General features: G+C 40.2%; 1 protein-coding gene across 11 annotated transcripts; it reads left to right on the forward strand.

The window, feature by feature from the left end:
* The first annotated feature begins 13,812 nt into the window (after positions 1-13,812).
* Positions 13,813-59,352, forward strand: DOK5 (docking protein 5). 11 transcript variants are annotated; one of them, XM_013105461.5, is made up of 9 exons: positions 13,813-13,916; positions 37,677-37,784; positions 48,578-48,692; positions 48,772-48,912; positions 49,655-49,844; positions 51,155-51,290; positions 56,669-56,731; positions 56,946-57,081; positions 58,699-59,352. In XM_013105461.5, the coding sequence occupies exons 1-9, from the start codon at positions 13,884-13,886 to the stop codon at positions 58,764-58,766; spliced, it is 990 nt and encodes a 329-aa protein (XP_012960915.3). In that variant the 5' UTR covers positions 13,813-13,883; the 3' UTR covers positions 58,767-59,352. The 11 variants fall into 11 exon arrangements, with proteins under 11 accessions (XP_012960915.3, XP_027328925.3, XP_027328926.3 ...); XM_027473124.3 differs by lacking the exon at positions 13,813-13,916 and adding an exon at positions 16,032-16,651 and having other exon boundaries at positions 49,694-49,844; XM_027473125.3 differs by lacking the exon at positions 13,813-13,916 and adding an exon at positions 16,150-16,651 and having other exon boundaries at positions 48,793-48,912; positions 49,694-49,844.
* Positions 59,353-72,089: the final 12,737 nt, after the last annotated feature.

Genomic DNA, 72,089 nt, shown 5'->3' on the forward strand with positions numbered 1-72,089 from the left:
ATTTGTTGTTGCAAGAGCTTTCAGAGCTCTGCTATTTGCAGAGCAGGCTAATGAAATATGGACATGTTTACAAAAGATTGCTCATAAGAGATCATTTTGAGCACTCTAGTCAAATCTTTCTATTTGGTACATTAATTGCTCTTTTACAATAACAGTGGGGGTTTTAAAAGAACAATTTTATTATTGAAGGTTCATTTTCAGAGTGGAGGGATTTTTCTTTCTATTTTTTCTGTAAGTATCCACAAAGGTAAGTTGAATTACTGCAAATGATTTAGCCCGGAGGAAAGTATGCATTTTTAACAAATGATAATTGCAAAACACACTTCAGTGACAGAGTGCTTTTGCACCATTCATTCCTTGAACATATTTCCTTATTTAATATTTTGATAACAATCTTTTGCAGCCCCAATTGCATAATGTTAAAAATCCTTTCAAATATGACAATAGCAAGCACCTGCCACACGTGATGCCTGAGTTTTGTTAGTTTCATTGCTGGAAAGGAGAGCTTTTGCCCAAGGAGGATCTAATGCTTTCTAGCAGCAGAGGTGTTTGAGGAGAGGCAGTATCACCCAGGGCTCAGCAATCATCCTGGTGCAGATTCCTTTTGGTTTTGGGCAAACCGGGGTCTCTGCCCTAGGTGACCATCTGGTAAATAATTGTGAAAGCTGGGGTGCTCAGTCTGTGCTGTGTTTGCACTTATTCAAAACCCCAAATCCAGCCCAGAATATACTGAATTGGTCTTAACCTGCTTTTTATTTTTATTTTTTAATTTATTTTTCTGTCTCTCCTTAAGAAATAGGGGGTGTGGGGGAAAAAGCAATCTGCTTTTGTTCCATCTAGACTGGCACTAGCTAAATTCCCAGGTGATTTGTGCCAGGTATTTCCAGCAACTCTGTGTGCTTATGTGGGACTCACCAACCTGCCTTTGCGTGCAGATGTTGCGGTGACTGCATACCAACTTACAGAAATGTTTTCTTTCTCAGACTGTTACTAAGACAACAGTTCCACTCTGTTCTTTAATGCAAATTTGTTTTTTTTTTTTTTTTTTGAATGATCATAACCAGTTCTTCTGCCACTCCTTGCATTTCTCGAGTCATTTTTAGTTCCCACATTGCCTCAGGATACTTGCAGGGTGCTGACTTGTTAATTATACAGTCTCTCTATTCTCTGATACGCCTAAGAATATGCTGGCAGATGCTGCTGTACTTGTTCTCCTTTACAACTGGTAGAGGAATGTAGTGTGTAGAATGTAGTGGTGTAGAATGACTGCATGATGACTGTCTTTTGGCCCAAAAGGCAAGGGCTGGGTTTCTGGTGCATACTCATGTACATATTCATCAAATGTTTGTAGCATCACATTGTGGTTTCAAACCATTGTGATTCAATTCATTGCCACACTGCTCCTCATAACATGCACTGGACTGAAAACCAAAGAGTGGGATGAGAAGAACTACATTTGACCTGAGAGGAATTTGTGTGCTTAAAAAAAAATAATCTATACAATAATGGTACTTAAGGAATCTGGGAATGTAGCTCAGATGCAGCATGGCTGAAATTAAGTATTAATGTTGAAATTAACTTCCTAGAGAATTGGCTATTGCTATTAATTTTGCATTGAGGGTGCTCCACTGTAACGAATATGGTTGGCAGTAGAAAACCTTAAGACAGGGAGAGAGGTTAGATCAAGAAAACACCCTAATCACATAAATCATTACTCCAGGGCAAAATGTAATGAGTATTTTTCAAACATGAGCTGTCTGCACTGTGACATCCATTTAACATCGTACCATCATGCCACACCAATAATTCGTTAAGTTTAATGAAATCCTTCTCCCCCCTTGTGTCACCCATGCTTTTGATTAGTCTGAAGGTATTCACAACAATACTCAGTATTGATTTCCCTATAAAGACAGCTTCTTGGTCCCCAGGGATAAATGTGGGAGCAAGTGACACTTGTGACCGTACAGATTTCAGATTAATGGGCTGCTCTGCTATGACTAAAAGAAATGATAGTCACCTTGTGGTATTAATCACTTCGTGACAGTCTGTCCTAATTGCACCATTTTAAAACCTGTATAGAAAATTCAGCTTCCAGGGTTAAATCATGCTATTGTACATCATCCATCCTAGTAGTGATGTCCATGTTTTCAGGAGAAAATGTTGCATAAAAATGGTGCAGAAGAGCAGATGCTACACTGAGGTATTTTCCAGGTCTTGTATTACCTCTGACTTCTGAGCACACACAAACAAGTTCCCATACCGAACACAATGACAGAAATGTCTCTGCAGTCACAGGCGAAAATTTGGAGCAAAACTAAAGAAACATTTTGGTTTAGTAATGGCTTCATCTGAAAGAATGATTGCAAGAGAGGGATCTGGCTGAGAGGCCGTATTTATCCACTTGATGCATATGTGTGTTTACTTACATTTACATTGGAAAAATAGTCTGATACGTTCAGCTTTTACTTTCCCATTTGGGAAATATAAGTATCCATTTAGCTGAATAAAATATAGCCATCTTTGGAACTGCTTACATCTTTTCCTCCTGATCTCTCGTTTATAACTCACTCTTGAACACCAAGGATGTTGATCGCTGGAATCTTGTTAATTCCCCTGTGGGACGCCAAGCTTTACTGACTTCCAGCCTTATCAGCCAGGAGACAAATGGAGCTGTTTGTCTTGTTTTCTCTTTTATTCCATGAATTACAGGTTTGATCCAAATCCCATTAAACTCTGTGTGTGTTGGATTGTTTTCCTATTGCAAAGCTGTTGTACTTCTGTAAGCTATTAGGAAGAGGGAAGAGCCTCCACCAGCTGTTGACTGGGTTTGGTATCATGCTCCTAACGCTCTTTAACTGCTGGTGAGTGTCATCTGCAGAACTGTAGTAATACCAACATCATGCTAAAAAGGTGACTTTACAAAACAAAAACAAACAAATAAACAAACAAAAACAAAACAAACAAAACAAAACAACAAAAAAAAACAAACAAAACAAACAAAAAAAATACACACAGCAATCTAACTACATTGCAGAGGTATTACAGGGTTTCATAGAATATTTGGTGCAAAAGATATGATAATTACTGCAAACATATACGTAAACCTGTATACAGCTATGTGTTTTGCAATATAAATGATGCTTTTAACTGTTTTATACTCTTTATCTGGCAGACAATTATTCATGTAAGGCATTTTTTGTAATCAGACATGTTCTGAACCATAAACTAGGTATGTCTCAATTATGAAGTATTTCCACCAGGACCTCACAGTGTGCTGGAGGAAGGAAATGTATGCTCTTTTTCCCCTGTGAAAACTCTAAATCACCAAGAAGCTTGTTTGCACTGTCTTTGTGGCAATAGATCCTTTATGTTGACTCTCTTTCTGGCTCTTGCTTTCAAACAAGGTACTGTGCTAAAACAAGAAAAGGCTGTAACCTTTTTTAAAACCACAAGTCATCACCTTTTTGCTAGTTTTGCTAGTATTTGTACCGATTTTAACATGGTGAGGTCATGGTAAGAACCAAGATTCCTCAGTCTCATAATAACAAAAATAATGATACTAGGGTGACTGTTTAAAGGAAAGACAGCATGCTTTATCAAGAAATAAAATAAAGCTACAGACAGTTCAGCCTCTGCAACATGTTAAATTGTGTTTGGAAGACTGGGGATGGTGACGGGTGTCCTCACAGCTCTTCTTAACCCCCTCCATGTGTAGAAGGGGTTGGCAGGGTGCCTGTGGGACTGTGAGCACACTGCTACCAGCCATAATCTCTGAGCAGCCCAGTTGTTGCCTACAGATGATAGGGCTTTTCCTGGAATCAGGTTAAGAAGAGCAGTGTGCACCCCAAACCAGCAAGTCCCTGCACAAACCAGAGCAGGTGGAGAAGTCTGGATGCACACCAGGGGGAGAGAAATCATGTGTCCCTGTACAGACCACATGCACCACCACAATTGGGGTGGCAGTGGTAGACATGGGGTGAAATGCAAAGCTGGGGGTGAATGCTTCAGCTGGTTGCTTCGATGGGACACGAATAAAGCCATGTGTCCTTACATGATAGTTACCCATTTGCTGCTGCCACAGACTGAGTCAGTCTCATTAGCACACCACTGCATTCAGTTTTTCTCTTAATTTCTTCATTGGGTTAAGCTTCAGTAAGCATCTAAGTATATTTTTCCATTCAGCGAAGTAGAGAAAGCAGATGTACAATATGCAATGTTGTTTATGCGTTGTCAATGGAATAGAGATGGGAATATTTTACAAAGATTTTTTTCTTCCTATTTATGATTAAAAGAGCAAACAGCAATTGCTGTCATTACAATGAATGAGAGTTAGTGAATGAACGTGACCCAGAAATATGATTTTAGACTTTTTCCCCCTTAATTTCACCAAAGGCTATGAAGATTGATCAGACCTGTAATATCAGGGGACATTAAGTTGAATAGTTCCATTGGAACTGTAGTGTCTACATCTTGCCAAAATACTGCTTTTGTCTAATTAAGGAATACATACATTTTTATATATTATATATATTTCTAAAATTCTTGTCATAGAAAGAATTGGGAGTTTTAAGCAATAGTGTAATTGCTCTTATCTGCTTGTCAGATACATTCTCACTTGTTCTGTGTTAGTTTGTCACATATTTTGTAATTACTATTAACCATATGAAATTTTCTCAAAATGAAATGTACTGCCAACATGGTCATTTGCAGTTTTTCAGTTTGAGTTAAACAGATCTTTGTAATAAACCTAAAAATGTCTTTTGATCTTATACACTGTTTCAGGAGCCTTCTTAGCTTCAGCTTCATCACACTCAATTTTGACTTCCAGTTCTGAGTAACATGTTTGGTGAAATATCCTTAGGAATATTACAAAATTAACACAGGTTGATTTCACCACTTATTAATTTTGCATGTATTAAATGACATTCTTGAAACATTATTTTTTCTTCTTTCCTATTTTTATCAGTGAAAGTATTTCCCACCTCAAGGCATTTCTTACAGTGCTTGCAAGGTATTATTTAGTTTCCATATGTGCATGCATGCACAAGTTATCATGACCTTTTTGCATGGAAAATAGTTTTGTTGGTGTAAAAGCTTTTTTGTTTAATATGGTGCTCATCTTTGAGAAATGAGGTAGCAGGTTTTCTTAGCTCAATGGAATTCTGTTACCTTTACATGAGACGGTTGCAATGGTTTTTCCAACCTAAGCAGGTAAAAATTGCTGTCATTGTAGCTTGAGGTATTGGACGGTATTGCCCCCTGCTCTGACCTTCTTTCCATGGTGTCTTATATTTGACAGTATTTTATTGTCCCTCATGGTGCTTCTGCTGTAGTCCAGCATTGCTAAGTACACAGTAGATCAGGTTTTCATTCTGCTTAGCTGGTAGCATTAACTGAAAGTCCATAGAAAGATTCAGTGAGTGAAATGCACATAAGTATCATAAAAATTCTGCCTGTTAAACTATTTTTCTTCTAGAAATCAAGATATGAGCAAAAAATAAAAATAAAAAAATCCCAAAATTACAGAAAATCAGTTGTAATACATCCAGAATTATTAAGGTTGTCTGGGGCTGAGATATCCATTATGAGATGTGCAGACCTGTTTGAAAACCTAAATCAAAACTCCAGTCACACATCTTCTGACTCTAATCTGTAACTCAAAGATGGTACAAAACAAGCCATACTCAGGGTCATGTTATCACTCTGAACCTAAAAGGCCTAGAAAGTAATTTACAACATGAAAAAATATTTAGTAGTGATAGTAAAGAGAGGGCTCTGGGGCATTAAAAACATTCAAATTCTCACAACACTTGAAATCCAGTCTTAAGAGGTGGCAACAATGCTTGCACATTTAAAACAAACTTAGAGATTCCATTTTATGTATTTCATCTCGCAGTGTTTTCAAGGAGCTTTTAACAATGCAATATAATCAAGTTACTTAATTTAAGATGGATATATACAGAAAAAAACTCATGGGGAAAAATGCTGAAGAATTCTAGTCAACAGAATTAACAACTGCTTATGCTTTTAAAACCAGAAATCTCACAACTGGACCTTTTATAACAAGTAATTGTACATGTGTTTTGCTCATGAAAATAACCAATTGGCAAGAATATTTATGAAAACAATATGAGCAATTAGATTTGCAATTATACATTTCATTTTATTGGCAAACATTCCTTCTGCAGTTTGTAACAAAGAGGAAAATGTGATGAGCAGCCTTAGGATGACACTAAATATTACACATAAATACTCTTTAGCAAATCTATCCCAAGAAAATCTAATGGAAACCACTGATTTTCTTAAAAAGGAAATAACATTTGGTTAAAGTTTAATGTTAAGGAAATGAACTGTCACATAGTATAAGGCTTGAACAGACTGAGAAGGGATGACAGCAACGCCTGTTTCAGACCCAAATGCTGCTGAAATGCCATGGTAACACTCATGCATTATTTATTTCCATGACTAAATATAAGCACTTTTGCTATCCTGAACTGAACCACAGCTGGGAATTCAAGTTTTCTTTCAATACAGCCCATCAGCATTACCAATCTATCAATGTTACTAGGCAGGCTTTTCAATTAACCAAGTACTTCAACCCTCTCACACCACGCATCGCCACAGTCGTGCCAGGCCCTGTGAGAGGACGCAAACTGTCCTAAGGGTCTTCACTACAAGAAACCTGGCAGAAGGTTGGTAACCAAATGGGTTGCCCTTGCAGCCTGCATGTCATTATTTGTGCACCTTCTGTATTAAAGTTTTAGAACTTGTGAATTCTTGCAGTAAAAGTTTAGTTGTGGACAATTTCTTGTCATCCAAACTTTGCAGCATGTGTTGGGATTCATAACCGTGATGAAATCATCCAAGGCAAAAGCTGAAGACCAATGTGCCCACTGGTGCAGTATCATTCAACTGAAAGGAACGAAATTTTGACAGTTTAGATTCACTGAGACACTAAACTAAAGTGTTTAATAAAATTACGATGAGCAGACACCAATTTCTCCATGAAAAACTCAGAACTAGTGCTATTGATAGAGAATGAAACAGGCCTCAGAAGTGCTCATCTGTCATTTGAGAAGTTAGGCCCTGAAGCAGCCCGAGCACACAGCAAGCATTATTACATGAGTAAGACCATTAATTTATAACGTCACTAAGGAGCTGCTTTAAATTAGGTTTGCAGTTGAGGATTGTGGTGAGTCAGGGCTGTAGCATTTTAGGGCTCAGGGTCAAAAATTACAGAAAGGAGATTCGAGAGAGAAACTAATCCTTCCCCACAAAGATCCCATATGAAGGCTGGACTTTCTTGAGGGGGCAGGAAAGGATGAGAAGTGTGGAAAAATAGGTTTCCCGGTCAGGCAGGTGCTTTCACTACTGCCAAAAGACCTGGAGACATACAGGTTTCTGGAGTAGGTTTGTCCCTTGCCCTTCTGATTGTACCCTATGGCCCTGCCTAAAGCTTCCTACATCCACAGCAGAATGGAAATATTCTGAATGCCTGTATGTTGTAAAAGCCTCCTTCAAAACGTAATAAATGTACTATCAGAGGAACCTGACAGGCATACAAATCCCACAGAAAATTCATTACGAGTTGGACTTCTTTAAGCTCTTCTGAAAAGCTCAATCCACACAACTATTTCTGAAGCATGAAAGCGATACCCAGAATTTCTGTAATAGTGCCAAGAGCAGAGTATACTGCCAGTTTTTCACTCCTGCTTCAAGCTCTGGCAATCAAAGGCGGCAGGTAATGTTGTTACAGTAAGATTAGACACCATTTAGAAATGACTTCTCCCCCATCCATTGGCCTTAGTTTGTTTTGAAACAAAAAGATTGATGTTGAATGTATAAATTCATAAGGACTCACTCTGAATGACCACAATTTGAATTTCAATGCAGTAAGACAGATGGCAAGTGTAGTTTGATCATAAGTTGTACAAAGAATCCTTCTATCAATTTTCCTGTTTTCTAAAATGTATGGAAAAAGGTCAATATGAAGCTGAGTAGATAATTTTCAGGATGGCTGGTTATTAGCTAAAACATAAAGTAGGGGAAAAGAGCAATACACACCCAAACTACCCATGTTGTACGACAATTCAGTAGTAACACTCTCAAAGGAAAAATCAGTATAACCTATTTAAACAAAAATGTAATGTCGTTCGGATTCATTCATATGTCAAAGAGTGACCAGACTCAAAACATAACAGATGTCCACAGAGGACTTACTCATTTTCAACTTTCAGATACTTATTTGGCAAAGAACTGTGTGGATGCTCTTCCTTAACCTCTGTGTACCAAACTTTTCTCTCCTGAAGGGTAGGAGCTGGAAGGGACATGAATCTGCATGTTATTGTGCTTCAGATAGTTATCTGAGTGACCTTAACTAAACCAAATGGTTTGTTATTGGTTACAGAGCAAACAGGTTATACAGGATGGTAGTAACTCTTCAGTACTACATTTTTTAATAACATAACATTTTAGCTTAGTGCTTTTTATCACCTAAATTCACATATTATTAATATCCACCAAACATTTTTAATGTTACAGACTGCTTATTTAAAGAATGTTAGAATCAAGAAATAGATGGGTCTGGCCACAAATAATGCCAAAGTTAAATTTGAATTAATCTAACACTTGAATGTCAGTAAGGAAATAAATACACTGCTGACAAGACATGTTAATGTTGTGCAGCGCATGTTTCTCAAGTTATCTGTGTTGTTTTTGTTTATGAATGAATGCTCTTTGAATGTTTATGCCTGGGCTTTTCTCCCCCTCTCTCTCCCTGCTAATCAATGTGTATATCCCCCATTTAGGACAACAGATGAGTCCCCAGAGCTAGCTGAGCCTTGGCAAGCAAAGTCACCTGTGTTAATGAATACTCATTTGAAATAATTTACATGAGAGATGCAATTTACAATATTTTCTGTGTAAACTGTATGAAAATCAAGTATAATTGGGCATTAAGTCATTCTTCTCCATTCCTCAGGGAAGTAGCTGCATCAGAAAGGTCTGTGTATTCTACCCAATACAGCCAGATGTTCAATTTATCACAGCTTTGTTAGAAAACTTAATAAACTTTGGGTAATAGTAAACAAATATTTTTACTGACACATCCTGCAGTCAAAAAAAAAAAAAATATATATGCACGTTTTTGCATTACTTTTGAGTGACCTGACCCATAATTGAAATTAACCCTTTGGCAACCTTTTGCTATTTTAGACAATCTAAGCCTGTTTTTGCATTTCCTCCTCAAAGTCTTGAACAACAGCAATATTTAAAGCCCTCAGGGGCGGAGGGCATGTGGAATGAAATCCCACACTATTTTTGACCAAGACCATGGGAAATCTGAGGAGCCAAGTAGTCTTTGAGAAGCTTTTCCTATTTGTGGTCTAGACTTGTGTTTGTGGTTTGGGAAAATAGACTAGGAAGCACTGTAGTTGACATTGCCACTGTACTAAGAAATGAACCCAGACAAGTCCCCTTAAATCTTCAGCATTGTCAGTGCAAATGCAATTAATAAATTGTGTCTCACAAAGAAAGGTCACAAGTGACTCAGTTTAAAGCACTTGCAATTGATGGGTAGTTCACAGAAGTTTACAAAATCTATTTTCCATACAGAGCCTCTCACTATGTGGTGTTATGGAGTTATGCAAATGTCTCTGATCATTTCTTGGGGAGAGGGCTAGATTTATTACAAGTACTAGGTTTGTGTCTGTGTAATAAACAATGAATTACTGTCCTGGAGTCTGCGTTATTTGAGCTAGTCTTTCATTTTGTAACAACTTGAATTTCCATCTTTAAAGTTAGTTAAGAAATCTGTAAATATGGGCTACCTTTTTAAAGAAGTGAGATGCTGGTTTTCTATGTGAACCGAGTGTTCCCAATTGTGTGTGCAGGAGGGTGATTGATGCAGTCTTTTGTCTCGGCTCTAGTTAAGGACAGTCAGAAAGTACATCTTTTTAGTTAGCTATCTTCTCCAATAATTCAGTATAAAGGTACTGTGATTCAGTCATCATTCTTTCTTAGTCTTTTGTTTTTCTTATAAAGGGAAATAGCTTGCTTCTTAGTGCATCACAAAGCACAACCCTTCATTCACTAGCTCCATGTAAAGGGATTGACATATTGGAAGAATGATGTGGAGAACAAAATCCATCCTTCATACCTTCCTCATTCAATAGCTCCAACGTGTAGGGCTCTCGGAGAGCTTCAGCTTCTCTGACCTACAAGTCATACTGCAGTGGAGAATGATATTTAGTTTTTCATTCATTCATTTTATCCAGATGCCCCGTTTTGGTAAATGCTTACACAAATTTAACTGCTTAACTGCACAATGAAACATTAAAATACAGCCCGCAAATCTACTGATTATAGAAGGCAGCATACAATATCAAACTCTGCATTGCAAACTGACACTACTTGACATCTTTTCCAAATGCCATCTGCAAATACTATAATTAGAATACAGAGTTTTTTCTAACTCATTTAACAGCAACAAAAAGATCAAAAAACTTTCAGGCATAAATTTTCAGTAGACATGCAGCAATAAATCCTTAAATATGCACTGAGTCAGGATAAGAATTTGCCTTGTAGACATATTGTTAACATAGACATCAAATTAGCTTGACATGAGCTCAGTAATTAGTACTTCGGGCAAAACAATGGAAAATAAATTTCACTGCGATCAATCGCTATTGGAATATCCATGAATACATAGATTGAAGTCTAATTTGGAAACAGCTCACATTTAAAATTGTGATATAATGTAAAGAAGTTTCTATTTGAATTTTCAAGTGAAAGTCTTAATATTTGGGTTTAAACTGAAACTTGTGGGATGCTTTTCTTGCTCCATAATAATAAAAAATACTGATGAGGTCTAGTACAGTCTCAGTGCTAGTAGTAACTCCAAACCCTCTGCCTAGACAACATTAGCAGAGACAAGGTTTAGGTTCCTGTAGGATGTACTACAGATTTTCAGATAACTTTAAATATAGGGCCTGGCTTAAATATTTCCCTGGCTATCATTAACACTGTCCCAGACAAGTTCCTCAGTGAGCACACAATAGGCAAAACATCTGTTTATGTCATGGTTCATAGAAATTTGTCTGCTAAATCCCACTCACAGCTTGATGTTGGCAATTTGAGTCTTGAGATACCTTTTCACTGTCTTGGAAAGTGCTGCCTTGCCCCAGAAGGTATTTATTTTTTAACCTCAGTGATGGTAGGGCGTGTTTTGGAGGATCTCTTGGAGAAATTGTTCAACTTCAGGCTGTCCCTGGTAGCTCCAGAACTGAGCTCTGGACTTTCTACCGTACCGAGAGCCTTCTGCATGAGCTGCTAATGCTTTCCATGAGAGGGGAAACTAAGGACTTGCATCTTTTTTCTCTGATTTAGTGTCATGACTGTATTTCAAGAAAGGTTGTACTGGGTCTGTCTTGGCAGCAGCAGCCGGTATGGCAAGAGGGGCACAATTATAGAGAAGTAAGCAGTCAATAGCTGAGATCTGCTGTCATTTAGAGCTTTGAGGATGAGATTTCACTCCTTGACAGAAGAATCAGCCAAGAGGGCAAGAAATGGGCCTAGGAGGTCTGCCCAGCACTCTTGACCACACTTCCATCCCCTTGTCTGTGCATCTAGAGGACTAGGCCATGCACAGGCACCACGATACCACTGCTATGTCAGGTAATCCTACTTAGCAGATATGTTTTAAAAAACATGCTGTCAGGTGTAGCTGGGCCATCCCCAGTGAAACCCACCTCCACAAGAAGTGCAGCAAAGTCCAAAAATCACAAATGTGAATGAGTCTTGCCTGGGCCCATGGCATAACCTGCATAACCTGTTGCTAAGGTCTCAGTCTTTGGCACTGCTGCATTGCCTACTCACAGCTCAACAAATACTACAGTTGTGTATTTTGGGACCTCCTCTGGGAATAATGTTCTTGTGCTGGCTTGGACTGGAAATACCAAAGAGGCAGCCAGGGAAGGCTGCAATTGCACAGATTATAACACTCCAGCTCCTCCGTAGCCAAAGATCAGAGCGAGCTGTCAGTCTCAGAGCTGTGCTTTGATACACTGCAGACTCTGATAAATTACACGTAGGAACAGGAAGGATGGATGGTGACCTTGTGACCTGCCACTCAGTCCTGCTTAATCCCTCCAGCCATGTTCTGCAGATGCAGGAAGGTCCCTTGATGTATGTCTTCAGGAGAGCGACAATGAAAAAGTTGCTTAAATGCTTGTAGCTGTCACAGAAATACAAAGCAAGCAAAATGAATGTTGGGTGTTTCGGTAGCTAATGTTACCCTGGATTCACTTTGCTTGCAGATTCAGTCAGTATATATTTATTTCTGTCTTAACATGCACTCTGTTGACAGTAATTTTGTTAGGGACAAAATATTTCAATCAGAAACAGAGTTTCCAGTAAACAGATGCATTTCATTTGCTGCTTTTTTTTTTTTTTTTTTCTCACACTATCTTTTCTGCCTCTCACCACCTTGGCCTACATGAAGCAAAATTATTTGAATGAATTGTGCAGAGGCAAGGTAATTTCAGTGCCTACTGCTGCAATATTGCTATACAAAATTACACGTTAGCCAGGTTAATAGATTATTTATTTTCATTAAATATTGATTACCAGTTACTTATGCTGACAGCACTTTCCTGTTTACTGTTAAAGTGTCTACATGCTTCTGTTATTTTATGGTGGTGGCAGTGGAGGTATAAGTTAACCATTTGGTCTCATGAATTTTCATGTTTTGACACTGACTGATCTGCATGGTAATTCTGCCAATGACCTGTGAATGCATTTCTCTAATGCAACTTTATACCTAATGTATTCAAAAATCCCTGTAGCGAATGAGGATGTTTTAACCAAGGGTCCTGCCCTCAGTTACCAAGAAAGATGCCTCAGTCTAGCCCAAATCTCACAAAGGTTTCCTAAATTCTGTGACATTGCTCTTCTGCCTGAAGCTGTGCTGTGCAGCCTTACTGGCATGTTGGAAATAAAGACACAGAAGAAGATGTGAGAATAGAGAAATGTATCCGAGAAGTCCCTCCATTTCTATGGAATTCATTCATTCAAAATCAATTAGTATGATACACAAATGGTGAAGGATGGGAATTCCAGAGCAGTTTTGTACTGTGAATTCAGTGTATGGTTTTGCATTAGCACCAGCAGCAGAACGAACAATGATTGTAGGACAAAACTAATCAAATGTCCACATTGCAAAATACAGTAAATTCAGAGTAATTTTTTTTAAATAATTATTATTTTTTTCAAAATGAAATATGACTGAGCAAGATTTGCTTCATGATGCAAGGCAGCTCTACAGATATGTCTTTAAATAAATAAAAAAAAATAATCAAAGGTTTGCAATAGTATAGTTAAAAAATAAACACTTTTTAATAGTAATGATACTTTTAAATGTTTGCTCATTATCTGTTGTATTACTTGCAGTTAGAACTAGTCAAAATTCATAATTTCCACTGCAAAAATAAAAATTAAATGTCAAAATTTATCTGACTCCAAAATAAAATTAGACATGGGAACGTCAAATCCTTTTCATGGAGGTACTAGATTTGAAATATTGCATTCTGGTAACCTCAAAGTACTTGATAAGGTCAGAACACTTCATTGTGACGTTATCATTTCTAAACTACTCTGAAAAAGTCAAAACAATAGTGGAAAAATGTTGGCGTCTTGACCTTATGGAAACAAAATGTTATAGGAGCTTTTCTTAAAAAAAATATTGATGCATGTTGTACGTTTCCAGAAAATCATTTCAGGGTGATCAAATCAGAAACTTTTTTTTTTTTTTGTCAGGCAATGCTTGACTAGCACCAGCTCCATCTGTTCAAGGAAATAACTTTCACAGAAAATACTGCTTCCATAAAATGTCCTCTGCAGTTTCCTTACTGTTTAACCTGGTAAGTGTCAGAGATGTTTGTCAAATATCGCCTTTAGACTGTGATGAAATAATGTCATGGACACAGGGGATGGCATACTGCAAATATAATAAGGTGAATGTAATTCTTTTTGAAATGTTAGTATGGCATTTAGAAAAAAATGACACCTTCATTTTCAGTTGAAATGTGTAACAGTGATTTCTGTTTTCAGAGCCTTAAAAGCAAATGAGCTTATACAATGATACATTACTATGAGATTAGGATATAACAATAAACCACTGAAATTATTAGCAGCAGTCTAGTACTTCAAAGTGACCCCTGATTCTAGCTTCATAAGAAATAACAGTAATAACATTGTCATTAAAAGGAAAAGAATCTGCATTTCAATGAAAGCTTATTAAAAAGGTTTTATACAGTTTTGAGTACAGATAAACATGTGCAGCATTTCCTTACTGGGAGTGCAAATGGTCAATAGACCCCTAGGGGGAGGAAGGAAAGAAGGACTCCTGTCAAAACAGTGAGAGAACACATTTGCATTGGTATTGAAAACCTGGTAAACAATTTCTTTTTTTTTTCCTAGTGATAGTACTGGGCTGAAAACATAAACAATAAGAGTTTTCTGGCACATTCTTGAAACATATTACACACATGGAAATTAAAATTCAATTTTTTTCTTTGAACCATAGCATGTGCAAGGGATTTATTTATATTATTCAAAGTAAAAACGTAAGTGGACCCTAATATCTGAATTCATCAAAGAATAAGCACAGGCTTAAGTCAACCTTTACTTAGTAAAGCTCTTAGGAATGTGTTTACCTGCAAGAATATGCTAGTGACTAATGAAATCAGCAGTATATGTTTATAGATACAGGAAGAGATTAAAAAAGAAGCCTAAACTTGCTGAAAAAAACATCTAAAGTGGCTCTGTAATTTGTTTCCTGCCACAAATGCCTTTGAAATCAAAATAAATGCTCTCTGTTTTTAGAATATACTTGATTCTTCCAGCATTAGTGTTTTTATGGTACTTGAGATTGTGAAATATGTTTGTGCACTGAATTCATGTGTCTATGCAAGATGAAGCAGGCTGAGTGTCTCAACTCTTCTAGCTTTCAATCAGTAATGAGATCTAACAAATGGTGCTATGGAACTGGTATTAACAGTGTTTTTGGTTGTATACAACATACTTAAGAAGATTATATAACTTAGCAGTTTGGCAATGAAGTACCTATGCAACTTCTGAGTTCTTTTAGGGACATTTTATCCTACTGCAAGGACTTGTCTCAATAATCTTCTAATTTGTGGTATTTGGTGCAAAGATGTTGAAGGTTTTTTTTTTTTTTTTTTGTTTCTATCTGAAGCTGTGTTATTTTATGTGTTCTGTAAAATAGCTTAGTGAAAAAGAGAGGGAAGTGTAAAATAATAACATAGACTCTGAGGCAAGGACTGCAGACTTGTTTCATTCATCCTAAACGAATTAGCCCTCCAGCTAGAAAGTCTTGCTCTCTACCTCTGTAACCACCTGTTCAATTAAAGGTTTGTAAAACCTCACAAGGCATAACCACCTCTTCAGGCGAGAGCAAAAAACACCACACTGTTACCACAGCAGAGCAACCAGTGTTGTTTGTGGCTGCTTCTAAAATGAAGGAGCTATACATCTAAACCGGAAAGGGGCCAGTTTTAATCACAGGTGAGTGTCGTAGTCATTGAACAACTAAACAAAAACAAACATTGCTGCTATCTTGCCTTGGGCTTGGCACAGATGTGAGGCTTTCTCTCTTTTATGTTCCTTGGTGATTCTCTGCTCTGCCTTCCTTCTTGCTACCCAGTTTGTAATTTTCAGGGCAGGATGATTCTCAAAGTCAAAGTCCTCTGGCTGACCTCCTCCTCAGACTGCTTATATTTGGAATGCTATTAAAAGATGTTATGATGTATGTCCCTCTTTCCAGGACGTAGTATTTATAGCGTACCACTAACAGGTAACCCATGTAGAACAAGCAATCTCTGGAGCCCCCGCCTCCTGGGCTCACTGGCGTACTCAGCAGTGTTTGCATGTTCTTGGAAGAGGAGAACTCGGGGCATGCAGAAGGCAACCCCAGGGCCCAGTGCCAGAAGAAGGTCTTTCATTACTGCAACCGCACCTTGCCTGGAAAATGCCGCATGTGCTCGTGTGACATTTCCACGACTCGAAGCGTGCCAGAGGACAACCACTCGGGTTACGGGTCTTTAGAAGGAGATGCTGGAGCCGAGCCACTTGGCAGACTTTCAGGCATCTGCAAGACTTTCTGGGAAACCCATTTTTTCCGGGGAAAACCGCGGGTCCCAGCTTCGTTTCCCCAAATGAGCAGATCTGATTATTCCCGGCTGCCCCACCTGCAGGAGCGCACCTAGGGGCCGGGCGCTCCGCGGGGCTCCATCACCCACAGCGGGCAACCTCGAGCCCCTCTCCGGACCCCCCCGCCTCGCCGGGGGCACTCCCCAGCTCTTTGCTCCCCAGGGCTGGATTCGGGGCCGGGGGGGGGCTGCCAGGGGTGGGCGCGGGGCGGGCGCTCCCGGAGCCCTTCCCCCGGCCCGGCCCGCCGCGGGGCAGGGGCTGGGGCGCTCCGCGGGGCGGTGCGGAGCGGGGCGCGGTTGCGGAGGCTGCTGCTCGCCATGCGGGCTGCCTGAGCCGCCGCCAACTTGCCCGGGGAAGGATGGCCTCCAATTTCAACGACATCGTGAAGCAGGGCTACGTGCGCATCCGGAGCAGGAGGCTGGGGGTGAGTGCTGGTCCTCTCCCGGGCTTACCCCAGGGGCACCTGCCTTGGGGTCTTTTTTTTCTCCGTTTTTCCCCCGCTTCTTTGTCCTCCTCTTTTTGCAGACTGTGCTCTCTGGGTGTTTCTGCAAGGGAGACAATAAAAAAATACCTTAGGGAAGGGTGGAGAAGAATCAAAGCGTCTTAAACGCATACATCTATGTACCATACACATGCGTGCGTGCACATGTATATCTATTTCTTTTGTTTTTTCCTCTCCCTCCCATTCGGAGATGGGGATGCTGCCTCCTTCCCGGCTCTGCCTATGTCCCCGGGGCTGGGGCAGCGCCCAGGGCTCGGAGCCCCGGTGAGGAAGGGGGCGGCCGGGGGCAAGGCGATAGGTGGAGGTGCCAGGGCCCCCGGGGAGCGGGGTTTTGGGGGCGCAGGGGGCTCAGGCTGGGCAGCGGTTCTGCACAGCAGAGAGCTGGAGGGCTGCGGCTGCGGGAGGCTCGGGGTGCCGGGGTGGGTTGCTGCAAATCAGGGGTTTGAGCTCTTGTGTGGGACAGTGGAAGATTTTGTTGATAGCTTCTAGGGCTTTGAAGTTTCACAAAATGAAAAATTCTTCCCCTTAAAACACCCTCCCCTCTGCCCCCTGACTCCTTATTTCATTCTAAACTTATTTTAAGTCTCACCATGTACTTCCATGACACATTCCTAGTTTCAGCTGTAGCTGCTAGGTGTGCAGCAGTAGCAGCAGGCCAGTTCCCTGTGGTTCTTTGGCATGTGCTCTCTCAAAGCTTGGTTGGTTCCAACAGTCCCTGGGCTGCTGCTCCCCTGAGCAAGCTACCTGTGCTGCTCCAACCATGGGGCTTGCGAGCTGCAGGCTTCCCGGCTCCCTCACTGAGCCAGCAGGGCTTATGGGGGGGTTAAACAGGAGGGAGGCTTTGCATATAAAATGCTTTAATTGATGTATCTGCCTTGCACGACGGGAGAGCAACTCATTTCTTGTGCTTACTGAGAAGTGATTAATTTGACAATTCCAAATTGTGCATAGCATGAGTTTTACATCAAGATTTATTATGGCGTGTGTGGTCATCTGAAAGTTTTTATTGGCTTGTTACGATTAAAGTTTCATTCTCTTTATACCCATGTTCAATGGATTCTCTATGGTTCTGTTAACTTGCATCTCCCTGACTTGTTTGGAAAGTAGAAAGCATTTTAACATATTCCAGCAGGCATCGCTAAATGGAAGATGCTGCTTTTCTTGTACCTTATGTATGGGCATTGTTTATTCTTTAAGAACCACATGGTTCAGTGACAGATGGAGATAACGTCATTATGAGAGAACTTGTAGTAAAGTTGGCAGGATTAGTGTATTCTGACTATCTTTTCAGCACTGGGTATATATTGTTATTCAGTTTGTGCCTGCATAAATAAAGGGTAAGATTAAACTTTGGTACATCTTTCTGTACTGTGACAGTGAAACCTAACAGGTACATGAATAAGGTGCATCTATTCTGAGATGGACATAAATTCTGTCAATGCCTCTGGCTTTTGTTATTAAAGCTTTCTAAAATTCTCTGGAGGTGGTGGTGAGATGTTCAATGTCCTCTTAGTAGAGATACATTTGCCAGTTTAATGTTTAAAATAAAAGGGGGAGAGGGGGAGAGAAGAAGGGAGAAAGGCACAGAGTCTATGAAAATGGAACCGTTAACTCTTTTCTTTGTAAAGACAGCTGCTTTATTTGATCTAATTTCTTCTTGTTCCAATGGCTTGTGTTGTATCAACGGCTGGAAAGTGTCAAAAAGGTGGTAGGGCTGATGGCAAATGTTTCTGTCAAGTCTCAGCAAAGAGTGGCCATGGCTATAGATTTCTTCAAGTGAAGAGCCCAGAATTCATTTTCCTTGGCTTCCCTGAGCTCTGGGCATATTGTCCCCTAGACTTTTCAGCGGTGTGGAAGTGGTGAGGAGGGAAGCTGCGGAGCTGTGGCTGCTTTTATCCGTCTGTCACTGGTTAGATTTGGTGCCTGTGCTACAAGCATGAGGTGACCTATTCAAATCCCGATGCTCCGCTTGTTTGGGAATTGGTAGTTTAACTAACGGTCATGCCTTTCTCTCCTGGTTTTCAGTTTAGGCTATTGCGCCTCTACTATGAATAGACAGTTGAACTATAGCTGCAGGCTTCTTTCTGCAACTTGCATTGTCTATAAGCTGCTGAGGAGACCGTTGTCCTTATTTATAACATTCCAGTGAAAGTGGATACTTGGGTTGATTATGATTAACCAGAGTCCTTTAAAGGAAGGACAGGCTGGTTTGCTTGCAGCAGTGGTGCAACTGTTGGCACCCGCTTCCCAGTACACAGCCCAGCTACCCAGTCTCGTTGCTCGGTGGTGAGTTTTCCTCCTTGATCAGGTGTGGATGTGCACAGCTGAAGCAGACTGAGCACCTGGGGCTGCCGCCTGATTTTAGAAAGGCTTGAATTCAATATTACTCAGTGGCAAATGGGAGTTTGGCTCCTTCAGAGGAGAAGGAACTGTGTAAGCAGCTTCTGGGTTTGTTTCTTTTGGGTGGTGGTAGCTGTGAAGGGCTGTTGGACAACCAGGGGTTTGGAGGTAGGAAACAAAAAATAGCATAAGCTTTAATACACTAACCTGGAAACTTTTAAAAAACTTTCCTGTGCCCTGAAAGCATTAAGAAGGTGAAGCCTGATCCTGCCTATGGAGAAGAGATCTGGTGCTGTGTGGGGAGGTGTCAGTGGGAGTTATTTAAATACATTTCAATATTATGGTGGCATAGCTGTAATGAGGGCATTGTTTTTTCAAACTGAATTCAGCTTCTGAGTTGTTCTCTGTAACGCTATGGTAATTCCATCACCAAGGGAACTAGGAGCAGCACTTGTATCTACAAATTATTTCAAGAAATGCTTTTTTGAATAACTGGGGTGCAGGTGCTAGATTTGGAAAGAAAGGGGTGCAGAAAAGCAGCTTGCTCAAAATCGAACCTCTTTTGCAAGAAAAATCTCAATTCTGAGAGGCCTCACTTTGTAATTTCAAGATCAAATGTAGGCTAATTCGTTTTGTACCTGAACTGTTTATGTGCACTTTAAATATGTAAATTCTATTTAATATTATTTAATAGAATAGTTTCCATAGCAACATTTGTATCACATGTGTCTTCTGCAGAGCCAAATATATTCATGAGAAAGAGCACTCTTCCCAATTCTTTCCATCCTTATAGGGAGAAAAATAATTCCCTCAGCCAATGATCTGGCCCTGTTTTGTTATTAGCGCTGACACGGCGGAGATTGTGTTCCAGAAAACTGCTGACAGCGCAAATGTGCGACCTTACAGAGTTCCTTAAAACAAAACAAATCAGCTTTGTTCAGTGAGCAGCACTTCCATCGATGACCACTGGACCTGTGTTTTGGGGGAGGAGACACTGTTGCACGGAGGGCTTCTTGCCATCACCCTTCATCTGATTAACTGCTTTGTGTCTACTTATATAAAACACCAGGGTTGTTTTATGGCTTCTGAGCCTGAAAAGTTTTTTTTTTTTTTTTTTTGTTTGTTTTTTGTTATTGTGATTGTCAAGTAAGGTCTTGTTCTGTGATACAGATGTGACCTTTTTGAGGATTATTTTACAGGAGTGTTTCCTCTCTCATGAAAAGGCCAGTCCCTGTGTTCTCACCTTAAGGACAGGTGAATGTGCAGTGCTTGTAAATACACTCGGGCTTTGCTTTAGGCTGAACTGGGTCAACCAAGTGTTTGCTGAACAATTAAGAATCAAACAGGAATGAATCTTTGAAATCAAGAACCTTTGTTAGGCTGGTGAGCCTGACTTTGTAGCTGTTGCTGTTCACGTGTCCAATGTGAAATCTGGCTACAGCCTCTGAGGTGGCCTTTCCCTCCCCCAGAGGCTTCTATGAAGAGCACAATAAAGCAGTTTAATATATCACACTGGGAAGGGTGTGCGTTTGTGTGTTTATTTTCCATCACGGGATGATAACTTGCCTGAAGAGCATTAAAAGGGGACCCACCTGTCCCCATGGGTGGGAGGCTCCTGGCAGCACATGTTGTTTGCAGCCTAACACTTTTATTGAGCTCCCTGTTTTTACAGCTTATTTACTCTTCCTGTATCCACACCTAAACTTGGGGTTGCTGGAAGCAACATTTCAATTTGTTCAAGGATTATAGAGCACAGAAGCTGCTCTAAGGGTATTCTCTGGTGCCACCATCAAGGTGCACGCAGAAGTAAGAGCTGGAGGCTTGAAATGGTGGCAGGTGGTGTCCCTGAAGCCTGCTCCTCAGGGTATAGGCACCAGCATCAGAAGTGCTTGTGGCATGTAACAGCACCAGGAAGCTTTGGAGGTGAGGCTGTTCCCCATGGAAGACCCAATCCTGTCCCTGCCTCTTGATGTATGGGGGACTTCTGGAGCAAGATGCCACGGGGTTAGCTGTCAGCCCCCCTCCTTGGTATGCCAGTAACACGCTTGGAGTGTCTTGTTGCATTAAGTGATGAAGCACTGTTGGTGTCAGAGGGAAACAATCTCTTCGATGAACAGCAACTGCCTTGAGCTGTCTGCAGCTAAAAGCAAGATAGTGCTGATCAAACAGAAGTGTCTCAAAGAACCAGCTGAGATGTGCTGGTGGTGCGCAGAGATGTCTCTGGTAAAGAGTTGCACGCAGCCAGAGCTGCACAAAGCCTTGCGGAGTCTGGTTTAGCTCTGCACACGCTCAATTGATTGGAAAACATCAGCGTCTGAAAACCTTCTCTCCCCTATGGCTTTCCTTGAAACTGAGCCCCTTCTCCCGGATAAGGGTTTTTGCCGCCATGGCTTGAGCTGTTGCCTTCTAGGAGGGCAGCGTGCCTTTCTGAGTATCTGAGTAGAATGTGGACCTTGAGTTGATACAAGTATAACTATACTTTTTCTCCCAAGTTTTGTCTGCTATGAATGCATCTGACTTGTATGCAAGTATTTTCATTGCGTCCCTCTTTATCTGATAGTGTCACTTGTAAACTCATTAATAGAACGGGTATATCAAAATGTGAACTACATTCTGTGTACTGCAGTGCTTTATCTGCTGTGGTACAAGGCTGTTCAGAGCTCTTCCTAGGCAATATGCAGAGCTGGACAGTCTTCCAGGAAAAATCCAGCAAGGATAGGTGGTATGCCTTAAGTTTTGAAGACTTAAAGAAAGATGGGGTGCCATCTACAGTAGTATGTGCTCTTGTGCTCATATTTCTGTCATAAACTTCCCTTTGGCTATTCTTATTGGTCTTCCTTAATAAAGCTCTTAAAATGTCTTTATTCTGGAAGACTTTTTATGAGTTCTGTACCCTAAGCCAATATTTATCCAGTTTGAAATAAGTAGTGAATTACAGGTAGAAACTTGAATGTGCAGTTGGGTGCATACTTCTGTTTATTTTTCATTATAAAGAAAAAGAAGTATAACAGTTGTGATGTGTTTTGCTCCAGCAAGCTTCTTTTTAACATTGAAACTACTTATGTTCCTTGGCTACAGGCAACATTTTTTTAGGTTGTCTGTCTCTTAATTTTGTGGTGAAAATGCAAGAATTGGAGTGGTGTGTGTTTTTTATTTTTTATTACAACTTTAGCTCACAGATTACAAAAAAAATAATAAAAATAATAATAAAAAAAAGATCATGTGTATCTAAAAGCACAATAGGAAAGACTGACATAATTTGTACCTGAGCATTGAGATGACCTGTATTCTAAAAGAGGCTGAAGTTTTTTTCTCTTCTTAAAAAACAGGGCTATTAAAATTAGGGCAGTCTAGGACAGCATATGCTGCTGAATAATATATGTAGATTACTGCTTCTGCATGAGAGAAGTATTTAAAACAGCCATGTCAATTTGTTGTTTGTAAGAAAAGCCTTACAAAGTATTTATCTTTCTGGAACATATGCTATTGCTAACTAGCTACGTTGGATGTTTACAACCCAGAAAAACAATCTGCACGCTAACAATAATGCGTAGAACTTTCAAAATGGGGCATTATTAGCAGGCAGTCTGATTTGTTTTATGATTGCCATGATTTTGCGGAGGTATTTCCTGCATATGGAGGTCTGGGAGTCTGCTCTCCAGTTTGTATTGCTATCAAATTATTACAGGCTATTAAGAACACTCATTTGGGAGGATCCATTGACTTTAATGGAGCTGTGTGAACAGCTAAGTATCCATTCCTAAAAAATGCAGGTCTCTGCAGAGACTTTCTGTATCTGTCAGAGAATAAAGCTCCTGGATATGAAGTGAGTAGTAAAGTGGATTTTTTTTTTTACCCAACAATCTGTTTCTTGTACCTCTGTCTGGCAAAGGAAATGCTGCTAACAGATTTTTGCAGAAACCTGCCTCATGAGGTGTCCTCCACTTTGCACTTACCAGGCGAGGCACGGAGCTGTTCTTGCAGTCATATCTGTTTAACAACACTTCTAATTAAATCCACAGCCTGCTCTTGGGGTTGTGTGTAACCCCATCTGTTGGAGGCACCTCCTTGTTATGCAAGGAATGATCAGCTTCCACTGTATATTAGAGTGGGTCCTCCATGGAAATCTGGGCCAGGTCCAAGGAAAAGATCTGAGCACCCCGTGCCAGGGTTAGCTGGATTTCAGCAGAGGCAGTCCAAAAGTGCAATTCTGACAGCACTTGTGTTTGTCCATTGAGGGTTCATGAGGACACTGGGATCAGTCAGTGTCTCCTACAGTTTCAGCCACAGCAAACATGTCTTGTCCAGCATCTGGTGCATTCCCGTGGTCCTGCCCAGAGGTTTTCTCTTGCCGTCCTTTGGTCTTGATCTGGTGTGAACAAACACGTAGCATGGAGTTTTAAACAATGGCTTTTACCACTTTTGTTACAGATGGAAAAACTCGTGCCTATACCTCATCAGTAAGGTTGTTCAAAGAGCTAAAAACGACAGGCTTAGTCCAGACTTCTTCCTTCCAACTGCTTTCCTGTCTGTGCTGAGGGGAGGAGCACTGGGGTGCATTCAGCCTTTCCTCCTCAGTGTCCTTGCTCTCACCTATCTAAGGTGATCTTGCACCTCTCCAAATCAACCTGGGTGTGATTAAGTGAGGGTGACCTTGGGCAAGTGCTGGATCTTGCTGGAAACGTGGCTGCCAAGTAGGACCCGGCTTTTAGGAAAGCAGAGAAGGAAATTGTGCTTCTGAAAGCAACTGTGCTGATGGCATTGGTTTCACCACTGCAAGGATCATGTTAACATTGGAGAAAATGTTTGCGTGGGTGCTGTTGTTCAGAACACCGTTTAACACTGATCTTAACCAAACTGGGTTAAGTCCTAATCATAGAGCAGTTGGCGAAGTAAAACTTAGTGGGTAATTGCAACTGAGGCTTGTGTGAAAGATGTGACTACTGGAACTACAGCAGTAGACTTGTTCCATCTTTAGTATTAACCATGTTAATGGACAGAAACGAGATCTGTGTCACCTCTTTGATGGCTCTGACTAGCCCCAAAACTCTATTCACATCAGTGTGAAGGAATGTGATATAAGTGGTGTCCTCCAGTGCAGAACTAGGGCTCTCCTGGCCGATCCCAGAATAGGAACTTGTAGTAGTTCAACCTTTAGGGGGGCAAAGAGGGGAGCTGACTTCTTCACAGCTTTGTAATTAGGTGCTGGTTTCTAGGAAGCGTGTAAGTGGAATAACATGAGCTGTACTTAGATATTTCTGGACTGATTTAAAAACTCCATGAAAAATAGTTTTTAGGTTTCTGGTTGCTTACCTTGGTTAATGCTTTATTTGTAATATTAAATACTTATTTGAAACTTAAAAATCAGCAAAAAATTAAATAAATTAAGAATCAGGAGAATTTTAACCTCTTCTGTATTTGAGTATTGCTTGAGAACTCAGTTGTTGGATGGTGTCTGCATGCTAGTTTTAAGAAGGAAAACACAACAATTTTATGCTAGAGCACAACAAAAGAACAGCCTACCAGATTGTAGACTGTTCTTCAGGAAGTATGGCATTAATACTTACATGTGCTTTAAGACTGGATGGGAAAACTCCTGGTCCATACTTAGAAGTTTGGAAAAAAATTATTCAAAAGTTTTGGACTTGTACGCTTGACTATTTTTATTTTCTTAACCTAAAGCTTCAACTGTTGATAAAATTATGAGAATCTTAAAATAGAGGGAATTTTGTGTGTTCTGTTCTTGATTTTAATAAAACTGACTTCTGTAAAAACTTCATTGAGAAGATTGGTGTTGAATATGTAAAATGACATATACTTTTACAAGTTTTGCATAGCAATGTTTCTGTGAAACCCTGTGGGAGGAGAGGTAAGGTGGGAGAGAGACAATCTGCAGGACTAGAACCATATGGTTAAAGAGAGTGGTGCTTGAATAAGCATGCCAGAGAGTTAGCACGAGGATTTTAGAGTAAGAGCTGTGAAAACTGGAAACAAGAATGATGTAAGAGTTGCAGGGGGCAGGAGAAGGAAAAGTCTGCCTATATCTATCTATGCTTGGAGCAGCTTCAGTAATCAAACTAGCATTTGCCTATTTGGCTTCTTTCAGTCTGGAAGTATCAAGAGAGAAAAATTGAACAGATTTCATATGTACCAAATTCAACCTGCAAGATATTAAGCCTGTTGGATTTGTATTTTTAGAAAACTGTTAAATAAGGTGTTGGAACATATTGGCAGATATTAAAATTTCTTGCTGCTTGGAACTTGATGGTGGTGGCAGGGATAGGATCCAGGACATTGCTTAGAAAGTGTGAGCCTCTACCCTTGGGCTAGGCCGGGAGGATTATCATCAGGCCAAATGCAGCTCTGTCTGGCTGCTGGCATTAGGTCTGTCAGCCCAAAAACAAGTTCCCTTTGGACTTTGTCTGGCACAAAGTCAATGTGACTTGAGGCCAAGGCAGTTGCTGTCATGATAGGGGTTACCTCTGGAGTTGAAGCAAAGATCCTCAAAGCCTAGTTGTGTTGCAGAGAGCTTGTTATTCTGTAGCTGCTCCTCACTTTGCATGGTGTCCTGTCATCTCCCCAACAAAACAAACAAAAAGCAGAAACCAGGCATAAGAAATTCTCCAGTGTTTCTCTGAAAGACAAGGTGGGAGACTGTGCAGATCATCATTTGGAGTCAGAAATTCCTGTTTTGGTGGTGGCCCATTTTAGAAGTAGAAACAGCTTTTCTTGTGCTTTCCAGCATATGTTTTCCATGAAATAACTCTTCATGTCTTTCTTTGGAAGATGGGCTTAGCATTTTTTTTAAGCAAAACTCTGAGACTCCAAGTTTATCTTTTCCCATAAACTATGGTAATTAGTAAACAAGCTGTTCTTACCCACTTGCCACCTTGTTATGAAGTTTTCACTTTAACAAGTCAAGCAAACCTGACCAAAACACCCTGGTTCTTTCTGCCTTTATCTTGAACAATGGTCTTCTGCCAGTTGTGGTTTCCAGGTCTGCATTCTCACTATCTGCTCTTTCATTGTCAGACAGAGAGAGGTCTGTAAGTTTCCTGGAGGTGACTGCTGCTAGGCATGTGAAAAGGTATGCCAAGAATGCCTGCAAATGCAGTGAAAGAAAAACCCAGTTACAAACGAGTGAAGTTTTAGTCATTCCTGATTTTGATGCTGTTTCATCATGAATCTGTTTCAGTGGGAAGGTAATTCTCCTGCTGTGTGTATGGGCATTACTCTGAAGCTGCATCAGTGATAAATTAACATTTTGCAGTGTTTGTGGAGACACTTGAAAGAAAGTAACAGATGTAGGGTCTGCACCTGGGACTGACATCTTAATTTGAAGTTTCTGTAGTTTTAGGTATACCACTGAAGTTGATGGACTGCTCCTATTATCTTCTTGTCTGACTTCATCAAGTGCTGCCAGAAATACCAGTGAAAGTTCAAGCTATTAAGTTTTCTTTTTTTCCCCTTTCCTCTACTGAAGATAACAACATTTCAATTCAAAATATCAATACTGTAAATTCAGTAGTATTTCTCCCCAGTAATGTTAATGTAGAGGATAAAATTGTTCCTTTCCTTACTGAGTAATGTTTATCTGGGGAATTATCAATGCCCTATGGTCAGCGAAGGGAAATTAGTCTTAATGCTCTCACTAATGGCTGTACACCACTGAGGATGGATGCTAGCTGATTGCACTGAATTAACTGCATGCTAGTGAGTGGCGTACTCTTGGCACAGTGCTTATGGTAAAATACAAGTGGCTGTTCTCTGTTAAATGAAGCAGTGCATATTAGGACAGTATCCCGCTACGTTTTCCTAGACGCTTTCTAGGCAGCAGCCATACTTTCATAAGGAGGAATTCTACCTAAATGTGATTGAATTCTTGAATTCTTTCCTTAATTAGCACTACACAGCTGGGCCATGAGAAATAACTAGGAGTTGGGTTTGTCTGTTTGAGCTGATGTGTAGATTTGCCTGGACAAATGCAAGAGATCTGCAAGAACAAGAGGGAAGTTGAAATGTACCAGGGAAATAATGGCTCTGCAATCGTGCTTTTAATGTTTGTTTTGAAGCAAGACTAAACTAACAACAAAATAACTGGCCTCAGTTGCGCTTTTACTAAAAAGTTTTCTGATTTTTTTTTTTTTTTTTTTTAATAATACAGAGAAAAGCATATGTGGAAGTTCCAGCATATACTGTCTGAAAGCTGACTCTTCTGGAGAGAAGCAAGATGTTTGAGAGGAGACAATTTTGGGACAAATGGGTGACAGTTTTTTATCTGGTCACAGCTTTAAAAGTTCTGGTAGGGCAACTGAGCTTTTACATGGAGGATCATCAGATTATATGAAGCACAGAGTCCATCTACTTACCGTAGGCCCTTGGGCGGCTCTCTGCTATGACAAATCCTTTTGTGCACATACCTTCAGTAATTCAGAATACATTTAAGGTTATCACTCTGAAGTCAGTTCACTTAAGTGCTTGAAAAGGGAAATATGTTTTGACTGCTGTGGGCTCTCCCCTGCAGCAGCTTTGAACAGCGCTTCAGTCCGTCTAGCAGTCTAGGCCAAATTACTTGAATTTTTTGCTGCAATCCTGTAAGGCAATGCTGAAGTGCTTGTTACTATGATTTAATGGGCTGTAATTCTGTCAATTCTAATGAAGCACTATGTTTTGGTGAAGCCCAGCTTGCAGTGACTCACTTGGGAGTGTTATTTGTTCTTTCATGTAAATTCACTTTGATTTTTAAAACTGATCCAACCTCCAGAGAGGTTGGGGGAATGACCAGTGGTTCACTGCATAATTTTGATGTCAGGAGTGAAAGAAAAATGTGGAATGAACAAGATAACTTTACATTGTGTTGGGATGGCATGATGGACTGAAGGATATCTGTAGTCATTGTTGAGATGTGTGGAGGGTGTATATGGGGATGGGAGGTAATGCGAACTACATTTGTTGCAGCAAACCTGTGATGCTTCCCAAAGCTTGCAGTTAAATTAATTAGTGAATGGCAAAGAATGACAGCAGGCCAGAAATGTGCTTGCAGGACATTTGTCATCTGTGGCTCTCCAAGCAGCACTTAGCAAGCATCATTAACTCCATTTAATAGGTGGGCAGGTGGCAACAGGTACAGCTGAATTGCTCAAGTCAGTCATTGAAGACTGAGAAATTAAAGCCCTTCTCCCGTGTCTGGCTTTGGGATGCTGGCAGCTCACTGCTGAAGAACATTCTCCTGAGATAAAGGCTGGAGTGCACTTTCTGCCTTTCCTCTCTCATTTTGTGCAGTCTTAAAACTGCAAGTCCAGCTGTGAAATGCAAGTCCTACAAAACTGTGATATGGGAGGCTGAAGCAAAGCCTTTTGCTGAGGGTTTGTGAACAAGTACAGGTCAGCTCCAAACACAGAGCAAGTTCCATCTGGGCCTTCTGGACAGCAGAGTTTAGGAGAGCATATCCCCCGACCACGGCTTTAACAGTTGCACATGTTCTTGTTACAGCTGTGACTGGCTGTTACTAAGGGTTAGTATGTGCGTTCTCTGCAGCCTCTTTGCATATGATGTACTAATTAGTGAGCTTCATGAACTGTTAATGAGCTATATCAATACTATTTTTCCCTGTATGCCATGTGATTAAAGTAACCAAGTCAGATAGCAACAAAAAAATCCTAAACCATAATTTACTGCAGTCATTTCAAGTTACTAGGAAGTTACCTAATTCTAATACAGTACTAAATGGTGTTAATTTGCTGGACTGCACTAATGGCCTGACCCAGTAGTGCAGCACATCCAAGTGTGCTTTGCAGTGCTCAGCCTGCCTGAGCTGGCTGCACAGGGTCAGTCTGCAGTTTGCGTTGAAGCCCTTACTATTTTCTTCCTTTACTAGTTACAGGTCCTAGGCTGATTTTTTTCACCTATCCAGTTTCATGCCTGGAGTTAGCTGTGTCCGTGTATAAAGCTTAGCAGGTGTTTAAGGAACTAGATTGGATACTTAGCTTCAGTCAGACTTTTTTTTTTTTTTTTTAACCTGTCACTAGAAAGAGAGGGCTTCTACTGTAAATACTTCTTCGTGCTTGGGGGCACTCTCCTCTGATGGCCTAACACAGTACTGTTATCAAAAACTATCTGTTTTTGATGTATTGGGGTCTGGGTGGGGAGAGATTCTAAACAAAAACCCAAACCTCTATACTGTAAAAGATGTAAGTTGTTAAAGGAAGGCCTGAAAGTAGAAGGATAATACTTTCTTTCAGGTAATGCTCTCTTCCTAAAGATACTGCATCCAACATATGACTTTTGCAGGGAAGGTAAACTGGAAGTTGAAGTCTTGCTTTTAGTATCTTCCAGGCCATGAAACTCTGGATAGTCATTAGAGAAACTCAAAAAAATGAATCAACTTCTATATTGCCCTCCATCATATCAAGCAGCATTGCTTCTTGTTCCTTCTGCAGATTCAAGCTACCTTGCTCTGAGCAGAGATGAGAAATAAATTACTCCTTTGCAGAACGCTTAGGACACCTTTGTGGGGCGGGCAAGTCTTAAACCCTAGTCCTGTCATCTGAATAGTCATTTTACATCAGGGCAGATATCACTGTTCTGCTACAGGTGTCCTGCTTACTCTGAGCACTTTGCCCAGCCCTTGAGGTCCAGAATGGTCTTTTAGGTCTTCCCCTGAGTCTGGTGGCTTCTTTGCCCAGGCTGGGCTAAACCCATGGTTCCAAAGCCCTCAGGGATGTATGGCAGAGAGCACTGAATGTGCTTCAGCATCTGGCCAGGTTTTGTAATTAAAATAACTATGAACTCTGGACCTTCTGTGTCCAGTGCACATCAACAATTTGAAGAGGGGATGTTGCTTCTAAACTACTGTATTGACATTAGCAGTGATTTGCTGGAAAGGGTTCTCATATGCTCCTGGGGACCCTTTCTTTAAACAAATAAATCTCTTACCCAGCTGGAATATATTGGGAAATCACTTCTCATCCTTGAGTGAGCACATCCCATCTTGAAATCTGCCGGAGGTGACCTGTGCCAGCAGTGGCAAGACTTTTATTGAGCGTTTCTGCCTTTGTATGAACCGATGACTAATATATACCAGTTAGAAGCAAAACCTGTAAAATTCTGCTCATGTTTGCCTGTCAACATCTGCTTCCACAGAGCATTGTACAGACATAAGATAAAACAAAGGATCCTTTTCTAGCTCCTTTACTAAGTTGTTAAGTAATCTTGAGCAAGTCATTTTACTGTCTGTGCTTAGATTGCACCTCTCACCGCCCTGCTGTGACTTCGACAATGAACCCTAGATCACAACACACAGCATTTTGGTTACTGAGGATATTTGGCAGTAAGTAAATCTTGCATGTGGAATTAATCCTCTGTAGTTGTGAAGGACCAAAAATATTTTTCTGTAGAACAAAGTTACCTTCTAAATAGTGTGCCAAGTGGGAATGCATCTGCAGGCTCAAATCCAGCTGTCCAATGTTTTAAACTAAGGCTAGAGGAATGGCTTTGAGTTCTGAGCCTGAATCGTTAACAAAAAACTGACTTTCTGGTTGATGCAATTCCAGTTGGTAGGGAGGGGGCTAAGAAGAGAAGAGTTTTTGAAGAGGAAAGACTGATTAAAATGGCTCATATTTTAGAGCAGTGGGCATTCTCTGTGCCTTGCATTAATATGCTTGAGTGTAAAACAAGGTGTGTAGACTCAAAGTTCTGCCAAGTATTTTTTGTGCACGTCTTATAGCCAGTTCTGGCCAGTGCCAAAGATGGATTTTGTAACTTCATGGAAAAAGCTTTGCAATATTGAGCAATATTGTACATTCCGAACAGGCACAGGGACAATATTGCTATTTCATTCCCTATTAGCAGCTGTGGATGAATTCTTACTGTAAAATATTGTTTCTGGAGATGTATACTGAGTATGAAAAAGGATTGAGGTCTGTCTCTATAAATGTGTTTCTCGAGGGAAGGTGAAATCTAGATTATTTTCTTTCAACCCCCACGGAAGATAGCTTGATGTAAACCAACTGTGATTTATGTAGTTATTATAACCTGATCACAATGAATAATGCAATGTAGCTTACTCATAACACACTAACATTAAATGGGTATTCTGGGAAAGTGAAATCGTCTTGTTGCCAAGTACAGCTATATCTTTGCAGACAGTGTGGTCAATTTTGCACCTTACTATACAGAGCCAGGGAACTGGTCTGCATTTCTGTGCACTGGAATTGTGGAATACGTCATGCTAAATACGTTTCAGTACAAGTTAGGTATGTTTACAGCTATGTGATTCTTCCTAGCAATCCACCTACTTGTAATCATTTTCTACTTACATCGTGTTTCTTCGGAGTTAAATAGAGCTGAACACAGCTGTCAATAGTATATGGGGATTAAGTGTGCAAGCGTCAAAGCTGGACTGGAAAAGAAGAGTCAACTCGCAACTTCACAGAAAAAAAATACACTTGAATTAAGCGCTTGCATTTTGTGAAATTATGGGAGAAAATGAGGGATCTTCCCTAGATCCACACAATCCCATTCAACATGACATAAGACGACATCATGTTGATGTCTAGACCCTTTTAATTGAAAGCAGTACCCCAGTTTTACACAAACACCTACTAAATGGAGGTTTACTGCTTCAAAAGTGTCTGAGGGGTGTGTATAATTAAAAGAGTTATAAGCTATTATATATGTGGCAATGTTTTTGTTGATGCAAAGCTCTAGGACCAGTCTTCTCAAAATTTGCTTCTGGCTAGGAATTCTATGTCAGGGCTCTTTACCATAGTTTGAATTAGAAGTGAAATATTAATACATTTATTTAAATACAGGAATTAAGTTCCAAATAGTTTAATACTACCTGGCTAATTTTCTGTGTGACCCTGTTGGAAGGGTTCTTTTCTCTAGAACTAAGTCTAGTGGAGACTCCCTGGTGATGTTCATCACAAAGGTTCAGATGACTTTCCATGTGCAGCTGAGGTACTTCAGTGGGTGAGCTCTCTACTGGCCTTGGATAAAGTGACAGCATTTTTTTCCTACAGAAATATTGAGACTGTACTGTGAGAAACTTCTTGTTATTGTACTGTGCCTTTGTTACATTCCCTATTTCTACAGGTTATCAGAGTCATAAAAGACAAGCTCCTGGCAATAGCCCAGGCTTTCTTGTAGTCATCCTAAGCTGCTTGATAGCACTTTCATCAAGCTCTTTTTTTAAAAAAAGCCAGGTTTGTGTTTACTTGACCACAAGTTCAGGGTCCGTATAAATGTAACTCATTGGAATTTGTTTTAGGGCAGACCAGAAAAAAACAGCACAAATAAAATAGGGCAGCTTTCCCTGAAGGCTCACTTCTTGTTTGCAAAAGAACAATTTGTCAGGTGAGACTTTGTACTACTGTCCCTGACTTCTACATCCCTCTTAAATAACAAAGAAGGCAGGAGATCATTTAGTTCAAGGGAAAACACTCTTGCTTTGCCTTAGTGAACTGGAAGGCATACAGTTCCTCAGCTTAGTTTTTAAAAGTAGCCAGTGTTAAGGTCCTCTGGCCCAAGGCATGAAAAACAGCTAAATATTTAGAAATTTGGGGGAAGGCTATTTGCGGAAACTTCTTAAAGTATGTTGCTGAACAAAATACTGAGGGGTGGGATAAAGTTGCTTTAAAGTTTGCTTGGACCAAAATGTAATTTTTAGTTGCTGAATTCAGAGACTTGTTTCTTGTGTAGAATAATTTGTATAGTAGAAAATTTTAGTTTAGTTCATTTTAGGAACTCAAATCTGGTTCTTTTGCCTTGTTTTTCTGATCAGTTTGGAGGCAGTGAAGACGGACAGTTCTCTCCTCATAGCCACTTTGAGGACAGACCACTGGTTTGGGCCTTCACGTAGGGCAGGAGGCCTCTGGTTTCAGTTTCCATCTCTGCATGAGAGTATTCTCAAACCACATCTGAACCATGAAAGTTGGGAAAGTCAAAAGAAATTTTTCCACTACAGTCAGCCAGATGCTGACCAGTTCCAGCTGAGGTTAATAGCTCCTTTGCTTCACGGTGTATTTCCAGCAGCTGAAGGAGCGTGAGGATGGCCAAGCAATCCTGCCTGGTTTCCAAGGCATACCACTGAGAGGCAGAGATCCAAATACTCAGATTGCATCATTCTTTTGAAGTCACTCCTTCTTTGACTTCAGTTGTGGTAATGATTTATGTCAGCTGATCCTTGAAGCCACAAATAGAACTGATTTGATGTGACCTTGGACGTGCATGTTAGATCTCCTATATGGTTTCAGATGATCCACTTCATAAACAGTCACATTATTTCCCTTGCATTTTGTGTTATTGTCCGCTCAATGGGATGTTGGAAGCTGAAATTGTCAGAAGAGGCCATAGGAAGGAGATGCCAATTTTGGCTGCTTGAATGAAACTTCAGGTTTGGCTTTTCAGAAGATATAGGGAGGGCTGTGGAAGTTCTTGGTGTTATGCAAATGACAGCTGTTGCTGTTCCCTCTCAGCACAGCAGATCCTGATTTGCTGTTTGGATTATCTAATCACTGTCAGCCCAAGTGTTTGGGATGGAAGTAATTGCAGCAGTATTTTCAACTAATTCCTATTCATGTAGTAGTAGTGGGAATGTTGATTTTGAAGGATAAGTGAGCTAAGTATTCATGGCTGAATAGGCACCTGAGAGGATTTGGGGCTGGTTCTTGTTGTTGCTGTCAAAACAACTCTAACGACCTAAACAGTTCATGTGCTGTTGTCAACCTGAAGAAATACTGACAAGTCTCAGACACTTACTTGATCATGATGGCATCAAGGACCTAATTACTTGCTTTGTATATGCTCATAACAGGACCTATGATTAGCTCTCTGTCTTGGGCACATCATCAGCTCTTCTGTGCATTGACTGCATTGAAAGGCTTTCAGTGCTTCTAGGCAAATGCTGCTGGATTTGTTATTTCTAGAGTTTTAGGATATCATGAAGTTTATGCTCAGTTAAGATTAGTGCTGGCTGTTTACCTGCAAGGTATTTATGTCATGGGGCCATATAAATGATACAGTGATAATATAGGTTGTTGATGGCAATTATCTCAGCATCTTCAAAAATGAAATACTATGCAGGTTTTAAGTGAATGGATGCATCTTCGTTTTGAATTTGTTCATATAAGCTCAGCAGGCAAGAGTTAATAATTAGATCACTTATATTAATGAAATACCAAAATATATATTCATAATTTATGCATTACCTCTAATAAAACCACAATACTTTATACTACTTTTAGCTACTATTACAGTCCAGTATATAACTGCATTTGAGTGCTGCCTCTAAATGCTTTACCTTGCCTTAGTTTTACCCACAACATCAAATAATGGTATCTGTTTTGTTGCTGGAAATGCTGGAGAAAGATCTAGTGAGGGATGAATCACAATGAAGTCAGTGGTGCAAAGAAGGTCTAACAGAGGTTATTGATGTTTCTAGTAGTTCTCTGTATTGTTTTGGAGAATTGAAAACTCTTCTTGTGAGAGGTTTAAACATCTTTCTATGAATTTAACATCCTGGAACCCTATTTGTGCCACCAAATTGCACGGTCAGGTACTACGCAAACATACAATTAAACTTTTCAGTGTGGAAAGAGGCAGGTGTATGACAGATGAGTAATGACAATTCCTTAGACAAAGTGACTGGCTACATAAAATATATGGGAACTGAGGATTCATTGTTACAGCTTATCCCTTGAAAACTGTAAGCAAGCTTCCTGCTGGTGTTGAGCTAGCTATGTAAGCAATGCTTCATTCTTAGTAAGCATTTGTAGTGCAAGTATAACATTGGATAAGATGCAGTATCAATAGTATTAACTGGGCAATGGAGTCTTTCTAATTACGCAGGTGGTCTGTTAATGGCTCACCTAACTAATTACATTTCAGTACCTATGTGATTAATTCTGCTGCAAGCCACGTACGTCTTCACTCATCAACTACCCCATTCTTTGGGGAATAACTCTTGATGAGAATGCTGCTCTTAAATGCAAAAAGAAGCTGTTTATTTTCTGTGCAGTACAGTATGAATAGTAGAGGATAAATTCAGAGGGATGTGAGCCTCAGCCATCTTTCTGTACATAACTGCAGCTCATGTTAAGTGTTTTTTTTTTTCTAATCTAGTGCCAAAAAAGCAGCTTAACACCTTAACCTGGCAGTACAGAACACTACTACTCTGGCCTTGCTTTCCTCTAGAGATACCACAAGGGGAGAGACCTGATTCTTTGATACTGAAAGAAGACTAAGTTCAGAGAAGTAACCTTCATGACCTGATTTTCCTCCAGTTAGCATTATGAATGATGCTTATTCTTCATAGCTGTAATTATTTGGGTTGGGATGAGTTTGTCCTAAAGGCACTAGCATATTATATTATGACAGAGAACTGTTGTAATATGGGAGCAGAACCACAACTCAAAAACTCAGTATTTATATTGGAGGATGATTTGGCTTTTGCATCCTTGGAGGTGCTTACATGTAACAGTTGGTGTGATTTTTTTTTTTCCCTCCCAGCTGTGCCATGTTCCCAATCTAAATCCAAGAATTAGTCTGGGGTTAGTTGTTGTTGAACTACAGTAACAAATTCCAGTAGCACCAATTTATAGCCACCAACCATGCTTGAGTGGAGTTGAGTGTTAGTGGTACTTATGTTTCCAGTGGCATTTGGAAAGGTGATAACTGTCCTGGTTTCGTACCTGACCAAAGGCAGAACAAAGCTCTATTTCTGTGTTTTTGCAGAAGATTGTTCTCATTTGGTGTCTAATTCCATGTGCTGCTGAGCTCTATGTTGGAGCCACAGCTTTGAGATGTTTACTGCCCCAAAGAGGCAATACTGAGTGCAAATTGTCTGAGTAGGACATCATCATGTTATAGTTCTTATCCTCATGTTTGTATAGTGACTAATTACTAAAGCACTCTGTTCACTAATTGCTAAACTTAAAAATTGTAGGTTTTTGGAAAGCAAAAGGTGGGTCTTCAAACTTTTGAATGACTTTGGGGGAGGGAGGGTAGGAAAGCTTTTATTGTCAGATGTGCTGAGATTATCTGGGCATGACAAACAAGATTTTCTCAGAAGGTAAATTTAGAAAAGTATCTTCCAGTAGAAGTGGGTACGTATCTGAATTTTTGGTAGTAAGCTCTCATTTTGGTCAGTGTCTAGTAATTCTTGAATAATTCAATTCAAACCCTTGCATTAAACAGGACATGTTGACTGGCCAATAATCTGGAAAACTGGAAGAAAATCTTGATAGGTTCAGCTGGTGCCTGGCATCAGAGCAGCCTGTCCATATGCTAAATATTTCTGCAGCCAAGTGGGCAAGGAGTATGAGTGTCCACATGCAAGGCAGAATAACAAAGCTGGGGGGAATAATATGGTTCCCTGAACAGCTTTATAGAAACAGCTAAAAGCCAGTGAAAGAAGCACAACTGGTCAACTAGCAATCATTTTCATGCACAGCTACTTAGTTATAGGTACTTTTCATGGACATAATTGTTTTGTGCTGAATGCATTAGTTAGAAACCCATCAAAGGATTAAAGGATGGAGTTGCCTTGTCTGCTAGTTGCATGTTGGGTACTGGTGTAGTTGGAGGCAGTGAGATGTTTTGATGGATCTCATCACTGAGCAGTCCATTTGTGCTAGCCTGGAGCTCTGCCAGAGCTGTGCACTACTTGATAATGGCTGATCAATTTTTTTGTTTGAAATCACACTAATTTTAGTGGCAGTTTTGTTTTATTTCTAACTTACCAGGTGTTACTTTTGAATTACTGATTAAATGTAGGCTGTGAACAGTTGGCAAGGTTCAAATTTCTTTTTTTTTTTTTTTTTTCCCCCTGTGCAGACAGTATGCTATCTAAGTTTTGAATGTAAAAGGATGACAGAAAGTGCAGCACGGTTAAGGACTAGGTGGGAAGATTGAAAGAAATGGGGGCAGAAGTTTGAGAAATGAATTGGCGTAATGCTCCAGGTGCAGAAAACTTTTTTTTTTTTTTTTTTTTAATCTCTGCACAGGCAGAATCTGTCCCGAGTGACTTGAATTTAAATAGCTGAACCTTGAAAACAAAATGCCACTTCCAAAATTCTTGGTTCTACAGTTAAATGTTCTGTCATCTTCATTAGCCAGTAATTCTTTCTCCCTGTGTAACCACCCTTACTCTTTTATGTACTGTATACACATATAGCTTTATCTGTTGCACTGATCTGATGGAAGGTGCACTCCTACCTGTGTGCTTGAGCTTTCCTCACATCTGTCTTAAGCATAGAAGACCTCAACCAGTAACAAATTAACATAGAAATGTGTTGAAAAAAACTTTACTTTGAAAATATGCTTCCCATATAGCCCTGCATATTATAAGTCTGATGATTACAGCTTGCTCTTGTTAGCACCTTTCAAGCAAGCATCCATTGTCTTAATAAGAATTTGTGATTGTATTGTAATTCAAAAGAAATATGATGTAACTGTCCATTAGCTTGATCTTACTTTTTGTCTAAACTACTGAAAGCCATTAATTTTAGCTCCAGAACAGCATCTGATTTATGAGTCTAACTTCTATGCAAATATTAGTGATATTCAAGTCATTGGAGATGCTAAGTTTACTCTCTTGTGTTTCTAGATTTACCAGAGATGCTGGTTAGTATTCAAAAAAGCTTCAAGCAAAGGGCCAAAGAGGCTGGAGAAATTCTCAGATGAACGAGCTGCTTATTTTAGATGCTATCACAAGGTAAGGCTTGATTATATGCTTGTTTCTCAGACTTGTTTTTGCATACAACCAGCAGTAAAATCTGAAGTTGTCACATATTAATTGGCCTTTTTTTTTTTTTTTTTAAAACAATCAAGGTTTTACTTTTTTTTTAATGATCAAGGTTCTAAACCTATTGGTACATGTATGTTCCTTCATTTGGTAAAGCAGAGGCAGACTAAGCATTCACTTTCCTGCTCTGTAGCAACCATCTTGCTAAGGTAATGGAAAATGACTATTTTTGGAGAAGATGACCTTTCCTCTCCTCATCTTGATCATTTCTCCTTTAAAATCACATCTGAAATACTTCAGAATGAGTACTATTCATAATTGCAGTAACAAACGTGCACAGTAATGTGAATTCAAAAAAGCCACGTGCTTAGAGGTTCCCATTTTACTTGGATTTTGCATCTGTGTATTACACAGCTACAGAAATGATAGGTAACATGCAAATCTATATTATGCAGGCAGTGTACAGTGATGTGAAAACCTTTGCTAAATTCACTGGTATTAAAAAGAATGCAGTTTTTCCCTCAAATCACTTCCCTGGTGTTCTGTGCACATTTCATATTCATCTGAGACTTTACATGTGTAATTCTTCTGGGCACAGAGATGAAAATGAGAAAGCCTTTAATTTATAATCATTGTTGGCAAAAGCTTAATATATTAGAAGATTAGGAATTATGTGCATAAATTGCTAGGAGTCAGGGAGCACAACTCAGCTTGAGGCTGATCTGCACTTATTCACTTTGACGTACGTTTAGGAGGAAATCTTGAGGGAATACTGAATCTGAACTCAGACTTGTCTGTCTACATGCCATGTAATTTGTAATTGATTGATCATAAAACCTGTGGCTATTTGTAGTAAGTCATGCCCAGAAATACTTCATTCAAATTTTTATTAAGGAACTTTCAAAAGTAATGAGAAGTGTATTTTTTCATTTGATGTGTGAGAGGATTGCATAGTGTGTGTATAAGATGATTTCCAGCTGTATGAAACATTGCATTTATATTAGTACAGTTCTGTCAATTATTGATGCAAATCTGTATTTCCTCTGTTGTATTAATGCAATATATCAGCAGCACTCACTGGCTTGAGGTTCAGATTAGGGAGTGGATATGAAATCCAAGAGGAGTCTAAATCAGGCTTTTTTTTTTTTTTCTTTCAAGAAGATATGTAGGTGATCACTTATTTGTCACAGGTGTAAAGTAACAGCAGTTTCCTGCATCTGGACCAGTGGACCAAAGCACCGTGAAAGTCCCATTACCTTTTAGCTTAGCCTATAGTTAAGTCAGTGTTCAACTACTGCAGCTTCTATAGCTGGAGTTCTCTGGTAGCTTATTTAACAGGAATAAATAAGCAAACTCCATAGCCATTCCCTGGGAATTCATTGTTTATTTTAGTACCTGTAAAGTTTGTATGTATAGCTTTCAAAATTTGAATGTTCTGAAATTATACATAGTCAGATTGTACTATTAACAGGTATTGTAGCAAACCCTAGTCTTGGCTGAAGGTTTGAGAAACGTTGTCAAAGCATAAGACATCGTTAAAATATCATGTTTTGCACCTAACCTCAGCCAAGTTCTTTTTATCAGAATTTAGCCCAATCTAGGGCTTGCTTTAGGATGAAGGCCAAAACCTAAATGTATCAAGGGGAAGTAAGCAGAGAAACTTCTCTGTTGGAAGAGTAAAATGCACTTGAATGTATGTTGCTTGAATGCAATGTTTGCTCCCAGGAATATTGTTTCCAGATAGTGAATTAATAGATTACTTTGTAAGTCTCCTTTTTTGTGTGTCTGTGTGTGGGGGGGGATGGTGTCTTGGAGTCTGAGTCTTGTGCTGAAAATGCCTGAGATGATCAATCTCAGCTTATATATGTGTGTGTATAAAATATATACACACACATTTTGTTTTGGATTTGCCAAGCTAGATTGCCAGCTTCAGTCACTCTGAGCCCTTCTCCTAAGCTTCTGTCTGCTTCAGGTCCTGGGTATGTACACGTAGATCTAACAGCACGCAATGCGTTTCTGCCATCCTCGTGTAGGAAATGGAGAGGTGTCTCTTCCCAGCACCATGTCAGCCTGTGGGTCGGGTGAGCTTGCTGGGAGCCCCTGGGGTGCAGACGGGCAGAAGAACTGGCAGCAAGGTGTTTGTTCCTGTGAGCTGATCTGGGAGTGATGCCATCAGTGTTTGCTCTCCACACTTAGTGTCCTTGGCAGGCTGTAAATGAAATGGTGCTAACCAAGCAGAGCTGTTCAAGTGTGATTGCTCAGGGTGGTGGGTTGGTCCTTCTGCAGTTTCTGTTTGTCAGTGGGGCTCTGCATTGTCCCCATTTTTTTTCCACTGTGATGGAAACTGAGGACGTCTAGTTCTAGAGTCATCAGCTATAAAAGTTGACAGGTGCTGGTTATTTTTAACAAACCTTACTTGAAGCTAATGAATATTAGTATTTTCTGGCTAAAATGTGTTAACTTACAAAGAGTACACATGGTTTAAAATGACTTTATCTTTTTAAAAAGCTTTGTAAATGTGTGGAATTTTTAAGGTGGTGAATGATGCAACTTCCAGCAGTTTTAAATATGAGGTGTTGGAAGAGGAGAACATGTCACTGCTACTCCGTGTTACACTGTAGTTGAACTAGGTCTTGTAAAAACAATATTTAATGATTAAAAATCAAACAAAAAATAATATGGCAGTCTTCAGTTAACATTATTTCTCACCTGTTCCTGATGTATCATATTAATGGGACTTTGATGCTCATGACATCATCCAGGGGTCTAGAATAGTCCCTGCTATTGTCTTTATATACAGCTGGTCAGCAAGAGCAGCTGCTCTAATAGCTTGGTGTTGTGCAGAGCCTTTTGGTGACTATTTTAATTCTGTCACTTTTGGACAGAAGGCTGCTTCTCAGCATCTCTGACAAAATTAATCCTAAAAATGAGGAGCCCAGGCAGTCCTGTTAACACACCAAGTGTCGCTGTGTCAAAAGATGCTGCTAATGAATTTAAGGATGAATGTAGTTCAGCCTGATAGATGATGGTGTAAGAGGAAAACCTTACTAACAGATTACCAATGTTTCAGAAATACAGTTGTTAACTTCCTACTTGGGTTCTAAAGTAGTTCTCAAATGCTGTTGAAAGCAGCATCAAATCTAGAAAACTGAGGAGCCCTTGCTCACCCCATCAGTCTCTGGAAGGGTTTAATCCATCATCAGACTGTAAAGGGTAGAAAACGAAAAATGATGAATGTAGCTAATATTTCAGTAGCACCTGCCTCTTTCACTGAAGTGTTAAATTGTTTCATTTCGTTGCTTTTTTTTCTGTGATGAATTAAAGTGCAAATGTTACTTCAATTTATTAGTGGAAGGAGTCTGGGGCATTTGTTCTGGCACTATGGCAGTACCAGTCACTGACTCGGAGTAGGCACAGGCTGGGATGTACATCATCTTGTCAACATTGAGTCGAGATTTCTCCCTTACCCATTTGAAGCCTGGGTCACAAGCTCAGCAGTGTTGCTGTCATACCAGGGGGTCCAGGTTGTTCATATCTAGAGACGTGATTTCTATGTCCTGCTCTGCAGCCCTGTGCTGGAGGCTTAATTTTGATGTCCTTGCCACTCTCATCTTGCTGATGTGATGCCATTTCTTCTCCCTGCCCTATGGCTGGTGCCTCCCTCAACTCACTTTCTTTGCATTGCTGTCATCGTTCTGTTGCCATACCAGTAGTCTGAGGACTCTTACCCATCTAGAGGGTTGATAACAATTAGCTACCTGGGTTTAGAGGTTTATTTTGGAACAAAGGAAATTCATTCATTACTTTAGGTCCAGTTGGTTTGGACATTCACCTCTTAAATTATTTTAACTTTTGCTTGTCAGGGTATATGCTTCCTTAGAAATCATGTATGTATGTAAGACATCTATTTTTATGTAAAACATTCCAGTCATTATAAGTTAAGCCCATCTATATCTGTCTCTCTTATTAAATGCGATCTAAAGTATCGAGACTTCTACTTAGTTGGCAAAGTCATTGTCCAGGGAACTTTGAAGCAACAAAAGAAATAATACCTTTTGTGTAATATTGACCTTTTTATACTTTCTAATGTCATTCTCTCTTTTTTTTTTTTTATTTTATTTTATTTTAACATGGAAAGGTTAAAGCGTATTAAAACACAGGTCATCTGAGAACAGTCATCTGTAGCTTAGGAAGTGAACTGGAAATTTGCATACACAAAGCAAATTGCCCACTTAATTCATTTTGGACCCACAAGGGAATGAAAATAATTAGGATCCAGGCAACAAAATCTGGGCAGAGAATTGCCTTTCAGGTAACTCTAGTTTTCATTTGGTAAATATAAACAGTCATCCACAAATTACCATATGCTTTAGCAAAATAATATTGGGGGTATGAAGAAATTCTTTCTCCAAGTGAGTTTGGATTTTGAAATGTGCCAGAAGAATCCTTAATATTCCAATACAGAACCAACTAATTGCATACTGCTGACAGGAATACACTGATTCCTCGAGGGGGTCTAAGTTTTAATCCGATTGTATTAATCTTGCCTTGAAACAGCAGAAGCAATTTAAACAGTCTTTCTGTCTAGTTATGGAATAATCCATTTGGAAAATTGAATTGTGTAATTTGTAATTGTTTTTCAGGCTTTCTAATGCAAAACTGTACCAGTAGCAAATTAAACGTTTAAAGTATGACCACTCTACTTATAACTGGCTGTTAAACATTTGTTTTAATGAATACTATCACTTATTACAAACAAAATGTCTGGTTTGAGGCTTTAAAAAAATTAAAGCAACTTGTCAGGGTATTTTGGTATCTTCACTGTAATGCCATGCAGCAAGGCTCAGCACAAGTCTGGAGGTCAGGTATGTGTTGGAGGGGATGACGAGGACAGAAAGCTGGTCACCAGCAGCCGTGGGTATTGTGTACAGCTCCCCTGCTCTGGTGAGTGAAGGAGCAGCTTCTGAGAGCGGTGGTAAAAACTGAATCCCTAGAGCTGGGAGTTATTTTTGGCTTCAGTTTCTTCAAAAAGGCAGCATTGGAATACAGTGGGGTATGGTGGGGTGTGTGCAATCCTGTACCTGAACAAGTGAAAATTAGCAGCTTTTCTAAACTAGAGATTTCCCCACTGAATAAATGGAGATACAGGCATGGCCATAGATTTTATATGTATATATAATCTCTCTATACAATTTTAGTATGTTATTTGTAAGTAGTAAGTTAGATGTGCACAGGCCTATCTTGCATCATAAACAGGGTTGGGCTGGAATTAGTGCAGTGGCATTTACCAGTAAATATTCCTTGGGGTGTCCCAGGAAGCATTCTGTCTGCAGCCCTCACCGAGTGAATTTCCAGCAAGCTGAGACAGAAGCATAAAGTCCTTAATTAAGATTAAAGCATGAGATACTTGCAAACCATTGAATGTGGCAGTTGTGTAGGCAATAAATATGATCCCTTGTGTTCTGTTCTGAAAGGCTACCCATATTTGAGAATTATGTCCTAATTCAAACAGTCATTTGAATTCACAGGGCTGCTAAGATCATTTTTAGTCAACTGTGTGTTTGGCATGTTTGAGAAGGTAACAGAAGAATTTTTTCTTGAGTGTATCTGGTCAGGGTGAAGCTCTGCCTGTTAGTACTGTTGGCCAAGAAATGAATGATTAATCCCTGAGCCTGATTCAGGACTCTTACCACACAGCTCTGCAAGTATTTTAGTTTTTAATCTGATGAAATGTACTTCAGTTATATGGATTTTCATCTTAATGTAAAAGAGTCCTGACTGTAAAGAGGAGGGTGGAAGTATGTAAGGGAAGGTACTCTACTTATTAATCTCAGACAAATAAAACAAATGTATTTAACTATGAAAACATTCTGTTGCAAGAGTCTATCAGGAGGAGAGTTATTTCAAAAATGCAAAAAATAAAACTTCAGCCTCGAATACTTGCAGGTGTTTGGTGTCTGTTTCTGACTCCTTTCCAAAAGCTCAGTGGAGGGGATGTTAGCAGCCTGCCACTTAGTGTGAATTTGGTGCATATGTGCCAGACAATTTGAACCATCTGTTGCATAAGTGTGAGCAACAGGGAGGCTATTTAGGCACCTGGGATAATGATGGCATTTTGCAGCACCTTGCTGGGTGGCACAGCAGGTCAAATAACAAGTGATCTTTAGACAAGCTCTCCCTTAGGAGCACAGGTGCGCTGTTGAGTCTTGGCAGCAGGAACAGCTTCTTGGCTGAAAATGGGTCTTACAAGAAGGGGGATGGTACCATATCAGAGTACCTCTGAAAGGTGAAGACAACTCCAGCAGCTCAGCCCCCAAAAGGAGGAGAGAGCAGCTGCTTACTGACTGTTTTTGCCAGCCATAAAAATCAGGTGCCACAGGGTTGTATCCAGGACCTAAAGCATCCATGAGCCGAAAGACTGAATTTGTCTGGATGCTATCACTTGTGCCATAGCCTTCAGAAGGGTTTCCAGAGATCCAGGTTTGGTCCATCTGTTGTTCTTTGTGTGTACTAAGTCATGTACTGCAGAAAACCTTGGTCTGAAACCACCCGAGAAGAGACAAGACTATGTGCATGTCACTGTAGATATTTGGAGCTGGGCAGAGGTCAGGCTTGAGGGCTGCCTGTCCAGTACGCTTGAGTGAGATGTTTTGGTCTCAGCCTGTAAAGTTCTACAGAAACAAATGCAATCAGGAGGTTTTCAGATGTATGTGAAGACTTTCAGATTATATGGTGTGAAATGCCATTATGCAAGAACTCTGAAGCAGTCAGTGCAGAACAAAATAATCCCCAGGCTGCTGATTGTTGTAGCTAGCAGTTCTCCAAATATAAATACCCTTTCTCCCAGTTCATGGCTAAAACATGAGTTACAAATGATTTGATGATAAGTGAAATTAATGACACAACACTATTGATTTCAGTACATCTTCAAGATAACACTCAAGGGATGCAATCACCTGCAATTTTATTTGACTAGGCTGTGAGCCAGAGCTCTCAGGAGGAACGTGTTTGTGGTACATGGCAGCAGTGCTTTTCAGTACAGTCACTCTGTGTTCACACAGTACATGAGGTGATTCCTGGAGGCACCAACTTACCACACCTGTCTGTAGTGTGTGGACTTACACTGGGTTGGTCTCCTTTGCCTCCTCACCTATCCCAGCACAGAGTACTTGAAGGCAGGGACAAAGTGATGAGGAAGAATCTTGAGTTAGAGCCTTGTAACAACATCGAAAAATTCCATATATAATTTAGCTGTTTTTCAGGCTATGGCTTCAGTCATGTCTCTGCAGCCTTTCTTCTTTCCCCAAACTCGCACTCTGCAGGCCAGGGACAAGCCCCTCAGCCTGAGTTGGGCCTGCACTGACACCACAGTGGGCTCTATGTTTCTATCCCCTGCCATCATGTTGACACAGGGACAGTTTTCCCTTAGAAAGATGAATAAACTGCTGGTTGATACCTCGGAAAAGCAAAATAGACCTCTGTGAATACTGTGAAGGCAATGTATAAGATAAGTAATGTCTCCAGTAATCTGCATTGTCTGCCTCATAACACAGCATGGTTAGAGGGAGTACAGAGCAAGTGTAGGAGAAGGCATAATCAAATGAAAATAAATTTGTGTTCAGAAGGATGAACTTTGGGATTTCAAGCATGAGCTGTGTCTTGGAAAATCTCTATTGGAATATATTACTCTGCCTTTGAGATTACTGTAGGAAAGTACTTATTTGTAACTACCTAGCCTGTCAGAGCATTTTATAAGAAGGCTAAAAATATGGCTATTCTCGACTCCAAAACAATGAGGCCATTATATTCGCAATTCTATATTTAGTCATTTCTAAAGGAAAATCCAGTTGGGTGTTATGCTATCTGGTCAAGACATCTGCCCTCATGCTTCTATTCACCTTGAGTTATGCATAACTCCTTAGTGGTCCCCTGAAGTGATTGTAGCATAAATTGACTTTCCTCACGCAGGGAGAGGAGAAATGACTGCTGTTGTGGGCTATGGGGTGAAGGAGGAGCTGCTGTGTGATATGGTGAGGTTTTCTTGACTGGGAGAACTAAAGCAAAAGAAAAAATTTGGTTGCTAGGTATGGCTGTGGTTTCTGTTCTACTCCGTATGCCGAGATCTTATTGGAATGGCCAAATTGGAATGACCAGCAGCTGTTGATGTGAAGCCATAGACCAGAGGGCAGATGCAGGTATACGAGATACTGGCAGGAGAAAATCTCAGTCCTGGTGTTTGGGTTCAGAGATGTTCCAGTCCACAAGCCACAGCATGGGTATGATAAAGACATAAGCAGAGGTGCGCAAGGCCAGGAATCTTTGGGTATGTAGGTGTGAGCTGGAGATTGGGGTGGAGTCCTAGTAAAAGAAGCTGGGATCAGAAGTGACGCTCCTTTAGTATCCACTGGCAGCAAATGCTCTAATCTTGTCCTTCTCATGTTCCCAGCAGTGTTTTGAGCTGCTCTCATCTGGCCCAGAAGTGCATGACTCAGGCTGAAGATAGGGTCATTAGTGATACTGATTGGTTTGTTTGTCCTTTTCCAGTGCTGTGCAAGAGCCAGCAACATCCCACACAGCCCAGTGTGCTTTGCCTCCCTTGCCAGGCTGCCTGGGGCTGAGGGGCAACATGCCCTGCGTAGCCCCAGGAGCTGATGGGGAGCATGGGCAGTAGGAAACCAGCTGATTCTTCTGAGCCTCCTAGCTGCCCAAAGAACTTCTGTTTCCTGAGACTGCAAAGCGAAGCAGTTTTCTGCTTCCCCTCTGGTATAAACCTTTCTTCAGCTCCCTGAGCCCCACAGCTGCATCCTTAGGATTCATCACACTAGAGACAATTACTGCAATATCCAGCAGTAGGAGTGTTAGGCAACTGATTTTTAAGAAATGAGCTTTCAATTAGGACAAATCCTAGGCAATTAAATGATTTGTTACCAAAATGTGTGGCCAAATTCTGTTTTTGCTAACTTTTGTGTTCATACGTACTTTGTCACTGGTACCAATTTAATTAGTGTGTCCACTTGCAGAAAATGTGAATGTGCTCAGTATAAATGTCAGAGTAGTTACTGTCCTGAATGAAAAAGACATTTTTTTTTCTCTTGTATTTGCATATTTTCTTGGCAAATGAGAAGGACGTGAGAGCTGAACCTGGCAGCTGGCAATTTGTGCTTGACCTGTCATGTGCCTGAGTATGATGGGAATAAGCTATGACAGATTTGTCATATTTAGCAATGAGTTTGTCAGTGTCTTGTTAGCACTGGAGGATGTACTTCCATCATAGGATTTCCTGGAAGAGTAAAAAATTCTCATGCGAAATTAAGTACAATCAAGAAGTTTTCAGTTTTGACACTTCTCAAAATTTTGAACTTCTCAAAATTTTGAGCCTGGAGGCTAGAAAAACCTGAATTCTAAATTTGGCAGCTATGGAGAAGGTTGGTGTGTTCCCTACAGAATGTTTCTTTCATTTGTTATTCCTTTTGCTACTGCACACAGAGTGAATTTGGGGACATCGGTGTGTTGCTTATTTTTATTCTGGGGATAGGTTGCTCGCTGACTGCCGTCCCTTCCATACACAGATTACCTTTTCAGGTCTTTCTTCAAACTGTGATTTTTAACTGTCTGTACTCCTGTGCTGAAAGGAAAAAGCAATAAATGGACTCTAAGGAGAAAGTGACTTTAGGATGAAGGGCCAGAGAGATGCAATGGGTGTGTTGGTTAACCCAAGGTCCTTTAGAGAAACAGTCTCTTTTGCTGGACTCTGCAACACTGATATCTCTTTGCAGTTCCTGAATCTTCCACCTCAGGACTACTGAGACCAAAGTAATGAAGTTTTAAAGTTGCAGATTACAGCTTTGGGAACGTTTTTGTTAAATTCCTATTCTCTTCAGTCCTTAACATGTAAAAGAATCAGAAAAACATTTTCTAATAATGAATATTTAAATATAGCTTCCTGATTCTATGTTGGAGTATTAGCCTTCGTATTATAAAGAATTAAAATAATGAAGAATTTATACTCAGTCAAACTTAGGAATGTTATTTATGGGGGTGAGCGTGAAAACTGAATGTTAGAGAAATGTGAAGGAACTATAGTAGGTATTCGTTAAAGCTGTATACCCTCTCTCTCTATATATATGTGTCCATTTTTGTTGGAGTGAAAGATATTTTTCCAATCAGTTTTTGGCAACCAGTTAACAGAAATCTGTGTTGACAATTCTGTGAATTTATTTTGTGAATCTTTAAAGATAAAAAGCTTTCTAAATACTACAACTTTTTTTAGTGGACCATTCTAACGAATCATCAACTTTCCATCAAAAATAGTTCAGACAACAGCTTTTCACCAGTTTTGACCTCCATGATGAAAGCTGTCCTGGAATTGGATTTTCTTCTCCAAATGGGTGAATGTGTTAGATTTTTGTCATGAATTCTTTTTTTCTTTTGTTACAACTGATTGGTCTTTCTCATGTCTTACTTGATTCTACCTGCCTCTTGGCTTAAATTCTTTTTAGGTTGGATTGCACTGAAGCTTACATGCAGATAGGGAAGGACTCAAGAATACGACTGCTTCAGCATCCAGGGTCTTCAAGTTGATTGCCTGAGGTGATTCATATCAAGGATACATTTTTTTAACAGCAATCGTAGGCATGTTCATGCTCTGTCTCTTTCTCCATCTTATGCAACTTGGTTTAATTCTTTATTTCAGCTTTTCCAGTCAATAATGGATATATATATTTTAAGGTCCCCATAAATGTCCAAATTGTGTTTATTTTCAGGTCACAGAGCTCAATAATGTGAAGAATATTTCACGAATGCCAAAAAGCACAAAGAAACATGCTGTTGGGATATATTTTAATGATGACACCTCCAAAACCTTTGCTTGTGAGTCAGGTGGGTAAAACGGCAATGCACATGAGAAAGCGTAAGAGCATTAATTGTGAAATCATAAATGTATTATACCTACACACAGATTTTCTGGGCATTTATACAGAACTTGAGGCAGATGAGTGGTGCAAGGTACTGCAGATGGAGTGTCTTGGAACACGGATTAATGACATTAGTCTTGGAGAGCCTGACTTGCTTGCATCAGGAGTGGAGAGGGAGCAGAGTGGTAGGTACATAAAATATAAAATACTGACCTTTTAAATCTTTAATTGCATTATTTTTAAGTCTTTTGGATTGTGCATGTGAACATTCAAAATAAATTGGTACCAAAAATTGTTTTTCCTAACTATTCTTGTTTATATATATATATATTTATTACTGCCAGAGATAATGAGCGTGGTAATTAAGTGCTGCAATTCAGGGTTTTAGAATTATTTTGGAATAACTCTTTTATTTCTGAAACAAGTTAGCTGATTTTGGAGATGGAGACTGTCTTTTTGTTGTGTTTCCTTGTATCATGTCTGTACAACACTTTCAGTCTCTGACTGAGGCCATTTATCAACTTTGTAAAGCAAATAATAAATAATAATAATAATTGCATGCAAAAGCTGAGCCCATGGCTACTTCACTTTCCTATGCAAATTAACTAATTATATGCGCAAAAGCATTTGCAATATATTTATTCATGCACACAGTTATATTGTTTGCAAATATCAAGATCATGATGGTGCAGTTCTTTTGTATCTCAACACATGACCAAATGTTTGGTGCCCTTGAAGTGTAGCATTCTAACTGCTCCAAACGTAGAGTTTATTGAGTTATTGGAAGGAATTGAGTCTTTGTTTTTGAAATAATTGTTCAAAGTGGAAATAAAATCTTGTAATAGAGGTGGAAAGTAGGAAATTCCTTTAATGACTTGCACAGTTAATGGGCAGGGATTTTAGACTAACCTTTTGTTTTTCTCCCAGAGAGATTCAATGTGTATTTGATGCCATCCCCTAATTTAGATGTGCATGGGGAATGTACCTTGCAGATAACATTTGAGAATATCTGTCTTTGGGACATCCAGAATCCCAGACTAAAACTCATCTCTTGGCCATTAAGTGCCCTCCGACGCTACGGGCGGGACCCATCTTGGTTCACGTTTGAAGCAGGGAGGTAGGTGTGTGTTTGCTGTAGTGTGTTCCTTTCCTTGGTGGTGCTCTGGACAGCTTCTGAAGGCTGTCGAAGGATGTGGGAGCTTATCTTCAGACAGAGGGCTGGTTGTGTACCTTCTGTTAAAATAAAGGTTTTAATACTAATATTTAAAACAAATAAAAATAGCTCTTAAATCCAGGTTGCACCTTGAATGGAAGAAATGGCTCAACAAAGGAGGTGCCTGACGATGGGGTGGGAGAGCTGTGCTATCCCAGAGGATGCCAGGTGGAGGCTGACAGCACTGTATATTATGTATAGGCTTGTTCTTAAATCAAGAGTTGTATATGAGACAGTGGATCAGATAGACATGTTTGTGAAGAAAAGGTGAACATCATTCCAAAATTTGTACAACATGGGCCTTTGGGCATGGAGTTACAGATTTTAAGCAGTTCTGTGCAAAGATAAGCATTTGAAGGGTAGACGAGTGTTTCCAAGTCGTTTCCCAGAAGCAAAATAAAGTAATGGAGAAGGGATTCCTGTTTTCTATCTATTTGACAAATGGGTTTATAAGAAATTTGAATGCAGTTCCTTGTTTTAGAGATGCTGTTTTCTGTTGCTTCCTGCAGCTTATGTTTAATGAGCTGAAGTCTTTGTGTGGCTGAAGTTGGAGCATTGGTTCATTGAACTAAACTACCAAATTCTTTCAAAGGGTTATGGTTGCATTATTTTAAATAAGCAAATTAAAGAATTGTAATAGTAAAAGAGAATCTCATCCTACAATTAACTTATCTGGAGAGAGAAAAGGCATTCAAATGCTTATACTCTGTATTGCTGCAGAACTTTGTTCTCTCAGGAAAAAGGATATGATGTTTTTAAGTCATTGATCATGCATTAGTCATTGCAAGACAATGCAATTGGGATGCTAAGGATAATGTATCTAGGGTTTCAAGTGGAAGACAAAACTGCAAAACTCATTACAGGCAATATTGAAAGTCTGAAAGGGAAAGAAGGCAAATTAATCCCACCTTTTAGTCTAAAATTTATAAACCTGGGTGTTGTGCATGAACTCTCTAGAGGCTAAGCACTTTTGAGAAATTAGTGATACTCACCTGGGTCTGTGTTTGAGAAGAGTAATACCAGTATGGATTAAAACAGTGAGGTTGGACTAGGGCTGTTAAAGCCCATATAGATAACTTTGTTCCATATTTCAACAACCTTTTGCTTTCCTACCGCTTGTGCAATAACGCTTCTAGAGCAGCAAGGTAAAGTTGAGATCACCGTGAGCAAGTGAAAATCTCACATTTGGATCCCGTCTGTTCTTGCTTTGGCAGAATGTGTGACACAGGAGAAGGACTATTCATCTTTCAGACACGAGATGGGGAAGCAATCTATCAGAAGGTTCATTCGGCTGCTCTGGCCATAGCAGAACAACATGAGCGCCTGTTACAGAGCGTGAAAAATTCAATGGTATGGCTGCTCACCATGCTTGTTATTCTGCACTGGGCACCAGTGAATGGTGTTTCTTCACTGTGACTTTGTCTTTTGATTCACAGATAGCAAACAGTCTGATTATTGTTCTTAATAAATTATCTCGATTATTATGTTTAGGCCAGTATATATAACTGGGATTGCTTTTCAAGAATCTGAACAATAGGGGAACTTAGTCCATGATTTTTGCATTTGGAAAACTGTAAATAAGTGTGACTTAGTTCAGAGATGATAAGCTCCTGTCAGCATAGTCGGCATTCTCGCTATATTCTTTTAATTAATCACCATCATGAGTTTGTTGTTTGGAAACATTTATCATCAATCTATTTGCAAAATGTTATGGCTCATGCTCAGTTTTCATTTGTTAATTATGTCTACACTTGAAGGATGATTTGGATAGAGTCATATGGTTCAGATTAAACTGTGGGGGAGGACTAGACGTGTTTGTCTGATCCCTCAGTGGATGTCTGTTTTCCGCAAATGCTTTTTGTGTCTAAAACTCATTTTATGACACTCATTACTGCTAGGAGATGTAGGAGTGTAAGATGCAAGCTAACATACGGACTGAGAACTGAGATGGTGTGGGATCTCCAAAAACATTCCATTGAAGAATAGCAGTTTTATGGCACTTGCATCTAACATGTTTCCAGATATTACCATTTCATTTCTTTGTTTTCTCATGAAACCTGTAGAATGAAAAGGGATCTTTTGTAAATGACGTATCACAATTGGTCTCTGCGTGACAGGGCTCACAGATTGACTCTAACAACAAAATTAGTATCCTGAAGATAAGACTTTCTGGAATGTATAAAATACCCAGAATGGAAAACTGTGCAAGAGCCTGGCCATAAACAACATCTCTATTCCAGGCAGTAGTAATAGATTTATGTAATCTGCAATAAGAATTATGTCTTTCCATTTTTATGAACAAAACCACATCCATGTCTAATCCTTTTAGTGATTCTACTAATATCTTGGTTTCAGGGGTAAGTTGTAATGATGAGTTATCTCAGTATTAACCAGATGACTCAGTGGAGATAAAGCAGAAAATGTCATTACAACTTGTGGAACTCGTAAGTTTTTCAACCCTTCCAGGCTTACTAGGAAGAAGCTTGACACATTCCTTTCTTTCAGTTAAAAATGTTAAAGCTAGTAGGTGATCTGCAGCCAGCATTGCTGGTATTTTTCCCTTTCCTGGTAAAGTATCATCTAACACCATTTTTGCTATCTTTGACTTTTGTTCAAAATAAAGAATTTTCTACTTCCAGTTAGAGAAGGCAAATTCTATTCAAGACTATCTAAAATTATCTAATGTGAGACAGATAAGTAGATGATGAGCACTTGTTAGTAATTAATTTAAGCAGATTAAAATTGACCTAGCCTAGGTCAGCCTAGCTAGCAAACATTTGTAGCACACCAGCAGCAGTACAACCTGTTGAGAGTACAATTTCAGTTCCAAAGAAGAGAGAAATTAATTAATTGTAGCCTCCTGAAATGAATGGGCTTTTGGGCAATTTCATATATGGTGGTTTTACATTTGTGTAATAGCATCTTTAATATGTGGTGTCTGATGCTGTGCTGTAAAAATTTCCAATATACAAGTGCCAATACAGTCAACAGATGCACAGTTTCAATAGAGAGCAGCTGTACAACCTCGAAAAGCTTTTTCATGAATATTGTGTCCAACCCCCACCCCTCTAAATCTAGTTTTATATACACTAGAGCGCTAAATGGGGAATAAGAACATATTCCTGTCGAACTGGAAGTCTTGTAATTTAGTAGCTGAATATAATTGTTTCAGATGAGTCTATATGCCCCTGAACATGAGTTTCCCAAGTCTGTCATAGAAGTGTCTGATTCCAAAATGCTCAGCAAGACTTAGTCCATTCTCTTGGTTTCAAGGATACTCAGATTTACAGCTTTGGACAGAGGACCATTATATCAGTGTACAAATCAGCTAGCTACTTTTGCAATTTACAAAATACTTTGTAAAGGTCATCTTCATCATTCAAATTGATTTATTTCCCCTGTATTTTAATTCTGATTGAAAACATCAAAAAGGCGTTTATTTTAGATATTTGCACTTCATGCTCAGCTGTCTGAGCTGTCTTACATTGTTTTTATCTCTAAGAATTATTAACCCCGTGTGAAATTTTGTATCAGTGAAGCTTGAGCTACTGTTTACTGAAAGGGTAAATAAAAGTAAAAAAGTAGAAGACTGGTGGTGAGAAATTAAGTCTTCACCGAGCATCTTCTGTTTTAAGCTGAAATCCTGGCCTCTGCTACCACTGATGTGATCATCTGAGATGGAGGTGAAGATTGTATTAAGCTACCTGAGGGCTTCTGGAGACTGTGCAAGAAAAGGGAGTTGAATGTCCCATGCTGAAAGAGCAAATAAAGCTGCCAAGTACTGTTGAGAGCGTGGGCTATAATGTGTCTGTCACCTCCCTAGCAGTCACTTGCTTTATAGTTCAGTTTGTGACTATAACCGACTCTGGCTGCTGAAACGCATGTGGAAAATTGACGTGATAGGGGTTCCTCAGCTGAGAGCCTCAGCCTGACACTTTCTATTCATGTGCTGTGGCTTTCTGGTGAGGTCTGAGCATATGCTGACTGGAGTCTGACACACGTTCACAAGTGGGTGTTATTTATTTTCCTTTTCAGCAAATTCAGAGATCTCCCTTTTCTCTTTTAAAGGCAAAAAAGAGCTGGCTCTGCTTAGCGATGCATGAAGCCGTTCTGGTCAGTGGTAACTCACCTCGCCCAACTGTTCCTTTCCCTTCGCTTTTGCACTGCCAGACAATAAAATGAAAATATCTATTCAAATTGTAGACATATTGTCATGAATATTTGGTTGCCATGAAAACTGACAGGAGTAGTGCTGTGACTTGACTGCTGTCATCTCTGCCTGGTTGCGGTTTAGGTTGCTTTAGAAAAAGACATTACAGCCTGACATCTCGCTAAGAAGTAATAACAGTGAACCTCTCCGTTTTGGCAGCTAAAGCTCAGCGCTTCAGAGAAAGATATTATCAGCCGGTTTACTGGCAGCTTTGGCTGACTCTTCTTCCCCTCTCTACAACCGAGGAGTGTGCTCTGTGCTAGATCCATCTGATGTACGAGTACGTCAGTCTTGGCTAGGGCCTGCTATCCTCTCTGACCATTTCCAGAGAGATTGATAATTAGGAGTGGAAAAGGTGCTCATTAACTTCTGGAGTGAAAGAATACTGACTAATAGCGTAAGACAGTAAAAGAAAGCCACTCAAAACAACAGCGATGCGTTAGTGCCCTTTAATTTCTGAAGCTGTTTTATTTTAATTACTGTTGAGTATTAATAGTATTAATAAATTTACTTCATTAGGAAGAAAATCACCTCAAAAACATAGCAACGCTCTCCATGTGGGTGTCCCAAGATGAAGGTTTACATAGTGCACATTGCTTAAAAACAACATGCTCTGCAAAGTCTTTGAGAATTGTGTATTCCATCTTGAGAGAAAAAACTTTTTTCTTGCTCTTTCTTTAATTCCTTTTTCTTTTTTTTTTTTTTTTTTCCTTTCTTTTAAAGAAAAGTGTGTGTCTCATGCTAGCTTTGCTGCTTGCTAAAGCAGGACACAAAAAAGAAGATACTTATTCTTCCTTCCCTGGGACTTATGTGGGACTTGTGGGAACAAACAGCACCTGACCCAGCCCCAGCGAGCTGCCTTAGTGTAGCTCAGCACATCTCTCACTCAGGTGCCAAGAAGCGACAAGAGGTGGCATCGCAGTTCCCTGGCTGTTTTCAGCTCTGGTTGCTGCTGCTTGGGTGTGCAGCTTCTCCATCCCCTTTCTCCATGGATTGCTCGTAGCCAGCAGAGCTCTGAGGTGGCTTTGTGTTGGCCCTCTTTGCTTCTCCTTTGGTTTAAGTGTGACTTGGCATAATTTGATCCTTGACATGTGTGGAAGGAGCTGCATCTGAACCGCTTTGGGGATCCTGATACCATTTCAGCACCATCCCCTGGGAGGAAGAGGGTGAGAGGCTATGGATTAGGTGCCCTCCAGTTAACAAATTATTTGTTATATTAATGATACGTGGAGTTACATGTCTCATTTGGTCCTCTGCTTGCAGCCAGTGCTCGTGCGTGTTCCAGCATATCAATTCTGGCAGGTTTTGACCAGCTTACGGTGGTGGGTGCTTCCAAGGAATAAAGCCAGGTCATTATCAAGCTATTCCTACTTCTTTGGTTGCCACAGAGATACAGTAGGTTAATTGTGAGAATGAAATCAATCATCATTTAGGCTGCTTTAGCTCACAGTCCGAGGTGTTTTGATGAAGTGCCGTGTATTCAGGACATAGCATCTTTTCTCCAGCTGCAGGTTTTTTAATTTCTTCCCATGCTGACTGAGTTCAGGAGGGGCACCTCTTCTGGCCCTTTTCTGTGTCTTTTATCTTCTTTCCCCAGCTGCTTCTCCTTTTCCTCTGAAGATACCCTTTTGTTTTTTTTTGCTCCTCTCCTGAGAGCAGACATGTTGCTCAAACTGCCTTAGCTTGTTGCTCAACTCACCAGTAAGTCGAACCACCCAAGAAGCATCTCCAATTAGGAAATGCCAGCCTCACAATGCTCTGCTGGTTCTGCTCCAGTAGGAGGTTGTTGTTTGTTTCTGTGGTGCTGCTGTGTGTGGTGACACCGCAGGCGGTGCCGGGCCTTCAGTGAAGGAGCTGTGATAAATACACTGTGTGGTGTAGGTGGAAACTTGCATTGTGCAGGGACTCGCATCCTACTGACTTGGAGGTGGGTGTTTTAAGAGCAAGGGTTGGTCTGGGTTTGCTTTTGTTTTCATATATTTTACCTTGATATCACAGGCACAGCATCCACAATACAGAGAGGAGGTTGAGGGTTGCTGGCACCTCTGAAGAACTTCAAAATGGCTCACTTCAATGATGTCTCTTATCTGCCTCCTCTCTGTGCTTGGTTCACTTGTTTTGTTTTTGCTCCAAAATATACTGAAATTCTTGTAAAAGATTCTTTCACCTCAGGTCTTGTGAAACTAAAATGTAAAAGCTTACTCTTTTTGTAAAAAGCAACTTTATAAATTAGACAAAGGCAAGTACAGATTTGGTATATTTGAACTAATGTTTGCTAGAGCTTTGGAAAGAGAATTTTAGCTGTACTGTGAAGCTTGTGATAAAATCCAAACACTTTTGTCAGTTTGCATATGTGTGTTAATGAATTCACACGAAATATGTCTAATCAGGTTCTTGGTGTGCTAAGGTTGTACTTAGCTTTGGGAAGCTGGGAAGTAGTTGGGAGACTCTCCGTTGGCTTTGTTGCTGAAGGGGGAGTACTTTCCTATCTTCCACTGACTCCCCATTTCTGTTTCAGCTGCTTGAGTTAAAACTCCCCTCAGGGGAAGCAGTGCTAGCGCAGGACCAGGGGAGCACAAAGGTGAGCTTTGGCGCACAATAATAGCGTGGCCTCCTAACCTGAGTGCTGTGTGCCCGTGGAGACTAACTGGGGTTAGTCACTGCTGCTGGTATAGGGCGGGCTGATGGATGGAGGGAGAGGCTGTGTTGACAACATCATTAGAAATCTTTACAGGGTGTGGTTGTGTCTTTTCTCTGAGGATGTGTGATAAGCACAACTGTCTCCTTCACATCAGTTTACTGCTTTGCAGCTTCAGATGAAGATGAGCGAGCGAGCCGTGTCCCTCAGCACCATGGTGCCCTTGCCCCGCAGTGCCTACTGGCAGCACATCACACGACAGCACAGCACTGGCCAACTCTACGGCCTGCAAGGTAAGGGGCTGGGACTGGACAGGGCCAAGGCACAGATCAGATAACAGCACTGTTGAAGCATTTCATCAGCTTTCCATCCCATGAATCGTTCATGCTCAGTTGAAGCCAGTTGCCACTGCTGTCTAGCAGATGGAGGGAAGCACGTGTCCAACCTTGAGATGGATGACTTGTTATTATCAGGACATGCTCATCTCACTTCCTGTTGGGGAGGGAGCCTTGATTTGACAAATTTTATGACCTTTTTTTCAGATAACCAAGGAGACATTACCGGTACAGGGTGGCCAGTGAGGGGCGCACAGGCAGCTTTGGAAAAGCCAGCAGGAAACAGACTGAACACTTAATAGAAGTGGGACAGGCAGCACACTGTGGAAATCTTTTGGAGGATATTTTTTTGCTTCTTTTTTGTTAGCCCCTCAGATGTTAGGAGTTTCTAAAGGAATAATGAATCTTAGATATTTACTCTTTTAAATAAAGCTGGAGACTCTAAAGGTCAGAACCTCCAGAATATGAAATATCAGAAATTGTGATTAAAAATGGCAGGCTCTCTCATCCCTGGTGTATGTGGCTGTATTACATTCTTATCCTCTAATTTTTCAAAAAATCTGAAAAGTAAAAGCCAACCATATATTTTTTTTTTCCTTTTCCTGTTTTGAACACTAGAGGGGGCAGGCAGCACATGAAAAGCCAAACATCCCACATGTTTCAGATGGAGGAATGAATAATAAAAGCAGCACTTATATGCCTGTTCAAATTTGTTCAGTAAATTAGGGCATGGGAAGATGACCTGCTGGTGGCAGCCTGTGACACACAAGAAGAAAACTACTTACAGCACTGACACAATCAGGGGATTGGTCTTACTGTGCCTTACTATAGAGTTCTTTATTAATACAATAATTCAGCACTGTGTTGACACAAGATAAATAGATTGTATGGGTACAAACCACTTGTTTTGTGTTTAGAAAAGTAGCTTGCTTGTTAAACTAAAAAGAGATCCTTGGGGATTCTAGTCATGAGAATGTGGTAAAAGTCTTTGAAAAATCCTGACCCTCGGGGGGTGTGTGGACAGGAAGCCATGCAGACCTTATTGTAATTAGGAAAGACACTGAAGTCATTGTCTCATTCAGCAGTGACATGGCAGCCTTAACATCTCTAATTAGATTAGGTTGCCAAAATTTTGAAATGGTTCAATTATTGGAGAAAAAAATATTGAATATAAAATAATTGTTACACTGAGTTACATAATTTTTGAAACATTTCACTCCTTGGAAGGTAGAGGCACCTGAAATTTTGTAAGCAGAAACTTTATTCTACCTAAGTTGGAACTGATGATTTTTGAATTGGCTCTTTTTCCCTTTTCTGATGTACCCCCACCCCCCAAAAAAAAAAAAAAAAAAAAAAAAAAAGTTAATAAAGTATGCTTTTCATTCAACATGCAGTCAACTTAAAAGTAAATAAATAAATAAATAATTGTACAACTTCTGGTTCTGCAGGAGGGAAAGCAGGGATAAGTATAATTAAAAGACCATAATCTGTACTTAACATAGTCCTTTATAAAGTGCTGAGTATGATACCTCTGCCTTACTGAGTGTTCTGTTTTTTGCATCTGATTTGGACAAGATGTTTCTAGCCCAGTGAAGCTTCATCGGACGGACACTTTTCCAACCTACAGATCAGACCATCGATAAAGGACTGTGAAGAACTTTACAAACTCTTCTGACAAACTGCCCTGATGGATGACACTGATGGCAAGCAAGGATAGAAACACTGAAAAGTTCAAGTTGGATGAAAAATTCTTGCAGTACAATTTTTTTTTTCAAACTTTGTCAAAAGTTAAAATGATTCTGTAGATACTGAGGAGGGGAATGCAACCATCAGACCCTCCAGTGTTTCTTTTGTATCTTACAGCTGGACAGAGAAGTCACTCCCTAAATATTTCCAAATGTTTTTTGTATAAGTATGTTGTAAATATGAGACTCTCCTGTTGTGGTGTGGTTCCATTTTGTCTGTTACGGCTGTTGGTTCCCTGATGTCAGCTGTCATCCTTGTCTGTTGTAATGCTTATCTTCAGTTATTGACATTACCATTCAGCATAACCCCTGACCTTTGAAATAGTGGCCAGTTTTGAGCAGCTATTGGATACGTTTTTTTTTCCCTGTTTGAAGCCTGATGGAAACTTGATTGATTTCTTTTGAAAGCACACACTCTATCTTCTACTTCCTGTATTTATTTCCATCTCTGTAAATGTTTAAAATAAAAATAATTCCGACTTAATCTGTAGTACAGCACTTCTTGTCACTGTCAACCTCATGAACAGGGCTACTGTGTGGGCACTGGGGCACTAGGAGGGAGCATGAATGGGGGCAGTGGGTTGCTTTGGGTTCCCCTCCTACCTGAGGCAACACTATTAACTGGGGAGGGGGAGGGGGGGCTGGGGCTGGTGAAATAGAGCAGTGATTCAACAATCTCACAATGCCATAAATCACTTTGTGGCAGAAAACATTTTTCTGTTTTGTGACAGCATCCATGTTAGGTACTACTTTTATAGATTGGCACTGGCATCTTCGTTTAACAGGAAAAATGTTCAAAAATAGCTTAGTTGACTGCTGGATGCTGTACAAGATGGTCAGAAACAGGTAGCAGCTATAGAAAGAAAGCTATGATTATCCTGAATACAAGAGAAATACTGCATTCAGGTGAGCATAGTTAAATCATTTTGTTAAAAGGCTTTTGAGTTAAGAATGCCTTGTCAGGTTTGAAGTTGAGCTGATCATCTCTAACCATGTTATTGCTGCTCACTTTACAAGCTTAAGGACTAGGTCTTATTTCGGTTGCCTGTTTGGGGAGTTTGGTCTCTGCATATTTTAAAATGAAAAAATGAGATAAAATTCTAATGATGGTTGCGTTTTTTTAGGTATGTACAATGTTTGCAGTTATTCTTTCAGCTGATATCCTGGAAGAAAACACAGTGACTGAAGAAGATTTGTAGAGAGTGAAATGGTTCAGGACAAGCTGATTTTTTCCTATGACAGAGGTCTTATGGTTTGAGTAAAAACAGCAAATATCTTAAGCTTGGCTGAAGATATTCATAATTCTGAATATGAAGCAGACTGGGAGTATGGGGTGTTGATCATGACATACATGAAGTAGACTTAGTTTCAGAGAAATGCTTTCAATGTTGGAGAAAAAGGAGATCCAGACTGAATTCAAAATGATCTGGACAAATTGGAGAAATTCCATGGGGACAGGTGCCTAAGTAAGGCAAACTGACTACCCAAATACACAACAGAAAGAAAACCAAGGCAGCAGCCCTTTAGGAAGTGAAGTGTTACAGCAGACTGCAAATGGAACATGAGGCAACAAGACTATGTTGCTGCAGAACATGTAGACGTCATAAGGGAATGTAAAAGCATTTAGCCTTCAAGACAGCTGAAATAATTCTTCAGCTCTGTTTAAGCCTTGCAAGGTCTCAGCTGGAGCCATGTGTGGTGGTTGATCCCGAGCTAACCTGCTCAGCTACTACAAATAGCCCTGGTACAGTGCTGACACTTGGGGATAGTTCAGCTCTTGGTTTTGCTGTGTGCTATACAATATCTTTAGCTTTCTTTATTAAACTTACATGTGCACTGGGAATAATGAAGGAGCAAACGTTTCCAAGTTGATTCAGCTTTTCTGTTTATTACAGTGTCCTGATGTAAGCAGTCACTCTAGTAAGTGTTTATTTATTTATTTTTAATTTTAACTGGCATGGGCTTAATATCAGTGAATCAGTTTAATAAACTCATTATAGATGAGTTTATTACATCTAAAAGTGTTGTCATTAAAGAACTGAAGGTGAGGGAGCCTTTCAGAAAAGCAAACCAGTAAGTTTAGTGAAGGTAAATGTCTTTCTAGAGAGAAAAAAAACAAAACACAAATGTCATTATTGCTTTACACCTTAGTGCAAAGATAAGATTAATCTGTGAATAAGGATTATGTTGACTTTATTTCAAAGCTGAGCTGATAACATAAAGAAGTGACTGAAAGGCATATTACGACTAATAGGTCTTTATTTTTCAGGTTTGCTCCTGCTAATGTATTCCCTTTAGAGCTGACAGCAACACCATCTTTTGTTTTATCATGGATATGACAGCTCAGTAAATGCTTTTATTCACCTCTCACTCATGCTGTGATTGATACACTAAGACTTCAACTGGTGAACAGTCAAATTGTGAAGAAAACAACAACAAAAAAAACACACTAACTTTGCCCTTTAAATGAAGGATCATTAAATCATCCAGCTCTGATATTATTCTTTCTCATGAAACTGTTGGTGAAGGATGGGGGGGAAGTCCTAAAAGTAACTTTGCTTTGGATTGCTTTGTGTATGATATGATATCAAGAAATTCATTTTGATTTGTTGTACTGACGTTAATCTTGGCATCATTACTGCCTTGCTTATTTAGCAAGGTCATTAGCTGAAGAAAGGAAGCCAGTTTGCTACTCCCATCATCACTGGCTTTCTGGTGCAGGAAAGGTTTTCACTGTATTTGGAATTGTTGAGACTACAGTAGTTGTGTTTGTGCCATCATGTGTGCAGTGGGTGCCAGTGGTACCTGGTGCCCTGGTGAAGATGGATGCAGAACTTGAGTGGAAATCTTCCAGGTGACCAAGCCGCACTCTTCAGAGACATACATCAGAAAATATGCTGCAAATCAGTTTGTAGAGCTGTGGGCCTCAGAGTTACCATGGATTCAAGGATTAGTGCATGAAAAGCTCTGGACTTTTCTCTAACTTTTGCCTAATTTTGCAAAGTAGCTTCAATTGCTCCACCAAATTCCAGCATGCCCTTTTGTATCCTTCAACCCTGCTCTTTCTCAAATGTGCACAGATCTTCCTAGATAAATGTTTCAAAGGTGCAAAAATGTTCTGCAAAATCATCCTAGAGAGCAGCTTTTTGGCTCTCTATAACCTCTCCCATTCATACAACTCCAAGGAATGCTGTGCAATTTCAAAGACCAGGCAGGAGTGTCTTCTCCCATCCCTTTAATCCCACAAAAGACCAGTGGCCGGTCTTCAAGTTATAATAGCGGAGAAGGAAGAAATGTTTCAGGACTAAAAGAAATATTTCAGAAGCTGAAAAGCAAGCGTAGAGCTGCTTACCCCACTTTTCATATCCATCCTAAGAAAAGTTCCTCTGTCTTCTGAGCAGCTAAGAACCAGCAAGCAGATAATAGCACAGTGGTAGATGGAGACAGCCCAGGCTGCTGTGGCAGAACTTGGTGGGTAATGATCTTAAAAGGCTAATCTTGGAATCAAGTACATTAGGGGAAATGAAAAAACACATCATGTCAAGACTTCAAATTGCATTGCTTTTTCTTAGACATTACAGGTAACAGAATGCAAATGCTGTTATCTAAAATAGCATAGAGGGCAGCGGGAAGTACTGCTCATTGCTGTGCTGCTACAGAAATGGGATGGATGACGCCCTCTCCATTTCATGTTACAAAGGGACATGGTGTCAATCGAGGCCTTTGAGCTAGATGAACAGCCTGGCCCAGCCACCTTATAGCTCACCATGGTTCCCATCCCCATGGCATCCTTGCCCAACAGTTCTAGCTGGGGGGGTCTTCAACTATTTAGATATTAACAGAAGGTTGAGGCTGGTTTCTGTCTTTGGAGGAAAGCCCAATGCAAGGTAAAATCTCTTCAAAAGGATTGTAGAGATCCCTTAAGTTAGTTATCATATTTTCTTGAATTGGCAATACTTTTTTTTTTTTTTTCCTCTTTAGCAACCACAGTCTAGAAGTCTTTTTGAACAGGTACTTGAACTTCATCTGTACACAGCAACTGGAAATGACTGGCTTTCCTATTACTTTGGATATGCAGATATCATACCAGCCTTTTTGCAGTATTGTTCAGGTTTCTGAATCGTGGAGTAGAAACCCTAGAATGTGTTTATTGGTGTTGTTTTTATTGTTGTTTTTGAAACTGTTTGAAATGACTAGCCAGGGAAAGTCCAGTAGCATGGTCCAGAATTCCCAAGAGCCTGCTTTAATCCACTTTTGAAACAAACAGCTGGTCCCTTGTGTGAACTTTTTGGATGGAAGCAGATGTGCTGTGGCCGTGCAGAGGGGCACCTCCAGCCTGCCCCAGGCTGCCCTGCACAGCCAAGGAAGGACAACCTGGGAAGGATGGGTGCTGGTGGGACACTTTTGGCTGCTGCCCCCTCATTAAGGGAAGAAACCGTGTGATTTCCTTGGCTCTGCCAGTGTTTCTGGCCATCCCATGGAGCAATAGCAAATAGCATTCTGGCTACTCAAGGCCATATTTTTGGAACTGTGTCTTTGCATTTCAGGCAGCTTCATGCTTGATAAGCTGGTTGTGTCTGGGGATAGCGCTGAGGCCTGGGGCTTTAAAAAATATTAAAAAAATAAGTGGGTATTTTCATCATAATGCATTTTTTTTAAAATTTTCTTTATGTAGGAGATCTTATACTTTTTTTCTTGACCAAGATTTGACAATACATTTTTTGATTCCTTGAGCAAGGGGGGTGGGTGGGGGGGTAGGGGTTTAAGTGAGATGTTTCAGCACTCCTCTGAGCGAAGCAGCTTTTTTTTTTTTTTTTTTTTTTTTTTTTTTTTTTTTTTTGTGTTTGGGCTGTTGCTGATATTTGTTATTAAAACTGTTAGCATTTAATTCTGCTTACCCTTATCACACCTTACAGCAGAAAAGCATGATTAATTAATATTTAAGCAGATGAACATCTCTTGAAGTTTGTGACTCGCAGCCAGAATGTCATTAATTTAAATAATCACACAGATGAAATTAATGCAATAAGTGTTGTATCTGAGTCGTGTTGCTGAGCAATCCTGGATAGTGCATAATAACAGTGGTGCCTCAGGCGCTGAGATCAGGGGTCGCGATGTGATATTTCTGTGTATTCATTAACTTTCACAAGGGCAGATTGATCTTCTGTTTCCAGGAACACTAATGAACCATTTTCTTATTTTTAGGGAATTTTCTATCACTACCCCTAGCCATGGAGTGTTTAAAGAAAACCTGTTTTCAAACAGAAGGCTCTAATTAGAACTCGGGCCTCAGCTGTATTGATTGCACTACACTTTCTCTGTGGATTTACAAATGCCAGCAAATAAACTTGCCAGGAAGTTTGCTGTTGTGGCTTGCTCTTCAGTATTTAGCCTATGTGTTGTTCTGTTTCTTGACAAGCCCGTAAGAGGGAATTAACTGCTGAGACATTATTTTTGGATGATTGGTTTTGTGTGTGAATATTTTTCCCTGCTGTCTGTCTTTTTAATACCCTGGAAACCCTAGAAATTAAAGTTGTAAGGAGTTCAACTTGCATCAAGCTGGCTAAAAATAAATAAATACGTAAGTAAGTAAGTAAATAAATAAAGTAAGTAAGTAAGTAAAAAAGCAAGTAAGTAAATAAATAAATAAGACGAAAAACAGAATTTAATCTCTGGTGAGATTAATTTCGGCTGTTTATTAAGCCACACACGACCGGGGGAATTACCAGACGTGAGGAAAAAAGTGCACCCCGGCGCAGCACCAAAGGGTGCGATGCCCGCCGCGGCCGCCGGGTGCCAGCCTTGCCCCGGCAAAGGCCGGGGAGGCCGCGGGGCTCCTCCTGCTGCCTCCCCCCGAGCCCGTAGCTCGTCCTCGTCCGTTCGTGGTCCTTCTGGTGCCACCTTCCAGCGTTTCTTCCCCACCGAGCCCGTGCACGCGTTGCTTGCGCAGCAGTAGAAGCGAGGTGAAATGTTTGGATATAATATTCTCTGTAGCTTAAACCTTATGGAAACGTGCGGGAGAGCTCTGAGTTCTTTGTACAAGCAATAACCGTGACTAAAAATGCTTTCACAAGCACTGCTGGTGCCCTTTGTGCAGCAGGTGAGCAGGGCTGAGGGGCATTGCAGTTTGCACTTTGCTGCTGACCCGAGGCAGGTGTTTGGGCTGCACGACTGAAGCCCTTCCTGACAGGTTTTGCCCAGGGAAACCGAGGGTGGACGAAGCTGATGAACAACTGAATTTGCTCAGATTTCTCCTGCCACTTATGTCAATTCAAGAAATCAGAGCCTGGAAATGAGCCCCAACCCTCTGCTTTCAGCTCCTGCTGCATCTCACTAAAGGGGCTGAGGTGGAAGGCTGTTGGTTTGCTTGCTTGTTTTCTTATTAAATTATTCCTGCTTTCTGGTACTATCTTATTATTTTATTTTTTTTTCCCACACAAGGTCAGATGCGCTATCTGAATGTGGATGTGCCTTTGGAGGGCAGCACAAGGTGTGACCTCCAGTCTGTGCTCCTCACCTTCTGCAGCATCCATGGCCGGGTGCTGCTGCACCCACCCCACCTAGGTCACAGCCACCCAGCTGCAGTGGGACATCTTTAAAGCTTGCTGAAATCCACCTCACTGCAAGAGGAACAGCATATTTCTGAGCAAATTCCTCATGCCTGAGCAGAGAAAACAGGGGATGCGGGTGACTTACCCTACCCTTGTGTTTCAGGTACAGGTTACAGCGCAAGTGAAGGTTTTTATAACCACAGGTGAGGAAAATAGCGTTGTCTTGATGGGTTTGTTTACAGCTCAGGCTCTATTTCCAGTATGACCTGGGCGTCCTGCTTGGTTTCCCTTCCATATTGTAAAAATGGGAACGGCACGTCTGTGGGCAGGAGTCCCCAAAATGACCGTGTAGGAACAGCCGTGCCGTGCTCAGAAACAATACAGGAAGGACCCCATAAAGCAGTGTGAAGAGGACCTCTGGTCCTATCAGGCAAATTATACTTTAAAGGAGGCATAAAAAAAGAGACTAATTACCTGTGCTCATTAAGGTACTTTTGGTACTTTTTTGGAAGAGAATTGCACCCTAGCCACACTTAAAATCCCCCTTAAACTGCCTCAATCTTCTCTCTCATTTTTTCCAGGTTGACTTTCCCTAACCTCCTGTCCTATACTTTTATATTCTGTTGTGAACTTAAAAAATCTGGCATGCTCTACTGCAGAGGTGGATGGGCTGTCTATATGTAGTGCATGCAATTACGTTTGTGTGAAATTACAGCTTCTTATAAGATACTGCCCATGTTTTGAGATCACTGGATAAAAAGATATTACAAAACAGAAGAGTGATGACAAAGATAAATTCACTTGCAAATTTTATTTATTGTATCTTTCTGTTTGACTGAACAGAGTGCTTAATTTTACAGAATGAGATAAAATATCTACAGACCAAATGATATAGAAAACCTTTTGTGCTGAAGGCGATGCATCCTTTTGGAATATATCGTCCATAAAACTGAAGTAAATAGTTGCATAAATATTTATTTCTCCATAAACATGTAACGACTCATCTGAAAGCCACACAGTGTTAATGATGTATGATCTCTATTTTTGGCACATTTAGCAAAATTAAAGTATACCTACATTTAGCATAAATGCAACGCATAAATATATTTCTGCAGTGCAGGAATGGAAAAGGCAGCAGAGTGAGATTTACAGCTCCTCTGCCAGCTGTGAAAGACAGGGAACCAGAGGGGTCTATCATGGCTAGAGGTGCTGGAGAGCTCTGGGGTCCCCTCAGTGCCACCAAGTAATTTGTCTTTTTCTTCCTGTATTAGTTCTGAAATGAAGACTAGGACAGAGTTCCATGTGCCTTTTAAGTGCACTGGCATAGTCCCAGAGAAGCTCAGTGTGCTGGGACGCTGGCACACTCCAGGACATAGGCGGTGAGGAGGAGCAAGGGTAGCTGTGGTGGAGTGATGCCCACATAAAGCCACACGTGGGTCCCTCAAAGCAGCATTTTTTTAGCTGGAAAAGAAGTCTGATTTGGTGCACCACCCAGGCAGAGGTGTGCTTTACTAAAAATACTGTCGGGTGACACGCTTTGACCTGAGCTAACTGCACATTATTGCTATTTTCTTTCTTCCCTGATAAACTCACAAGTTTTACATAAGGTTTTTTTCAGTATCAGACCAAAGAAATGCAGAATGTATCATTTTAAGAGAGGTTGAGTCATCCTCCTTCCCAAAAGCTGTGGCAATTCTCCAGCATGGTCTAGCCTTGTCTCTACTCTGCAAAGGTAACAAATATTTGTAAGAAAAAAAGTATCTCTGTAACAGGCCTTTGCTGACCTCTTACAGTTGGCCAATAAGGATCGATAAAGGCAAGGGCCCTTGCTTTGCCTATATATTGCCCTAAAGCGGTGATATATAGAATAAAAATTCTGTTTGGATTTGTTCTGAGGGGGCTGTTATTTATAGTATTTGTTTATCCCATGTATTATTCAATTTACTTGCTTACAGAGTGAAACAATCAATCAAAAGTTGCTTTTCCTTTGCCATACGTGACTGTCAAATCCTTGTGGAAAATTGCTTAAATTGCATGATCTATGGATCAAAGTGAGAACAGAATGCTTAATTAGAGTTTAATTATTTTGGAAGATTTGAAGCTCTCTGATTGCTTTTGTTTTATTTCTTTAACTGCTCAGTGCTCTCTGTTGAAGAGTGCCATCATTTGTCGCAGAACCAGGTGCACAGGCTGAAGCTGTACAGTTCACCAATGCATATGAATTAATTTTCTCATGCTTACCCATATATTTGTAGCAAGGAAAATAGAATACACCATCCTTAAAGGTGGTGCCTATAACAAAAAAAAACACAACCAACCAACCAAAACCAAACACCAAAAAGATGATGGGTTTACACACAACCAAATGTTACATGTATGTTCTGGTTCAGTCAATGTTGTTAAGGCCAAAGATAGGATTCACTGAATAACTCTGGATTTTGGTGTTGAAAGCCACCACTTTCCCAACAGTGCCTGATCTGGTACCAGCTGACTTGGAGGAAAATTTTTCCTATAGGACATCCTAGGTACCTACAACTCAGGTTTCTATTGCAACCAGGCTCCTACAATGCTGATGTGCTGCCAGATATTAAGAATATTCCAATCCCAAAACACATTCACTTGGGTGCTGGGAAAAAATAAATAAAAAGGGCTGTACCTTGATGTAAATCTCTGTTTCTGCCCCACTTTCTGTCTCTGGCCATTGGTATTTGGTCTTCTCCAACAGAAATCTGATCTACTTAAAACTGCACTTGGGTTTGGGGACTGTTTCATCTTGGCAGGTTTTTGTTAAGTCCATTTAACTTGAGTTTAGTTCCCAGGTCATCTTCATTCCAGGGCTGCTGGCACAGAGAACCCCAAAATAGAAGCAGGAGCAAATAAAGGCAGACAATTTCCTTTGGTGTTGGTGCTCAGCTATTTTGGCTTATGAAGATCGTTGGGTTGTTGTGTGAATCCTTGTCTGAATCCAAAGTGAAATAAAGAGAAGGCAGGTGTTAAAATTCAAGGGCGTATTCTGACATGGAAAATCTTTGCCTCTGATTTGCTATCAAAAGCATTTTGGGATTTAAGTTTTACTCAAGTTACGGATTTTTTTTTTTTTAAGTGTCACTTTATTTTTGCCAAACAATAGGATTGTTCATTAACTTCTAACCAGACAGACTTATGCTGTTTTATTGTTGACAAGACTTTCTCTTGTCAGTTGGGGAGAATTTGGCTGGAAAACAATTGTTACCTGTAAGATAACTGGAATTAAGGACCCATTAAGTAGATGCATTTGTAGAAAATTGTTTGGCTCTTTTGCGTGTCTTCTTTCCCCCAGGGATCCTCCTGTGGCAGCATGTTGTTCTACTGAGAAGCAAGTATTTAAATCAGAGAGTATAGCAGATTACATAAGGAAAGGTTGCCTTCAGTGTCAGAGTTCCTCCAGGCTCCCTCCTGGTGCTGCAGAGCCCAAAATAAAACCTGACATTTGAGCAAGCCCAGGTGATGTTTGTGTTATTTGCAATAGTCACCTCTTGATTCAACCTTAAACTGGGAAAGTGAACAACGGAGCTACTGAAGGTGGCAGGAATCCTCCCCATTGATATCGCCAGGCTTGGCTCAGGCAAGCATTTATTAGCACTCCTGGGATTACAGGAAGTCAGCATCCAATGACAATGGCATTATTACCGGCTGTCATTGCTAATGTCAGTGTGAACATTAGGTCTGAAATGCATAAAATGAGTCAAGAAATCCAAGTCCAGTAGAAATAAAGAAAGAAAATCTTAGGGGAGGAAGGTTCACAGAGCTATTTTTAATGTTTGAGTCTACTAATAGGCTGGTAAGAGTCTTTAATATATTATTTGATTATATCGCTGTGCTATTTAATTTGTTTGGTCAAGGTTAGGTGATTCTGAAAACTAATGCTGCCTTTTTATTAATAGTACTTATTTGTTTATTCCGAAGAATCATTGTTGATGAAAGACTGTGAGCACTGCTTCTGCTATTGACATATGTTCATTTGTCTGAACCTTTTCTACTCTGTGAGTCCAGAGTGCAAACCCTGGTACCCAGCAGGTACTCGCAGATGTGAGTTCACCTGCTTTACAAAATGTGGGAAAGCTTTATCTATTTAGAACGCAAAATACATTCCCTGCTTTTCACAGAAAACTAGATTTATAGCATCTCCTAATTGTATTGATTTCTAGTGTTGAGCTGGGACACTACTTCTGTTCCCAGGAGCAATATGTCATCCAGACCTATTGCAAATGAGAAGGAAGACAAAAATAAAAGGAAAGGGAGAGGGAAATCATTCAAAACTTTTCTAAGAAAGCTGGACATAATCAAGGACTGAAACTTGTAGCGAAAGTGGTATAGTAAGTACATAGCTGAAGACAAGTTGTGTTATGACCATAAAATATGAGCAAGCTTTTTTTCTTTAATTCTTTTAATTCCTTTTTTGTTTGTTTTGTTTTGTTTTTGTAGCTACTACTGTGGTGGCTCACCAGCAAAGCTGCCATCTGGATCCTTTGGATGCCTCTGTTAGTTCCCCCCCCAGCAATGTGCAACCTCTGCTCTTTGACTGCTTGGAGTTATTAGAAGCAGCTGCAGGTTAAATCAACTTTTGGCGTGCACTAAGTTGCATCAAGCACTGTTTTGCTACACAAATGTGTATAGGATAGGAAACCTGGCTGCTGCTTCTGTGGGCAGGGAAATACCATACAAACCAGCAGACAATTCCTGGGAGAGAGCCAGGAGCTGAAATGCACAGGCTGTGTGTGAGGTGTCTGCTGCCTGTTCGTGCGGTTTCCTGCAGATTGCACTGTTCCTTTTCTAGCTTCCTAAACTCTGACATCTCCTTATTTCCCTCTCACTAGAGAGAATAAACTGATCCAAAGCACTTTCTAATGAATGTCGTTAGGAAGAAGTCATTTAGCAGAGTTTGTTTGTTTTAACTGCAATAAGACCCAAACCATCATCACTTTATAATTTATGTTCTTGCATTTTGCTTTTCATCAGTTCTGCAGCTTGCGAACAGGCCAATGAACAGTTGCTCTTCCAAAATCCCAACTAACTTTGTCTCCGACACGGTATAACATGTTTTCATAGTGCTTCGTAACAACATCTTGATGGGAAATGAAGAGCCGCTCTTCCTCCAGACGGAGCGGTTCGTTTATCAGATTTACGTGCTTTTATTTTTCCTATGTGAAAAGCCTGAGTTGAAGAAGTCAGAGAGTTACTCAAACAGATAATTGTGCCAGCTTTCCTGTTCAGGCAAGTTTGAGCTCTCTTGCTGCTGAATGAAGCAGAACATACTTTTTGACATTGCAACACATTTGAACTCGGCCTGTTTTGGTTCTTTCTGCAAGGGAACATTTCTTTTATAACTCTCCCGATGCCCTCTGAAAGGAAACTGTCAGCTGGAGCTGGAAGTACTTAATTGTCTAAGTGCCAAATCCTGATTAGGGTAAAGAGAAATGGGATGAAAGCAGGTGAACCACACAGCATTAACGTTTTAATGACCATCTCGGTAGCTGGGAGTGCTGGCATCGGGAGCGTCTGAGCTTTGGGGCTTTTCGGTGACCTGTCCTTACTGATCTGGTTTGAAGATCAAAGACAATCTGGGAAATCAGACCCTACAAAGGCATTCCTTTGGCAGTTCCTAACTCTTGGCTAGCTTGTTTCCATAGGAAAATTGAGGAAAGGATGGAAATGGGAGGTGAGTACCCAACACCAGGCATCTCACTGAGCTCTGTGGCTTCAGCAGCGGTGGCAGCGGGTGCTCCTTCCTCTCTCATGCTCTCCCTTCATATGGCACTTTACAATTATTTTTTCCTATGAAAAAAAGGAAGAAAGGGGCTCTGCACACATTCAAGCACTAAATCCAAGAGCAGTAAAAATTGTCGTATTTTATATTTTGCCTATCAGAACCATGTTCCTACCCCTCTCTCCAGCAAAGTGGGAACTTCCCAGAGACCAAGCCAGCCTCAGCGGTGGCAGCTAGCCAACATGCCATGCCACACACCTGTTAAAAACACAAACTAGACTAACTGGCAACTCAGATTGTTTTCTTTAAAATAAAGAATGAGTCAGCTACCTCGGAGTGAAAGAAAGCCAGAAGGTTTTTTCCTTGCCCAAATGATAGTGGAGTTTTCTGGCTGAAATATTGCAGTATCACTTGTTTTCCCACCATGTGCTGTCATTTTTCACAAACTGTTATATTTAAGAATTGGAAGGTCTAGATAGATTTTATTTTCTTTATCGCTTACTGGCAACTGGCAAGGTCCTGCTGAAATGTGCTTTTAAGCTGTCCTTTGATGGTACATGAGCTAGCTACGTAATGAACACCTATGGGCTCATCTGAAGTGTACAATGGTGTAAAAAATACCCAAATGTGTTAGAATGTAACTTCCATCTAAAATACTGGAATTTTCATAATTCCTTCAATTTTTTCCCCATTCCACAAGCATTTCATACAACACACAGAGATAGATATACTGTATTTAAAAAGATTTTAGATTGCAAAGCAGTGTGTTTGTGCACACCATCAGTATGAAGAAAAATGTATTTGTGATGTACTGATACCGATCCAGAGATTCAAACTTCCATGGAATCAAACGCTTTTGTCACTGTCAGTGGCTTTAACAGCCCTTTGGAATGTGCTGGCTTCCCAAGTACTTTGCTTTACAAA

The sequence above is a fragment of the Anas platyrhynchos genome, chromosome 21 (assembly GCF_047663525.1).
Source record: "Anas platyrhynchos isolate ZD024472 breed Pekin duck chromosome 21, IASCAAS_PekinDuck_T2T, whole genome shotgun sequence".
NCBI classification, from domain to species: Eukaryota; Metazoa; Chordata; class Aves; order Anseriformes; family Anatidae; genus Anas; species Anas platyrhynchos.

Excerpts from the sequence above, each read along its gene's own strand:
- DOK5 (XM_013105445.5), top strand. The coding sequence starts at position 16,586 with ATGGCCTCCAATTTCAACGACATCGTGAAGCAGGGCTACGTGCGCATC. Across the intron at positions 48,693-48,771 it reads AACCTTTGCTTGTGAGTCAG|ATTTTCTGGGCATTTATACA; the intron begins GTGGGTAAAACG and ends ACCTACACACAG. Across the intron at positions 48,913-49,654 it reads AGTGGAGAGGGAGCAGAGTG|AGAGATTCAATGTGTATTTG; the intron begins GTAGGTACATAA and ends TTTTTCTCCCAG.